Raw genomic sequence first — 72,089 nt, 5'->3', positions numbered from 1 at the left:
GAAAGCAAATTTTAAAATAATCTGAGTACAGCGCTAACAAGCCATACAGATACCCGCCATTTTGGAGTCAACAGAAATGACAAAAATTACATAAATATTCACTTACCTTTGATCTTCATCAGAATGCACTCCCAGGAATCCCAGTTCCAGAATAAATGTTTGTTTTGTTCAATAAAGTCCATAATTTATGTCCAAATACCTCCTTTTTGTTCCCGCGTTTAGTCTAGTACTCAATGCAGGAAGCGCGTGCAAAATGTCACGACGAAAAGTAAAAAAAGTTATATTTACGTTCGTAGAAACGTCAAATGATGTATAGCATCAATCTTTAGGATGTTTTTATCATACATCTTCAGTAATATTCCAACCGGACAATTCCAATGTCTTCAAAAAAGAAAAGGAACACAGCTAACTCTCGTGAGTGCGCGCCACTGAACTCATGTCATTTTCTGTCAGCTACTTCCAGGACCTCTTATTCTCTCCCCATTCACAGTGAAGCATGAAACAATGTTCTAAAGACTGTTGACATCTAGTGGAAGCCTTAGGAAGTGCAAAATGAACCCTAAGTCACTGTATACTGTATTGGCAATCACTTGAAAACCTCAGATTTCCACACTTCCTCGTTGGATTTTTCTCAGGTTTTTGCCTGCCATATGAGTTCTGTTATACTCACAGACATCATTCAGAGAGTTTTAGAAACTTCAGTGTTTTCTATCCAAATCTACTAATAATATGCATATCCTACCTTCTGAGCCTGAGTAGCAGGCAGTTTACTACGGGCATGCCTTTCATCCGGGCGTCAAAATACTGCCCCCTACCCTAGAGAAGTTCAATCTTTGGCCTTTGCGGGGGTGGGTAAATAAGTTGCATTTGTACATAAAGCTGCATTGAGGACATTTGCCACATTTGTAATTACCTTCTGGAACCTTGTCCCAAAGTTTCCCTTTTTTCTGGTGGGTAATCAGATTTAACCACTCCCTCATGTTTGGGTCTTTAAAAAAAACTTTACTGTAAATATTGATAACTCTCCCTGTGTATAATATATTTTTATACATTGAATGTTAATATTGTGAAACTTTTTTTTTTACCTCCTGTTTCAGGAAGTGATGTCACTGAGCACTATATATATATATATTCCACCCACACCTGAAATGGGTCTTCCATGAGGGTCAAAATGTTGTTTTAAATAAATATCACCTGGGAGCAGCAGTGTGCAGCTTTGTTTTGCATGAGTTTGCCTAAAACTCCAGCACCTGCGGAAGTACCTGGATGTCTGTTCAGCTATGGTATAATCTTATTTTATATTCTCATCTCCTTTCAGACTCTGCGTATCACAACCAGGAAGACCCCCTGTGGAGAGGGTTCCAAGACCTGGGATCGCTTCCAGATGCGGATCCACAAGCGTCTTATCGACCTGCACAGTCCCTCTGAGATTGTCAAGCAGATCACCTCCATCAGCATTGAGCCTGGTGTAGAGGTCGAGGTCACCATTGCTGACGCATAAGCTGTTTTGTACATGCAATAAAAAGATGGAAACTGAATTGCCACAGTCTTGGCTCATTATTCAATGCCACAGGATTTTCAGTGTTGGTAGTGGCACTAACGAGATGGGTGGTTTTTTGGAAAATTGTGGTATGCTATGAAATTGACCTATCAATATAGGAATATTTCATTAAAAAAAAATGGTTCTCAACTTGATTGGCGTTGGGTCCTCATCACAAGTGGGCTTGCACTACAGGATGTTTAAATTAATTGGTGAAAGGAGTCGCATAAGTGTAACCCACTAATGGTTACGGTGTGACACTCATGTAGAACTGCTGCCGATGAAAGGGCAAACATTGGGTTAGTTATATCTGCCACCCCCTTGTCATGCCTGTAATGAGGTAGACCTAGATTTGTTGCAAAACAGAACTACACTGAAAAGATCATTGCAACGATTTAGGAGTAAATAATGAAATATGAGTCCCTATCTATGGATTTCAAGATGGAATACAGATTGGATCTTTTCCGGGTGTAATGTCTGAGTTATTGAATTCTGACACTGTACTGATGTTTTGCCTGGTTATTGCCTTACAGCTGGCTAAACTTGACTGTATTCCCAGTCACCTTGCAGTGGTTTGCACTTTCAGTTTTGGTTTGGATAGGTTTTTAATCGTCAGTGTGAAAATCCTCAAAACACTGGTGAACTGTCTGTGTATACATCAGTGTTATTCTCGGTGTAAAGTATGTGAGAAATAGTGCAAGATTATGTTAAGTCTTTTATTGCATCAAATGGTTGTTTTATTTGACAGAGTATTATAGCTATTGTGTGTGGTCTACTGAGGATGGGCCTCTGTGAGAACACTGACAGAGGAGAATTAAGATGTCTTTGGGTGGTAAAACCTAAAGAGCATTCCAGAGCATGAGTTAATGTTTCTGTTCTATATGGTACCAGAGAGAGATGGTTCTAGTTTGGAGTTTGAGGGCCAGACACTGGTCAATAAACTTGACACAGCAGATGCATTATAGGTATCTTTCATACAAATCTTAACCTTGTGACCCATTCGATATATCTGTTCGGCATGTAGGTTGAAAGGGGTGTACCTTGGTTATAAAAGACCTTTGTACTTTTGTCTCGTGGCTTTTCAACGGATCATCAGAAATTGTGATTTGTCGACAAGCCATTGCTATTGCAAAGCTCTCACTTTAAAAGATTTAGTTTAAGTGTAACTGACTTGTGTGATAGCTTTCATTTGATAGTAAAGAAATGAACCACCACAAGTACAAGTGTTTTTTTTGGGGGGGTATCTGTACTTTACATTTTATATTTTACTATTTTTACTCCACTACATTCCTAAAGAAAGTAGTGCACTTTTAAAATTTTCCTGACACCCAAAAGTAAGTACTTATATTTTTAATGCTTAGGAGAGATGGTCCCATTCACGCACTAATCAAGAACATCCCTACAGACTCAAACAAATACTTTGTTTGTAAATTGTCTGTTTTGGAGTGTGCACCTGGCTTTCCATAAATTAAAAAGATTTGCATAATACAAAGAATTTGAAACGATTTATACGTTTGATACCTAAGTATATTTTAGCATTTACTTTTGATACTTAAAACCTGTTAGGGCTAGGGGGCAGTATTGACACGGCTGGATTAAAAAAACATACCCGATTTAATCTGGTTACCACTCCTACCCAGTAACTAGAATATGCATATACTTATTACATATGGATAGAAAACACCCTACATTTTCTAAAACTGTTTGAATGGTGTCTGTGAGTATAACAGAACTCATTTGGCAGGCAAAACCCTGAGACATTTTCTGACAGGAAGTGGATACCTGATGTGTTGTATTACCTTTAAACCTATGCCATTGAAAAACACAGGGGCTGAGGAATATTTTGGCACTTCCTATTGCTTCCACTAGATGTCACCAGCCTTTACAAAGTGTTTTGAGTCTTCTGGAGGGAGATCTGACCGAACAAGAGCCATGGAACGATGATGGCCCATTAGACACCTGGCGCGCGAGTTCATGTTGGGTACCCTCGTTCCAATACGTTATAAAAGAGTATGCATTCGTCCACCTTGAATATTATTCATGTTCTGGTTAAAAAAGGCCCTAATGATTTATGCTATACAACGTTTGACATGTTTGAACGAACGTAAATATATTTTTTCCCCTCGTTCATGACGAGAAGTCCGGCTGGCTTAGATCATGTGCTAACAAGACGGAGATTTTTGGACATAAATGATGAGCTTTTTTGAACAAAACTACATTCGTTATGGACCTGTGATACCTGGAAGTGACATCTGATGAAGAGAATCAAAGGTAATGGATTATTTACATAGTATTTTCGATTTTAGATCTCCCCAACATGACGTCTAGTCTGTATCGCAACGCGTATTTTTCTGGGCGCAGTGCTCAGATTATTGCAAAGTGTGATTTCCCAGTAAGGTTATTTTTAAATCTGGCAAGTTGATTGCGTTCAAGAGATGTAAATCTATAATTCTTTAAATGACAATATAATATTTTACCAATGTTTTCTAATTTTAATTATTTAATTTGTGACGCTGACTTGACTGCCGGTTATTGGAGGGAAACGATTTCCTCAACATCAATGCCATAGTAAAACGCTGTTTTTGGATATAAATATGAACTTGATAGAACTAAAAATGCATGCATTGTCTAACATAATGTCCTAGGAGTGTCATCTGATGGAGATTGTAAAAGGTTAGTGCATCATTTTAGCTGGTTTTATGGTTTTGGTGACCCTGTCTTTGAATTGACAAAACATTACACACAACTCTTGTAAATGTACTGTCCTAACATACTCTAAATGTATGCTTTCGCCGTAAAACCTTTTTGAAATCGTAAAACGTGGTTAGATTAAGGAGATGTTTATCTTTCAAAGGGTGTAAAATAGTTGTATGTTTGAAAAATTTGAATTTTGACATTTATTTGGATTCAAATTTGCCGCTCTTGAAATGCACCTGCTGTTGATGGAGTGCACCACGGGTGGGACGCTTGCGTCCCACCTAGCCCATAGAGGTTAAGAAAATTTAAAACCAAAACTTTGACTTTATCAAGTATTTTACTGGGTGATTAACTTTTACTTGAGTCATTTTCTATTAAGGTATTCAAGTTTTATTCAAGTATGACAATTTGGGTACTTTTTCCATCACTGTTCTCAGAGGCAACCTGGAACATATCCCAGTCCATGTGTTCAAAACGATCTTGATGCATTGATTCCAGTTGGTCAGACTAGAGTTGAATAGACCTTTGCACGGGTACTTCTTGTTTGAGTTTCTGCCTATAGGAAGGGACTTTGGGAAGGTTGTGGGAGGGCCTTGTAGCCGTCCCAGAACGTGGGGTTATGGTATGGGCAGGTATAAGCTACGGACAATGAACACGATTGCATTTTATCGATGGCAATTTGGATGCACAGAGGTACCGTGACGAGATCCTGAGGCCCATTGTCGTGCCATTCATCCGCCGCCATCAGCACATGATAATGCAAGGCCCCATGTCGCAAGGATCTGTACACAGTTCCTGGAATCTGTAAATGTTAGTTCTTTCACGACCTGCATACTCACCAGACATGTCAACCATTGAGCATGGTTGGGATGCTCTGGATCGATGTGTGCGACAGTGTGTTCTAGTTTCCGCTAATATCCAGCATCTTCGCACAGCCATTGAAGAGGAGAGGGACAAGATTCCACAATCCACAATTACAGGGGCTTCCAAGTGGCACAGCGGTCTGAGGCACTGCATCTCAGTGCTAGAGGCGTCACTACAGACACTGGTTCGATTCCAGGCTGTATCACAACCGGCCGTGATTGGGAGTCCCATAGGGCGGTGCACAATTGGCTTAGTGTCATCCGGGTTAGGGTTTGGCCAGGGTAGGCCGACATTGTAAAATAAGAATTTGTTCTTAACTGACTTCCCGAGTTAAATAAAAATCAAATAAATCAACTGCCTGATAAATTCTATCGAAGCCTCTCCGTATCTTATAACACAGGTACATCACATCTGTAAGCCCATCTTGTTGAAGTTGGACAACATTTGTATTTTGAAACATTGGCTAATAGAGTGGATCCTATATGCAGTTCTCTGCCTCTCTTTTAGTTGAGTTTGTGGATGTGTCGTTTGGAGAGCGGGACCGGTGCTAGTTCGCCATGTTGGTGTCTTTGAGATCTACAACGAGAGCGTCTATGACCTGCTGCAGGCAACCATGGGACGCACCGCCTCCGTGTGTGAGGACAGTGGAGGCAGCTCATACAACGGATGTGTGTGTAGTCCTGTGTAGCTCATATGAAAAAAGTATGAAAATGCATGCACTCATGTAAGTTGCTCAGGATAAGAGCGTCTGCTAAAATGTAGGTAGTGGGATGTCATGTCCTTTGAAATAAAGTGCCCAAAAGTTTAATTAGTCACTTTGATGCAAACCAACTTTTGCAAGCAGTGCCCCCATAGTCCTGAAAGAGATGAAGTCATATTTTTCTCCTTTCAGTTCTAAGGTGGGTCAATGTCCACAACTTGTGTCGTGATTGCAACGTGGCAAACTCATTTCACGGAGGGCCGAGTGTCTGTGGATTTTCGCTCCTCCCTTGTACTTGATTGTATCTGGGTGTCTACTACTTAATTGAATGGAAAAACCAAAAACCCGCAGACACTAGGCCAGGGCTTTGTCCGAAAACACGCAATCAGCCCTCTGAGTTTGATACATGTGCATTAAATGATTACAGTATACAGTGCATGTCTGACATTATTATTATTTTTTTTTATTTCACCTTTATTTAACCAGGTAGGCAAGTTGAGAACATTTTCTCATTTACAATTGCGACCTGGCCAAAATAAAGCAAAGCAGTTCGACAACATACAACAACACAGAGTTACACATGGAGTAAAACAAACATACAGTCAATAATACAGTAGAAAAATAAGTCTATATACAATGTGAGCAAATGAGGTGAGATAAGGGAGATAAAGGCAAAAAGGCCATGGTGGCAAGGTAAATACAATATACAGTGGGGGAAAAAAGTATTTGATCCCGTGCTGATTTTGTTCGTTTGCCCACTGATAAAGAAAGGATCAGTCTATAATTTTAATGGTAGGTTTATTTGAACAGTGAGAGACAGAATAACAACAAAATAATCCAGAAAAACGCATGTCAAAAATGTTATAAATTGATTTGTATTTTAATGAGGGAAATAAGTATTTGACCCCCTCTCAATCAGAACGATTTCTGGCTCCCAGATGTCTTTTATGCAGGTAACGAAAAAAGGAAAATAGGTTCTAACGACCGCTAATGACTGCAAGTAAAAATTAGTCTTAGGCATCACACTGCCCATAAAGGAATACCCAAGTATAACTTACAATCGACTCTGACACAGCCATTGCACAATAGCAAATAATACATATAGTACTGACAATCCAGAGCAAGTAAACCTGTAAAACCAACCCTCTCTCCACCCACACATATTTCGTTTTTATTCCAGGTTTGTTGCTCTATCACCTAGGCTGTTTTACACCTACAGGCCTATATCATTAGGATCAAAAATATCAAAAGGTGCATAAATAGCTCATAAAGAAATATATAATATATAAGCCAGTTATTGTGTTAGTTCTACCGTTAACTTGAATCAGTTTATCCCAGTGTTAACCAGCCCGCCAAACACTACTATAGACAACAACCATGTTGACAATACCTAATCCATTTGCCAGTGTGTATCAGAACAATAATCATCCTTTACATTTTTTATATTGAGATGTATTTTTTAAATGTAAAAGGGTAATGACACCAATTATTTTAGGATCGTATAGGCCTATTCCAATAGAGAACATAGGCAGGTTTTTAATTCCATAATCCTTTATCCTATTCATATTTATTACGTTTTTTTTCTTAAAAGCTAATCGTTCCGATTCACATCCACGAACAAGGGCCGCGCTATATAACAGTTTTTAAGTCATAATATACCCGACCTCTACAATTAGGCCATATCATTTCAAACAAAACAAAAACAACCTTGGTATTTCTAATGTACAATCTTCTAATTAAATAAATAAACAATCATAAAGAAAAGAGGTCAACCCATCTTCGTCTTCCCCTAAATCAAAACTTTATTTTAAGTCCACATAGTCCATGGTTCCATACTGTATGAATAAAAAAATAGTCCATCATGCAAAACATTTTTTTGCAAAAAACAAATGAATCCATATTTGTAATGTGTTATGCGGTGCAAAAATGTATCGTGTGGACTACTTCAACAGGAGGTAGCTATCACTCACAGCCACGTTGTAATCGCCGAGACTTTGAACATTTGGTTGTTTACATATAATTTATCGACCACTAGACAAACATTCTGCTTCTCTGCTCGGAGCCTTTTGAAAGTGGGGTACAGGGTACTTCGTCTCTGCACTATTTCATGGGGAAATTGTTCATTAATAGAGAATGGGTTGTTCTTCAATTCCCTACCCTGTTGTAACAAGGCAATTTTCATTTTGTAGTGGGTTAGCATAGCTGCAATCGGACAGGACCTTCCTTCTGCTCTGGCGCCGAAACGGTGAGCCCTTTGAAAAACAATTGTTTCCACCTGTTCATTTGTCATTTTGAGATTACGTTTCATGAACACCTTGACTTTTTCCTCCGTTGACTGATAGTTTTCGTTTTCATCCTCCTTTGTTCCCATTATAACAATATTATTTTTCATACTTCTGCATACTTTAGATCAAGTAATTTGGCTTTCATTGTTTTATTATCATACCGTAGCCTCTCTGTAGTGTCTTTTAGGGAGCCCATGGTAGTTTTCAGTATCTTATTTGCGGCTTGTATTTCTTCCATCATTTTATTACTATAATCCATTCCTGTCTCAGCCTCCAGTATTTATGCTGCAATAGTTTAGGTCAGAGGGCTAGGGTCAGTCTGTTATATCTGGAGTATTTCTCCTGTCTTATCCGGTGTCCTGTGTGAATTTAAGTTCTCTCTCGCTCTCTCGCTCTCTCGCTCTCTCTCTCTGATGACTGCTTGCTGTCCCCAGTCCACCTGGTTGTGCTGCTGCTCCAGTTTCAACTGTTCTGCCTGGGGCTATGGAACCCTGACCTGTTCACCAGACGTGCTACCCTCTACAACCACTGTGATTATTATTATTTGACCCTACTGGTCATCTATGAACACTTGAACATCTTGGCCATGTTCTGTTATAATCTCCACCCGGCATTGCCAGAAGAGGACTGGCCCTCATAGCCTGGCTCCTCTCTAGGTTTCTTCCTAGGTTCCGGCCTTTCTAGGGAGTTTTTCCGAGCCACCGTGCTTCTACACCTGCATTGCTTGCTGTTTGTGGTTTTAGGCTGGGTTTCTGAACAGCACTTTGTGACATCAGCTGATGTAAGAAGGGCTTTATAAATACATTTGATTGATTGATTGAGAGTGGTCTTAGTGCCAGCATCGGTTCGTGGTGGTAAATAGACGGCTTTGAATGATATAGATGAGAACTCTCTTGGTAGATAGTGTGATTTCCAGCTTATCATGAGGTATTCTACCTTGAGGGGAGCAATACCTCAAGACTTTTTAAATATTAGACATCGCACACCAGCAGTTATTAACAAATAGACACACACCCCCGCTCCTCATCTTACCAGACATAGCTGCTCTGTCCTGCCGATGCACAGAGAAGCCACCCAGCTCTATATTATGTGTCGTCGTTCCGTCCCGGTTAAACATAAGATATTACGGTTTTTAATGTCTGGATAGTCTTAATCGTAGATTGTCCAGTTTGTTTTCCAATGATTGCACGTTGGCCAATAATATGGAGGGATGTGGTGGTTTACCTACTCGTCATCAAATTCTTACAAGGCACCACCCTACTCCCCCCCTTTTCCTCCGTCTTTTCTTCACGCTGATGACGGGATTTGGGCCTTGTTTTGCCGACGCAGTATATCCTTCGCCTCAGACTCATTAAAGAAGAAATATTTGTCCAGTTTGAGGTGAGTAATCGCTGTTCTGATGCCCAGAAGTTATTTTTGGTCATAAGAGATGGTAGCAGCAACATTATGTAAAATGACTTACAAATAAAAAAGCACAGTTGGTTAGGAGCCCGTAAAAAAGGAGCCCATCCCTTCCGGCGACATTATATTGAAAAAATGTGTTATATTTGCATGATTGAGCTTATTCATCATTCATGATTAATTCATCATTAACGTTTGCTTCATTCACGTGGTTGACCAGTACTGGGTCATGCATGTGACAGACCAATATCTTACAAGGCTTCTTCTCTCTAAGCCGAGACCTTGAAACTATCAAAACTGGGCGTACTGCCAAATGGCGGATACTGATAGTGAAGATTTCTTCAATCAGTCACTTGCATGAACACAGAAATTGGTTATTGGAAAAGCACCAACATAAAATCTGACATCACAGTACCAAAGCATTTCTGCAGCATTAAAGGTCACCAAGAACACAGTGACCTCCATCATTCTTAAATGGAAGAACTTTGGAACCACTAAAACTGTCTGCCTGAGCAATCGGGGGAGAAGGGCCTTGGTCAAGGCTCTGACAGAGCTCCAGAGCTCCAGAGTTCCTCTGTGGAGAACCTTCCAGAAGGACAACCATCTCTGCAGCACTCCACCAATCAGGCCTTTATGGTAGAGTGGAAAGACGGAAACCACTCCTCAGTAAAAGGCACATGACAGCCTGCATGGAGTTTGCCAAAAGGCACCTTAAGGACTCTCAGACCATGAGAAACAAGATTTTCTGGTCTGATGAAACCATGATTGCACTCTTTGGCCTGAATGAAAAGCGTCACGTCTGGAGGAAACTTGGTACCATCCCTACGGTGAAGCATTGTGGTGGCAGCGTCATGCTGTTGGGATGATTTTTAGCAGCAGGGACTGGAAGACTTGTCAGGATCGAGGAAAAGATGAACGGAGCAAAGTACAGAGAGATCCTTGATGAATACCTGCTCCAGAGCGCTCGGGACCTCTGAATGTGGCTTCGGGCTTCGGGACAAGTCTCTGAATGTCCTTGAGAAGCCCAGCCAGAGCCCGGACTTGAACCCAATCGAACATCTTTGGAGAGACCTGATAATAGCTGTCCAGCAACGCTCCCCATCCAACCTGACAGAGCTTGAGAGGATCTGCAAAGAAGCATGGGAGAAACTCCCCAAATACAGGTGTGCCAAGCTTGTAGCGTCATACCCAATAAGACTAGAGGCTGTAATTTCTGCCAAAGTACTGAAAAAGGGTCTGAATGCTTATGTAAATCTTATATTTCAGTTTTTTGTGTGATACATTTTAAAAAATGTCTAAAAACCTGTTTTTGCTTTGTCATTATGGGTTATTGTGTGAAGATTGACGAGGGAAAAAGACAATTTAATACATTTTAAAATAAGGCTGTCACGTAAAGAAAATCTGGAAAAAGTCAAGGTTTCTGAGTCCAGACCCTCTGACCCAATGCCTTGGTGGGAGCCCTTTGTGTCATACACTCTGATCTGCTTGCACTCACCATCAAAAACCTGTTGATAATATTAAATACATGCGTATCTCATGAGACCTCATCCGCCAGCCATTTTGAATGACGGGGAAATTAGTCTTAGGTCTTCAAAGTGTCGCATATATCATTAAGTGGACTTGCACCCAAAAGATGGTCCCCTTCCTCAGGATCAGCTCCCACAGACTGAGGAAGAAGGACCTTGCTGTTTCTCTGAACATCCTGTTTGGGTTTAGAGAAGGATTTAAATACCGTCGCACATAAATTAATAAAAATGCTTCAGGAGAGAGGGCAGTCATTTCAAAAGGTGGTGAAATAAATTCAGTCAATCTGCATTTCATATCTTCAGGTAAGAAGACAGGACATGGATATGTCTGCTTTTAGTTGAACTGCGCAACCAGGATTTAAATGCACATACATGAAGTGTTTTCACCTATTGAGAGAAATTTACACTGTTAATACATGGTGTACGAGGGTAGATGTTTGTGTTAGACATTACATTAATTACTACACTTCTAATACATTTGTATAATCATATCCTTGGTCTCCATTTCGGATACTAGCTCAGTTTCTGCTTCCAGCTGGGCAAACCCTGTGTCTATATATGGATCTGTTGAGCTGAAAAATAAAAAGTGACAAACATGGCATGGTTATGATTCAAGTGTTAGACTTTTCATGACAAATGTTTGACATCACTGACAGTAAGACTACATACATTGTTTGCAAACTCCCCTCTCCGGTAAGTGATGATGAAAAATCAAGAAGTTTTTGGGTGATTATTGAAGCGATCTCTGTTCCCGATCTGTCCTCCAAGGGTTCAGCAATTACTCATTTTCTGAAGAGGTCAGTCATGGTTAGGGCTTCTCAAAAGGGCCTATAGATAGATTCCCAGGATAGACCATGCCTGTCTAACTTCGATAGGATGCATCACAGGGCCTGTGTTTTCATGTTATAGTAGAGTTGACACTGCACTCCTCAACCTTATAGAATGTGAAAACATAGTACATTAGATATAACAAAGGCAAACACTCTTTCATCTTAATTTATAATAACTGCAATAGCACAGTTATAAAACGGGTTGTTTGGATCCTGGATGCTGATTGGTTGATAGCAGGGAGTTATAGTGCCACAATCCCCCATATTCCACGGTTAATACCTGTTGACAGCAGTTAGATGTATCAATGTGTCCACTGTCCCACAGCCCAGCCAGTGAATTTATAAACTTAATGTCCCCTTTAATAAAAAGGCATCTAGACAATATGTATTCCCCATGCTACTAGCATAGCATTTGGTTTGGTACACCAGGTGTTAATATATACCTCGCTGTATGCCTATCCGACCTATGAAATATGTTGCAGTTTGCTGTCATTTCAGCTGCTTGTTGTGACTGTGTTACGCTTTAACGCTAAATTCCCACAATGCGGATTGAATTGGTTAGCTAGCAAAAGAGAAGTAATGTTAGCTTGTGATTGTTAAGATGACGCCGAAGAGGATGGCTGACGTTTTACATGCTCCTAACCAATAGTGCTATTTTGTTCATTTTTTTTCATTGTTTGTAACTTATTTTTTAACTTATTTTCTACATAATGTTGCTGCTACCGTCTATTATGACCAGAAATAACTTCTGGACACCAGAACAGCGATTACTCACCACAAACTATATAGTATATAGTAAAAATGAAACGTCCCTTTTTCAGGACCCTATCTTTCAAAGATATCCAAATAACTTCACAGTTCTTCATTTTAAAGGGTTTAAACACTGTTTCCCATGCTTGTTCAATGAACCTTAACTAGGGTAGGTGGGACGAAATCGTGGCGCGTTATTCAAATACCTTAGAAATGCTATTACTTCAATTTCTCAAACATATGACTATTTTACACCATTTTATAGACAAGACTCGTTAATCTAACCACACTGTCCGATTTCAAAAAGGCTTTACAACGAAAGCAAAACATTAGATTATGTCAGCAGAGTACCCAGCCAGAAATAATCAGACACCCATTTTTCAAGCTAGCATATAATGTCACATAAACCCAAACCACAGCTAAATGCAGCACTAACCTTTGATGATCTTCATCAGATGACAATCCTAGGACATTATGTTATACAACACATGCATTTTTTGTTCAATCAAGTTCATATTTATATCAAAAACCAGCTTTTTACATTAGCATGTGACGTTCAGAACTAGCATACCCCCCGCAAACTTCCGGTGAATTTACTAAATTACTCACGATAAACGTTCACAAAAAACATAACAATTATTTTAAGAATTATAGATCCAGAACTCCTTTATGCACTCGCTATGTCCGATTTTAAAATAGCTTTTCGGTGAAAGCACATTTTGCAATATTCTGAGTAGATAGCCCGGCATCACAGGGCTAGCTATTTAGACACCCACCAAGTTTAGCCCTCACCAAAGTCAGATTTACTATAAGAAAAATGTTATTACCTTTGCTGTTCTTCGTCAGAATGCAGTCCCAGGACTCCTACTTCAATAACAAATGTTGGTTTGGTTCAAAATAATCCATAGTTATCCTGTTATGGCTAGGGGGCAGTATTTTCACGGCTGGATAAAAAACGTACCCGATTTAATCTGGTTACTACTCCTGCCCAGTAACTAGAATATGCATATAATTATTGGCTTTGGATAGAAAACACTCCAAAGTTTCTAAAACTGTTTGAATGGTGTCTGTGAGTATAACAGAACTCAAATGGCAGGTCAAAACCTGAGAGATTCCTTTACAGGAAGTGGCCTGTCTGACCATTTCTTGAACTTCTTTGCCATCTCTATCTTTTACAAAGGATCTCTGCTCTAACGTGACACTTCCTACGTCTTCCATGGGCGCTCAGAGCCCGGGAAAAACCTGAATGTCGTCATCCCAGCCCCAGGCTGAAACACATTATCGCCTTTCTCAAGTGGCCGATCAAGGGTCTGTGGGCTTAGGCGCGTGCCCTGGCTGCCCCCGTCTTTGTGATTTTTCCTCTGTTTGCCGAAAAGGAGATTCACGTTCGGAATATTATCGCTTTTTTACGAGATAAATTGCATAAAAATTTATTTTAAACAGCGGTTGACATGCTTCGAAGTACGGTAATGGAATATTTAGAATTTTTTTGTCACGAATTGCGCCATGCGCGCGACCCTGATTTACCATTTCGGATAGTGTCTGGGACACACGAACAAAACGCCGCTATTCGGATATAACGATGGATTATTTTGGACCAAACCAACATTTGTTATTGAAGTAGCAGTCCTGGGAGTGCATTCTGACGAAGACAACAAAAGGTAATCAAACTTTTATAATAGTAAATCTGATATTGGTGAGTGCTAAACTTGCCGGGTGTCTAAATAGCTAGCCTGTGATGGCTGGGCTATGTACTTAGAATATTGCAAAATGTGCTTTCACCAAAAAGCTATTTTAAAATCGGACATATCGAGTGCATAGAGGAGTTCTGTATCTATAATTCTTAAAATAATTGTTATGCTTTTTGTGTACGTTTATCGTGAGTAATTTAGTAAATTGTTAGCAAATTCCCCGGAAGTTTGGGGGGGTATGCTTTTTCTGAACGTCACATGCTAATGTAAAAAGCTGTTTTTTGATATAAATATGAACTTGATTGAACAAAGCATGCATGTAATGTATAACATAATGTCCTAGGTGTGTCATCTGATGAAGATCATCAAAGGTTAGTGCTGCATTTAGCTGTCTTCTGGGTTTTTGTGACATTATATGCTAGCTTGAAAAATGGGTGTCTGATTATTTCTGGCTTGGTACTCTGCTGACATAATGTAATGTTTTGCTTTCGCTGTAAAGCCTTTTTGAAATCGGACAGTGTGGTTAGATAAAGGAGAGTCTTGTCTTTAAAATGCTGTGAAATAGTCATATGTTTGAAAAATTGAAGTTTTTGTATTTTTGAGGAATTTGTAATTCGCGCCACGCCTATCATTGGATATTGGAGCAGGTGTTCCGCTAGCGGAACGTCTAGATGTAAGATTAAGATCAAATATCCTCTGTTTTGTTCGTGCGTTCAAGACACTATCCGAAGTGTAAAGAAGGGTGATGCGTTTCGTGACCAAAAAATTCTAAATATTCCATTACCGTACTTCGAAGCATGTCAACCGCTGTTTAAAATCAATTTATATGCCATTTTTCTCGTAAAAAAAGCGATAATATTCCGACCAGGAAACCGTGTTTACGTTCAGAGAGAGAAAATAAAAACATGGGGTCGCCTCGTGCACGCGCCTCAGTCTCATTGTCCTCTGATAGACCACTTACCAAAGGCGCTAATGTTTTTCAGCCAGGGGCTGCAAAGACATCATTCAGCTTTTTCCCGGGTTCTGAGAGCCTATGGGAGCCGTAGGAAGTGTCACGTTACAGCAAAGATCCTAAGTTTTCAATAAAGAGAGTCAAGAAGCCCAAGGAATGGTCAGAGATGGCACTTCCTGTACAGAATCTTCTCAGGTTTTTGCCTGCCATATGAGTTCTGTTATACTCACAGACACCATTCAAACAGTTTTAGAAACTTTAGGGTGTTTTCTATCCAAAGCCAATAATTATATGCATATTCTAGTTACTGGGCAGGAGTAGTAACCAGATTAAATCGGGTACGTTTTTTTTCCGGCCGTGCAAATACTGCCCCCTACCCTCAACAGGATAAACAATTAATGATCATGCACCTGTGGAACGGTCGTTAAGACAATAACAGCTTACAGACGGTAGGCAATTAAGGTCACAGTTATGAAAACTTAGGACACTAAAGAGGCCTTTCTACTGACTCCGAAAAACACAGAAAGAAAGTGTCACTGTAGTGTCCAAAACGTCTTTCAAGCTGTCAGGCGTTCCTTTGGCTGCAAGAGCCTCTCGGTGGATGCTGCAGTTTACCCAAGTGGCATCAGGAGCAACTGCTTGCACATGCGTTACCACTCCACTATGTCTCCCTGTCATGGCTTTTGCGCCATCAGTACAGTTACCAACACATCTTGACCACCAAAGTCCATTTGATGTCACAAAGCTGTCCAGTACTTTAAAAATATCCTCTCCTGCTGTCCTGGTTTCTAGTGGTTTGCAGAAGAGGATGTCTTCCTTAATTGACCCCCCATAAACGAAACGGACATATACCAGGAGCTGTGCCAGGCCCGCCACGTCTGTTGACTCATCCAGCTGTAACGCGTAGAATTCACTGGCTTGTATGCGAAGCAGTAATTGTTTCAAAACATCTCCTGCCATGTCACTGATGCGCCGTGAAACAATGTTGTTTGATGAAGTGATTGTCTGTATAGTTTTTTGGCCTATTTTTTTAATGTGAATCACATTTTTATTTGGCGTACCCCCGACGGCATTGCGCTTACCCCTGGTGGTATGCATACCCCAGTTTGGGAACACCTATATTATACCATTAACAAACTGTAAATCACATATTGTGTTCACAGTAAGCCTATACACTATACCATAAACTTAAACTGCAAAACACAGCGTTGTGGGCACATCAGGCTTATGTCAATTTACATGTCAGGAAAGGCTGATCCATTAATATTGTAAGAATATTTTAAGATAATACACAACGCAAAGTACTAGAGGTCAATAGGGAAATATTAACAATCAATGAAAATAGTTGTTTTTCAGTTCAACATCTGGTTAGAATCTATGTAGGGGTTTTTCAGTCCTGGACTCATAGCTACATGTTGCAAGATCTCATTGGTCTGAATCGTCTATACATTGAGCCTGAAACAGGATACTTGTTTTTTGGCCATTGGCCCAATTGTACTGCAAGGAATTCTATTTGGTTAACCACAGGCTAGAGTTGGGGGTTATAAATTACATACTGTCACTTTGTTCTGTGAGTATAACAGAACTCATATGGCAGGCAAAAACCTGAGAAAAATCCAACCAGGAAGTTGGACCTCAGAGGCTTGTAGTCATTTCAAATGATGTTCTGTCTAAACTACAGTGTCTGTGATGTCATATTGCACTTCCTAAGGCTTCCACTAGATGTCAACAGTCATTAGAACCTCGTTTGAGGCTTCTAGAATACAATTTGATTGAATAATACCCGGAACAGTATGTGGTCGACCTGGGGTCATTGCCTTACCTCGCGCGCACTCATGAAGGATTAGCCATTTTTCTTTTTCTTCTGTAATGAATCTGCTATTGTCCAGTTGGAATATTATCGCAATTCTACGATTATAACACCCTAAAGATTGATTGTGAACATGGTTTGACATGTTACTACAAACGCTGAGGGAACTTTATTACTTTTCGTCGACGGTGGATAGATGCATTTTGGAATGGGGATCTGGACGCGCCATCAAAACGGATTTATTTCGACATAAATGATGGACTTTATCGAACAAATTAACATTTCTTGTGGAAGTGGGAGACCTTCCGAGAGCATTCAGCCGAAGATCAGCAAAGGTAAGATAATATTTTTAACATATTTCAGCGTTTTGGGGATGCCGTGGCTGGACGGCTAACTGAATAGCATGGTGCTCAATACTCAGAATATTGAAAAATGTGCTTTCTACGTAAAGTTATTTTGAAATCTGACACAGCGGGTGCATAAAAGAGTACTCTATCTATAATTTTTAAAATAATTGTTATGTATTTTGTCAACGTTTATGATGAGTATTTTTGTAAATTCACCAGTAATTTTGGGGTGAATACATTTTCTGAACGTCACGCGCCAATGTAAAATGTTTTTTTTTTAATATAAATATGAACTTGATGAAACAAAAAATGCTTGTATTGTCTAACATAATGTCCTAGGAGTGTCATCTGATGAAGATCGTCAAAGGTTAGTGCATAATTTTAGTTGATTTTGAGCTTTTGGACGGCTAACCTTGCTCAGAAAATGGCTGTCCTTGCTAAGAAAATGGCTGTGATGTTGTTTTTTGCTGTGGTTGTATCCTAACATATTCTAATTGTCACGTCCTGACCAGCAGAGGGAGTAGTGGTGTAGTATTTTGGTCGGGACGTGGCAGAAGAAGTCTGTATGTGTTGTCTAGTATGTCTGTTTCTGTGTTAGTCTTGTGACTCCCGATCAGGAACAGCTGGGGATCGTTGTTCCTGATTGGGAGTCATATATTTAGGAGTATGTTTGTCACTTGGGTTTGTGGGTGGTTGTGCTAACACTGCTAGTCTTTTTTTTTTTTTTTTTTTTTTTTTTTTTTTTTCAAATTCCCACCGAACACTGCCGGTGAATTTACTAAATTACTCACGATAAACGTTCACAAAAAACATAACAATTATTTAAAGAATTATAGATACAGACCTCCTCTATGCACTCGACATGTCCGATTTTAAAATAGCTTTTCGCTTTATATGCTAGCTTGAAAAATGGGTGTCTGATTATTTCTGGCTGGGTACTCTGCTGACATAATCTAATGTTTTGCTTTCGCTGTAAAGCCTTTTTGAAATCGGACAGTGTGGTTAGATAAAGGAGATTCTTGTCTTTAAAATGGTGTAAAATAGTCAATAGTCACAAGCAAGCATATATGTCACAAAAACCCAAAACACAGCTAAATGAAGCACTAACCTTTGATGATCTTAATCAGATGACACTCCTAGGACATTACAATACATGCATGTTTTGTTCAATCAAGTTCATATTTATATCAAAAAACAGCTTTTTACATGGGCGTGTGATGTTCAGAAAATGTATTCCCACCATGAATTTACTAAATTACTCATCATAGACGTTGACAAAATACATAACAATTATTTTAAGAATTATAGATACAGAACTCCTTTGTGCAATCGCTATGTCAGATTTTAAAAAAGCTTTTCGGCGAAAGCACATTTTGCAATATTCTGAGTACATAGCTCAGCCATCACGGCTAGCTATGTACTCATCACACTGAGAAACTGAGCTACTATACTCTGCCCAGAGACAGGAGACGCCTCAATCCGCTTTCTGAAGGCTTTAGAGAGCCAATGGAAGCCTTAGAAAGTGCTACGTAACTCCACAGATACTGTATTTTCGATAGAGAATCAAAAGAAGAATTACAAATTCTCAGACAGGCCACTTCCTGCTTGGAATTTTCTCAGGTTTTTGCCTGCCACATGAGTTCTGTTATACTCACAGACACCATTCAAACAGTTTTAGAAACTTCAGTGGTTTCTATCCAAATCTACTAATAATATGCATATTCTCGTTTCTGGGCAAGAGTAGTAACCAGTTTAAATCGGGTACGTTTTTTTCATCCGGCCGTGAAAATACTGCCCCCTATCCTAAACAGGTTTTAATGGAGATTGAAGAAGAGTAAATCAATTGCAGGTTTCAATATAGCTTGAGAGATCTGCTGTTATCACTCCACTCTGACTACTAGCGTTGTGATCTCACTGCAATCATCAGAGAGTAAACTACACTAAACTAGAGAGAGTAACCAAACGCATGTCTAGGATTCGTCAGGATCCAGAGTGAGTTGTGCAGTGACTGCTGGGGCTTCTCTCCTGTGTAAGAGAAGGGGGTGACTTCTTTAATTTGATACAGTGTGGAATGAAGTGCATTCAAGAGTGCACTGTTTTGTCACGTTGCAAAATGCTTTGAAGTTGAATGGGAAGGTTCATCTGAATGGTTTGTGAGTGACCTTGCATAACACTGAAGGAGAGGGATGAAGCTTGCTTACCGATCAGTCTTCTTCTAAATAGTACATGTTCTATTCAAAGCCTGGAGGGAGTAGAGCTACAAACGCAATGAGAATGTGATACAAATGCTGCACACTTACCTCTACTGCCATTGTCCTCATCCTAAAAGAGAGAGGAAAAAGAGAAAAGATAGTCAGACATTTTTTGCATTCTATTTTTTAATCTGGAGTTTTCTTCAATGAAGATGAAGTGAATGAGTTTAGTAGTATATGGAGTAGAGAAGTACACAGCTTTCACAGTCATAAAAAGGAAACCAATTCAAGCAAAAGTGACAGGAGACACAAGGGACACTGGCAGAGTTCTTCAGGGTGTTGCCGTCACGGAAATGTGAGATAAGAAATTTGACTTCTTAAAGCTTACATTCTGAATTTCCTTAAAATCCAGGTTCAAAATCCACATGCGTGTGCTAATATCGTACCACGACAGAAACACATATGTTCTCCACATATCCTGTAAGTCTCCAAACTTTCCTTGGCGATCCTTTAAGACAGACTGACCCTCTTCAAGCTAACCCAGTTTCAAAAAGACTGGGACTGTGAATCCCTGCCAAATGCTATCTGTTATTGATGGAGATGTATTTTGTTTGTTATTTCTTAATGCACTGAGAACCCATAAACTCTCAATGAAGTTAGGAAAGGTTCAGTTTTTCCAGATATGAGCTGAACTGTGATTATTCAGAAACACAAAGCAACCCAATTCTACTTGAAATAAGAAAATAGGTTAACACTGTACAGTGGCACAAAGGAGAGCCTTTGCATCAGTTCTGCTGGATAGAATTCTGCAACATCTAGACCGGAGTGCTTCAGCTTTGCATCTTCTGACAACCAGGTGGCGAATCGCATCTCTGCATGTCTGGCAGACATATCAGTGTGGATGACGGATCACCAGCTCAAGCTGAACCTCGGCAAGACGGAGCTGCTCTTCCTCCCGGGGAAGGACTGCCCGTTCCATGATCTCGCCATCACGGTTGACAACTCCCTTGTGTCCTCCTCCCAGAGTGCTAAGAGCCTCGGCGTGACCCTGGACAACACCCTGTCGTTCTCCACTAACATCAAGGCGGTGACCCGATCCTGTAGGTTCATGCTCTACAACATTCGCAGAGTACGACCCTGCCTCACACAGGAAGCGGCGCAGGTCCTAATCCAGGCACTTGTCATCTCCCGTCTGGATTACTGCAACTCGTTGTTGGCTGGGCTCCCTGCCTGTGCCATTAAACCCCTACAACTCATCCAGAACGCCGCAGCCCGTCTGGTGTTCAACCTTCCCAAGTTCTCTCACGTCACCCCGCTCCTCCGCTCTCTCCACTGGCTTCCAGTCGAAGCTCGCATCCGCTACAAGACCATGGTGCTTGCCTACGGAGCTGTGAGGGGAACGGCACCTCCGTACCTTCAGGCTCTGATCAGGCCCTACACCCAAACAAGGGCACTGCGTTCATCCACCTCTGGCCTGCTCACCTCCCTACCTCTGAGGAAGCACAGTTCCCGCTCAGCCCAGTCAAAACTGTTCGCTGCTCTGGCACCCCAATGGTGGAACAAGCTCCCTCACGACGCCAGGACAGCGGAGTCAATCACCACCTTCCGGAGACACCTGAAACCCCACCTCTTTAAGGAATACCTGGGATAGGATAAAGTAATCCTTCTACCCCCCCCCCTTAAAAGATTGAGATGCACTATTGTAAAGTGGTTGTTCCACTGGATATTATAAGGTGAATGCACCAATTTGTAAGTCGCTCTGGATAAGAGCGTCTGCTAAATGACTTAAATGTAAATGTAAATCTAAATGTCAATGCCATAGCAAAAACTGACCGGGAAGAGAAGAGTGTGCTCTGCGCAGTGAAATTAATGTTAAAATACACTTGTGAACTTAAACAAAAAAACACAACGCACACCTCTACAAATGTTTTTATCGTTAGTAAAATCCCAAACGGAGGCAGGTGGTTCAACTACAGTAAATCCCTTAAAAACTTGGATTGAAACGATCAGATGGAGACATCGGAAGCACTATCCCATTAGAAGAGGTTGAGTATTCCGGTATTTACTGAAAACTGTAGAATGACAGCCCATTAAGCACGGAAATGCTGGGAGAGACAAATTATGCAAGAGGCAGCATAATGTTGACGTTATCCAGTGGGTGTTTCTGGCACACTTCCCAGGTAGGATGGCACAACTGAGATTACTACCAGATAATGTTGTGAATTTCAGTGTTGTGGGAAACTGACAGCTATAACCCAGTCTTTCTCTACCCCTATACAAACTACAATTGGTCCATATTAGTTGATGATTAATATTATAGTAATATGGTTGAATGTTAGTACAATAGTATGCCAAAGTGTAGCACTGAAAATAGCTGAGGAATATACAACAATTATACAACTGATACTAAAACGGCTACAGCTGTCATATCTATGCTAAGGTTGACTGAGTGATGATGTTCTCACCTTGAGAGAAGAGTGGACGGCTGACTCGGACGGGTAGACAATGAAGTGGCGCAGCGTGAAGCCGAGACACTGCGAGGTGCGCTGCAGCCGGAGCGTCTTGGGGCCCGGCCAGGAGAAGCGCTCACTCCCCCTGCCTGGGGACCCTGTTGCTTGGGTCGACGCCTCGCTCTGGTCATGCCCACCCTGCTGTTTGGCCTGAGAAAAACATAGAGAGGGATTGATAGAATATTAATATGGTTAATGTGACCTTTGAGATAATCCACTCAAAGTAGGACAGATAGATGAACATGTTTTCCTCTTACATACTTCTGCTAGTGTAATTGACAATTCAGTCACAGAAGAAAACATTAATATCTGGAGGTGGCCTTAGACTTTACTCATTTAATCTGTTATCCTCCTACAGGGAGAAGGTGGATTGAATCGATTGAAACTGTGAAGGATGCAGCAGAAAGATTCAGCAGAAAGGCAAAGAGGGAGAAAGAGCGACACAGTCAGACATGACATCCGCAGCACACCCATAAGATTTAGACATAAGGGCCTGGTCAGATAGGAGAACATGAACAAATCTAGTCTAATTTAGATCTCCCAATAGGAGACCTTCAGTACAGATGACATAATAACAATAAACAATAACAAAGCAATCCCTGCCCCTGTTTCACTAAAAAGCTGAGGGATGGGGTATGGATAACTGTCACCACTCTCAAATTCACAGACTGAGCTAGGACTGACCATCCAAGATACATTTTTGTTGTTGTTGTTTTAACCATGTTTTGAGGCTATATAGTGTGTCTACATTTACTTTGTTTACAAACATTGGAATAAAACAACCTTATATTTTGATGGTGTACGACAGTTGAACCAAGCTCATGACGCATTTAAAAGTTAGCCCATATCCTTCAAGAATAAATGGGTACATATCATTAATTTATGAATCTAAAAATTGATTTAGCAACTGGTGATTGCCCCTTTAGCAGCAGCCATCAGGTTCACAAGGCAACAATTTACAAGTGATGAGAACATGGGATCAAATCCCCACTATACTCTCAATGTGTTCCTTGACACTGAAGATAGTAAATAAGCTTTACTCAAACAGAGCTCTCTGTTTTCACAGATAAAACACATTGAGTGAGAGTTCATTTGGCAGATACTCACAGATATTAAATCAAATGAAGTTACATGAAATGTAATAAAGACTCAGTATGTGTCACGTCCTAACCAGTGAAAGAGGTCATTTGCCATAGTAGTATGGTCAGGGCGTGGCAGGGGGGTTTGTTTTGTATGTATTTTGGGTTTTCTGTTTCTATGTGGGTTTGTTCTAGTTGTTTATTTCTATGTGTTGGTTTTCATGTTCGGCCAGGTATGGTTTCCAATCAGAGGCAGGTGTCTTTCATTGTCTCTGATTGGAAGCCATACTTAGGCAGCCTGTTTTTCCTTTGGGGTTGTGGTTAGTTGTTTTTCCGTTCTAGGCTAGTCTACCTGACAGGACTGTGTTGGTTGTTTGTTATTTTGTCAAGTGTGTTTTACATTTGACATTTTAGTCATTTAGCAGACGCTCTTATCCAGAGCGACTTACAGTAGTGAATGCATACATTTCATTTCTTTTCATGCATTTCTATTTTTTTTTGTACTGGCCCCCCATGGGAATAGAACCCACAACCCTGGCGTTGCACACACCATGCTGGCATTACAAACACCATGCTCTACCAACTGAGTCACAGGGAAGACCCCCCTTGTGTTCATTAAAGAGTTTGAAAATGAGCACTATCCACGCTGCGTCTAGGTCTCCATTTTACGACCCCTGTGACAGTATGTTGACATGGCTATGGTTCTACCAAGCAGTCAGGAAGGTAAAAAATTAAACGAAGGAGTTCATTCCAGGACAGGACGTAGCTCTGCATACTTTGTGTTTAGTGCTGTCATCAGAGACCAGCTAAGCTTATAACTTCCTGGATCTTCTAATTGAATTCCTCTTAGGCTAATACATCACACCTTGATGCAATAAGAGTTTGATGTTGGTAGAGTTGAAGAGCCGTGAAAGAATTACATTTTGTATAATGACAAACTTTTGGATGCTGTTGACTTTGAGACAGATCTCCAACATCCAAGAAGTCTGAAAAATCACAGATTCTGTTCCACACACTTTCCAATTAGGCTACGTGTCACGGATACGACCACAACTACCCATTCATAGACTGTTCTAGACGTAACTACACCATGTAAAAGAAACAGGACTTTCCGCTAGTCTCTAATGCGTATCATGGCAACGGTAACCATGCGGAAAACATTGATTAACCCCAGCCTACTTATGTGACCCTCTTTTCCTGAACATGACATCACACAGACACACACAATAAGCTACACTGTAATATATCCTGCCTGGTATGTCACAGGCATGTAAAACACATTGCTTAAAGAATCCGCTGACCATAACACAGAAATTCCACTCGCCGGGGAAAAGTCCTACAGTATTTCACAACTAAAATTCAATAAGAAAGCCACACGATGGCCTCTTGCCTGTTGTATAATGTCTGCGCCGTAAGACTTATGTCATATTCATCATCAAACTAATGGTTTGCTCAGCCCACACCACCAAAAGGTGTGCGTTAGTGGTCGCCTTTGAAACACCACAGTGACTACGGGCCAACTACGGGCCTGTCAAACAGTCCTCACTGCAGCCTCCGACCAGCGTTCTCCATAGGACATGAGCAGAGAGTTTGTCTTCAGTGGGCTCCAAAACACTGTCTCCCCCTCTCTCTAAGCTTTCCCCCATCTCTGTCCTCAATAGCCCGCTTTCTCACCCCACTCCACACCTCTGTGTGTGTCTCTGCAGCAGATATAGGAGTCTCAAGAGAATGGGCTGGGCTTGTACATAACTGTTGGCCTGGTGAGATCACTCGCAACTCTGCTTAGGAACACACACATACACACACATATACACACACACAGAGAAAATAAGGGGAGAGGAGGAGGGGGGAGAGAGAGGGGGTTGTGGAGAAGAATGAGGACTTCAAAAAAGCTTCAGCCATGACATCAATGCAGTTCGAAATCTGTAGTCACTTTGACCAAGAAATGTTTATACAGTGTGATGCACATCATACCAACGTATACTCAGTTACCAGTTTATTAAGTACACCCATCTAGTACCATGTCGGACTCCCCTGTAGCCATGAAGGGATGCACCTGATCAGCAACAATGTTCAGATACGCTGTGGCATTCAAACATTGCTCAGTTGCTATCAAGGGTCCTAATGTGTGCCAGAAAAGCATTCCCCACACCATACACTGTGCATGTACCGTTGACACCAGGCAGGATGGGGCCATGCTGCTTAACGCCAAATCCTGACTCTGCCATCAGCATGGCGCAACAGAATCGGGAATCATTGAACCAGGCAATATTTTTCCATTCATCAATTGTCCAGTGTTAGTGATTGCGTTTGTAAGATTTTTAAAAATTAAATGATACCTTTATTTAACTAGGCAAGTCAGTTAAGAACAAATTCTTATTTACAAAGAACAGCCTACCGGGGAACAGTGGTTTAACAGCCTTGTTCAGGGGCAGAACAACAGATTTTTTACTTGTCAGCTAGGGAATCAATCCAGCAACCTTTTGGTTACTGGTTTAACGCTCTAACCACTAGGCTACCTGCCGCCCCTCAAAGAATATTTTAAGACACAAGACAGAGGACTAAAGGTGAAGAGGGAATTAACGATCAATGGAAATAGTTGTTTTTCTGTAACAGGGAATTCATGATTAATGGGTCAGAGACATGGGAGGAAGTTCAGTCCGGGACTCACAAAGTGGTTCATCCTATAAAAGTTGCGTCATACAGCGTCACACCTTGCGGGCTGCTGCAGCATTCTGTGGCATGTTATCTATTTGTCAGTCAAGTTATTGCTAGTTTGACCACCAGATGGCATCTTTGAGAAGCATTTGACAGTCTTCCATATTGCAAGCACGGTGAGGAAGGAGTAAGCTGTCCTTGTAAATAAGAATTTGTTCTTAACTTCTTTGACGCCGGATGAAAAGCATGCCTGCTACACAGGCCCAGAAGCTAGTATATGCATATATATGGTATATATATGGTAGATCTGGATAGAAAACACTCTACCGTTTCTAACACTGTTAAAATAATGTCTGTGAGTATAACAGAACTGAAATGGCAGGCGAAACCCCGAGGACAAACCATCTCCCCCCAAAAAGTAAAAAATCATCCTACCACTGATTTCAATGGCTGGCACTTTTATAATAGGGCGAAATTGTGCCCGATTGCAGCTCCTAGGGCTTCCACTAGATGTCAACAGTCTTTAGAAAGAGTTTCAGGCTGGTTTTTGGAAAAATGAGCCAGAAATTGTAGTTTTTCTAGGTGGCTCCCATTTTGGCTGTAGTGTTTCCAAGCGCGTGACTGAGAGCGCATTCTTCTGTATTTTTCTCCAGTAAAGACAATAACGATTCTCCGTCTTAAATTTTATTGTTTATTTGTGTATTAGGGTACCTAAGGTTTGATTATAAATGTTGATTGACTTGTTTGGATAAGTTTATTGGTAACGTTTTGGGATTCATTTTGTATGCATTTGAAGGAGGGAAATTGGTGGATTATTGACTGAAGCGCGCCAGCTAAACTGAGTTTTTATGGATATAAAGAAGGACTTTATCGAACGAAAGGACCATTTGTAATGTAACTGAGACCTTTGGAGTGCCAACAGAAAAAGATCTTCAAAGGTAAGGCATTTTTTATATCGCTATTTCTGATTTTTGTGTTGCACCTGCCTTGCTGAAATATGATTTGTCATGCATTTGTACGCGGGGTGCTGTCCTCAGATAATCGTATAGTTTGCTTTCGCCGTAAAGCCTTTTAGAAATCTGACACCTTGGCTGGATTAACAAGAAAGCTTTATTTTGATGTATAACACATATATTTTCAAGAATATTAAATATTTGAATTTAGTATTTTTGAATTTCGCGCTCTGCAATTTCACCGGATGTTGGCCAGGTGGGACACTACCGTCCCATATATCCATAAGATTCCGTATGTGTTATTTCATAGTTGTGATGTATTCACTATTATTCTACAATGTAGAAAATTGAAAAATATTGAAAAATCCTGGAATGTGCAGGTGTATCCAAACTTTTGACTGGTACTTGCTTAATTAATTTGATAAATATTATAGTGTTTCTATTCCATGAAAAACTAAAAACCCTGTGGGTTTCTGTTAGGATGGAATGGAAAATATGACACTGTAAAATGTGACGGTCAGCAATACAGTACTGGGCTATTTAGCTAAAGAATCCCTGTGTCGTGCGGACGGGAATAGCAGACAGGAGACTGGGGTTCAATCCCGCAAAGGGGATGAAAAACCCTCTGTGTAAATTCAGACCGTTTCGCTTTCAGAGCGCACACACGACATTCGGGCCGAGAAGTAGGGTTGATTTGAGCGTTCTGGCCTTTCAACGGCATTCAAGCACCCAAGCTAATGTTGGCTAGCTTGCTAGCTACTTCCAGACACAAATGAGACCACTCTGACCATTTTACTCGCCCTAGCAGAGCTGGTTAGGCAGTTAACCAGAGCGTTGGTGACTGTAACTGTGCTGCTGGAAATAATTTAAATACGCTTTTCTGCCGATGTTTACTAACACCAGCCATATTCAACGGGTGTTGAGCGCTCGTAAATTCATTATTCTGCGCTCTGGTACGCTCAGATGAGAGTGCTCTGAAATCGGTGTAGATAGCCAGAGCGGATTTACGAAAGTACCCAAATGTTCATTGACAGCGCACAACGACTATACCATTTAGCTAAGCTAAGAATGATGGGAATAATCAAGTGAATAAATGTTGGGTAGTTAGATAGCCTATAGTTAATATACAGGCAAGTTTGATGTATAACTACTAACGTTAGGTAGCTAGCTAACATACCGGTACATACTGCTGTAATGATATGATATGAGGTTCATAAGGACAGTGTAGCTTACAAATTGTCAGCCAACATAACGTGTAAGGTAACTTATTTGAAAAGTCATTACTTTATTACATTGAGTAGCAAGCTACCCATTGGTCGTTAGGGCAAATCTAATCTGTGATAGGAGATGGGTGTTTTCACACCTAGCTCAGCTATTAGACTATTCTTTAGTAAAGGTTGAATAGTCTATTGTTCAGCTATTAGCCCCCTTTCCCAACATGCAACAAATTGTTGTTACTCCCATCTCGTTCCTTGCCCTCTTCCACATGTCATTATGCACCTGAGTGGCTCGCTTGTGGGCGTGCTGGCAGGATATGGCAGCACCTTTGGTTGTGCGTCAAGAATTCTGCAGGGCAAGTTTGTATGAAGGCCTGGTTATTCACAGACAAATTGTTATATGCTATGGAGGTACATTTGTTTCTTTTTGTCGAGAGAAAAACGTTTTTATTTTCAATCAAAAGTAATTGTCCTGAAAGCTACTTTTTTTCCGACACAAAGGACGTCCTAGCGGACACCTACGAAGAAGGACTGTGTGATGATAGCATCTCAGGTAAGCAGCACTGGGGGTTCTTCCGTCCAACTTTTACATAGCTAGTAGTTAGCTCCTACAATTCAGTGTCGGTTCATAACATTCTACTATATTACATACAGTACATACAAACCATAGAATGATAAATCATGAAATTATTATTCTCAAGCTAACCAAAAACATTTAGCTACGAATACTTGGTCTCGCCATTTTCAGTTCAATTAATCTAACTTTCTTTCATGGCAACTCATATGCAGGCCATGTCCTATTTGTTTCATAGTCAATCATCATATCAATCAATCATATTTTATGACAGTGTAAAGGTTAGCTTTTTTTACAGAAGGATGAAAGAACACAATATGTCTGTCAGGGAATGCTATTCTGATATGTCAGATCAAATCAAATGTATTTATAAATCCCTTCTTACATCAGCTGATATCACAAAGTGCTGTACAGAAACCCAGCCTAAAACCTCAAACAGCAAGCAATGCAGGTGTAGAAGCACGGTGGCTAGGAAAAACTCCCTTGAAAAGCCAGAACCTAGGAAGAAACCTAGAGAGGAGCCAGGCTGTGAGGGGTGGCAAGTCCTCTTCTGGCTGTGCTGGATGGAGATTATAACAGAACATGGCCAAGATGTTGAAATGTTCATTGATGACCAGCAGGGTCAAATAATAATAATCACAGTGGTTGTAGAGGGAGCAACAGGTCAGCACCTCAGAAGTAAATGTCAGTTGGCTTTTTATTGCTGATCATTCAGAGTATCTCTACCGCTCCTGCTGTCTCTAGAGAGTTGAAAACAGCAGGTCTGGGAAAGGTAGCACGTCTGGTGAACAGGTCAGGGTTCCATAGCTGCAGGCAGAACAGTTGAAACTGGAGCAGCAGCACGACCAGGTGGACTGGGGACAGCAAGGAGTCATCAGGCCAGGTAATCCTGAGGCATGGTCCTAGGGCTCAAGTCCTCCAAGAGAAAGAAAGAGAGAAAGAGAGAGAGAGGGAGAAAAAGAGAGAGAATTAGAGAGCATACTTAAATTCACACAGGACACCGCATAAGACAGGACAAATACTCCAGATATAACAGACTGACCCTAGCCCCCCGACACATAAACTATTGCAGCATAAATACTGGAAGGGTTGGGAGACACTGTGGCCCCGTCCGACGATACCCCCGGACAGTGCCAAACAGGCAGGATATAACCCCACCCACTTTGCCAAAGCACAGCCCCCACACTACTAGAGGGATATCTTCAACCACCAACTTACCATCCTGAGACATGGCCAAGTAAAGCCCACGAAGATCTCCCCCACGGCGCAAACCCAAGGAGGGGCGCCAACCCGGTTGGAAGATCACGTAAGTGACTCAACCCACTCAAGTGACGCACCCCTCCTAGGGACGGCATGGAAGAACACCAGTAAGCCAATGACTCAGCCCCTGTAATAGGGTTTGAGGCAGAGAATCCCTGTGGAGAGAGCAGAACCGGCGAGGCAGAGACAGCAAGGGCGGTTCATTGCTCCAGTGCGTTTCCGTTCACCTTCACACTCCTGGGCCAGACTACACTCAATCATAGGACCTACTGAAGAGATGAATTTTCAATAAAGACTTCAATAAAGGTCGAGACCGATTCTGCGTCTCTCACATGGATAGTCATACCATTCCATAACATTTACCTTTACATTTACGTCATTTAGCAGACGCTCTTATCCAGAGCAACTTACAAATTGGTGCATTCACCTTATGATATCCAGTGGAACAACAACTTTACAATAGTACATCTATATCTTTTTTTGGGGGGGGGGGGGGTGGGTTAGAAGGATTACTTTATCCTATCCTAGGTATTCCTTAAAGAGGTGGGGTTTCAGGTGTCTCCGGAAGGTGGTGATTGACTCTGCTGTCCTGGCGTCGTGAGGGAGCTTTTTCCACCATTGGGGTGCCAGAGCAGCAAACAGTTTTGACTGGGCTGAGCAGGAACTGTGCTTCCGCAGAGGTATCGAGGCGAGCAGGCCAGAGGTGGATGAACGCAGTGCCCTTCTTTGGATGTAGGGACTGATCAGAGCCTGAAGGTACGGAGGTGCCATTCCCCTTACAGCTCTGTAGGCAAGCACCATGGTCTTGTAGCAGATGCGAGCTTCAACTGGAAGCCAGTGGAGTGTGCGGAGGAGCGGGGTGACATGAGAGAACTTGGGAAGGTTGAATACCAGACGGGCTGCGGCGTTCTAAAATTGAGCTCTATAGGAGAAAGCCCTACATCCAGCTGTTTGCTTAGAAATTCTATGGACAGTAAGGAGGCCTGCATCTTGTGACCGAAACATACGTGTAGGTATGTACGGCAGGACCAAATCGGAAAGATAGGTAGGAGCAAGCCCATGTAATGCTTTGTAGGTTAGCAGTAAAACCTTAAAATCAGCACTTGCCTTAACAGGAAACCAGTGTAGAGAGGCTAGCACTGGAGTAAGATGATCAAATTTTGGGATTCTAGTCAAGATTCTAGCAGCCATGTTTAGCACTAACTGATGTTAATTTAGTGCTTTATCCATGTAGCTGAAAAGTAGAGCATTTCAGTAGTCAACAACATTGTAGCAGCACAACATGGTAGCAGCACAAAACATGGTACAAACATTATTGGGCACAGACAACAACACAAAGGGCAAGAAGGTAGAGAAACAATACTTCCCACAAAGCAGCCACAACTGTCAGTAAGAGTGTCCATGATTGAGTATTTGAATGAAGACACTGAGATAAAACTGTCCAGTTTGAGTGTTTGTTGCAGCTCGTTCCAGTCACTAGCTGCAGCGAACTGAAAAGAGGAGCAACCCAGGGATGTGTGTGCTTTGGGGACCTTTAACAGAATGTGACTGGCAGAACGGGTGTTGTATGTGGAGGATGAGGGCTGCAGTAGATATCTCAGATTGGGGGGAGTGAGGCCTAAGGTTTTATAAATAAGCATCAACCAGTGGGTCTTGCGATGGGTATACAGAGATGACCAGTTTACAGAGGAGTATAGACTGCAGTGATGTGTCCTATAAGGAGTTTTGGTGCAAATCTGATGGCCGAATGGTAAAGAACATCTTGCCGCTCGAGAGAACCTTTACCTGTTGATCTATAAATGATGTGCTGAGAGAAGGACAGTGCACCATCTGGCCATACTCCCAAGTACTTGTATGAGGTAAATAAACCCTCAGAGATAGTAATAACACCTGTGGGAAGAGGGGCATTCTTCTTACCAAACCACATAACCTTTGTTTTGGAGGTGTACAGAACAAGATTACGTGTAGAGAAAGCTTGTTGGACACTAAGAAAGCTTTGTTGTAGAGCATTTAACACAACATCCGGGGAGGGGCCAGCTGAGTATAACACTGTATCATCTGCATATAAATGGATGAGAGAGCTTCCTACTGCCTGAGCTATGTTGTTGATGTAAATTGAGAAGAGCGTGGGGCCTAGGACCAAGCCTTGGGGTACTCCCTTGGTGACAGGCAGTGGCTGAGACAGCAGATTTTCTGACTTTATACACTGCACTCTTTGAGAGAGGTAGTTAGCAAACCAGGCCAAAGACACCTCAGAGACACCAATACTCCTTAGCCGGCCCACAATAATGGAATGGTCTACGGTATCAAAAGCTTTGGCAAAGTCAATAAATATAGCAGCACAATGTTGCTTAGAATCAAGGGCAATGGTGACATAATTTAGGTCCTTTAAGGTTGCAGTGACAAATCCACAAATTGAGCGGAAACCAGATTGCATACCCGAGAAAATGCTATAGACATCAAGAAAGCCAGTCAGTTGATTATTGACAAGTTTTTCCAACACTTTTTATTATTTAGTTTTTTTTTTTTAGGGATGGATCAGCTTAATATTGCGTAAAGATTGTTGCTTCCATCAATGTAATTGTCTGCATCATTTCCAATCCCCCATATCTTTTTTTGGTAAATATATATATCCACATACATACACGTACATATTTACATTACATTTACATTTACATTTACATACATACATACGTACATACACATATGCATACTTATACACCTACAGTTGAAGTCGGAAGTTTACATACACTTAGCTTGGAATCATTAAAACTAGTTTTTAACCACTCCACAAATTTCTTGTTAACAAACTATAGTTTTGGCAAGTCGGTTAGGACATCTACATTGTGCATGACACAAGTAATTTTTCCAAGAATTGTTAACAGACAGATTATTTCACTTATAATTCACTGTATCACAATTCCAGTGGTTCAGATGTTTAGATACACCAAATTGAATGTGCCTTTAAACAGCTTGGAAAATTCCAGAAAATCATGTCCTGGCTTTAGAAGCTTCTGATAGGCTAATTGACATCATTTGAGTCAATTAGAGGTGTACCTGTGGATGAATTGCAAGGCCTACCTTCAAATGCAGTGGCTCTTTGCTTGACATCATGTGAAAATGAAAAGATATCAGCCAAGACCTCAGAAAAAAATGTAGACCTCCACAAGTCTGGTTCATCCTTGGAAGCAATTTACAAACACCTGAAGATACCACGTTCATCTGTACAAACAATAGTACACACGTGACCTTCCATGTGGCTCAGTTGGTAGAGCATGGTGTTTGCAATGCCAGCATGGTGTGTGCATGCTGGGGTTGTGGGTTCAATTCCCATGGGGGGGGGGCAGTACAAAAAATAATAAAAAGAAAATGCATGAAATGAAATGTATGCATTCACTACTGTAAGTTGCTCTCACACTGATAAGAGTGTCTGCTAAATGACTAAAATGTAAAAGATATAAGTACAAACACCATGGGACCACGCAGCCGTCATACCGCTCAGGAAGGAGATGTGTTCTGTCTCCTAGAGATGAACGTACTTTGGTGCGAAAAGTGCAAATTAATCACAGAACAACAGCAAAGGACCTTGTGAAGATGCTGGAGGAAACAGGTACAGAAGTATCCACAGCAAAACGAGTCCTATATTGACATAACCTGAAAGGCCACTCAGCAAGGAAGAAGCCACTGCTCCAAAACTGCCATAAAAAAAGCCAGACTATGGTTTGCAACTACAGACAGGGACAAATATTGTACTTTTTGGAGAAATGTCCTCTGGTATGATGAAACTATAATATAACTGTTTGGCCATCGTTATGTTTGGAGGTAAAGGGGAAGGCTTGCAAGCCAAAGAACACCATTCCAACCGTGAAGCACGGGGGTGGCAGCATCATCTTGTGGAGGTGCTTTGTGCAGGAGGGACTGGTGCACTTCACAAAAATAGATGGATTCATGAGGCAGGAAAATGATGTGGATATATTGAAGCAACATCTCAAGACATCAGTCAGGAAGTTAAAGCTTGGTCGCAAATGGGTCTTCCAAATGGACAATGACCCCAAGCATACTTCCAAAGTTGTGGCAAAATGACTTAAGGACAACAAAGTCAAGGTATTGCAGTGGCCATCACAAAGCCCTGACCTCAATCCTATATAAAGTTTGTTGCCAGAACTGAAAAAGAGTGTGCGAGCAAGGCCTACAAACCTGACTCAGTTACACCAGCTCTGTCAGGAGGAATGGAACAAAATTCACCCAACTTATTGTGGGAAGCTTGTGGAAGGCTACTCGAAACGTTTGACCCAAGTTAAACAATGTAAAGGCAATGCTACCAAATACTAATTGAGTGTATGTAAACTTCTGACCCACTGGGAATGTGGTGAAAGAAATAAAAGCTGAAATAAATCATTCTCTCTACTATTATTCTGACATTTCACGTTCTTAAAATAAAGTGGTGATTCCCCCCCCCCCCCCCCGAGAAAAACATTGTTTCAAAAACACATATGCAGAGATCTTCAAGATCCCATCTTCAAGATCTGTTTGGTTCAGACAATGTCTCTTCCCTGCACGATATCCCGCTCCATCCAGGTTACGTATGTTTTCTTTCCCTGGATAGATCAACCATCTTGTCTTTAGGCCCAGGTTCTGTCTTAAGGATAGAAGTGCCCATCGACGTAATTGTGCACGATGTTGCAAAAGATTTTCCACTTGTTTCATCATGTCAAGGAATGTATGATAATCGCCCCACCTAAAACTAAAGACAGGCACAAAATAGTTGACCTCCATGCAGGCTTTTGAAAATACATACGAACTAACTGATTTGGTTGCATTTGAACTATCGAATTCGGCACAACCTAAAATTGTCACTTTGGAGTCTAGACTATACGCAAGTGAAGAGATTCTTATGGCTTTCAAATCATTTCGCCTGCAGACTTCCTCTTCCAGTGCGTACCCAGGCAGGGTTGTCCCACTCAGGGCCTGTTTGATCTGGCATTGCGCAAGCCGTATCTTAAGCCATTCCTTAATCCGCAGCGCAGGAGAAAAACTCCCTGCTTTTGTTTGGAAAAGGGTGCTGTGCCCGCTGTTCAGGAAAATCTTCACAGTTGAATCGTCCGGTTGGAAAATGTAACCCATATGGCCGTCACTCATATCCAGCACTCCATTAAAACAATCAGGGGCATCACAAAGAATGGCTTCAATGGTTTTGTCATTGTGTTCTTGACACGAGGAACACAATACACCTACAAATTGTCTAGGAGACATGTTTAATTACTTCTTTAGTGTTCTGTGGTTTATCTCTCAAGGTCATTCGTAGTGTTCACAGCTCTTACTTATACTCCGGCTGACCAATACCCCGGACAAGACTGTTTCATATACAACAGCCAGGCCCTAAGTTCACTAGAACAGGGGCCATACTCTTTCAAATGTTCAAACACATTCCACAGTTCAACGAGGTCACTACACATCAATCATCATGACAGCTTTAACATAAACAGATGCACTATCAGGTTACATAAACACTCACTCGATGGTGTGAGAACGGAAAGACAGGATGTACATATATGGGCATAAACACTCACTCGATAGCGTGAGAACGGAAGGACAGGATGTACATATATGGGCGTAACCACGTGACCCATAAAATAACTCATCAATCACTTTTTGACGTGTGCCATCTACTGTATTCTCTCTGATGCCATTCTATGTATTTGAGCCACAGTCCTGTGGAGCCGTGCCGGATAGGATGTAGGCGCTGGAATATTCAACGAATGGCAGGGGCTGCTTGCTGGTGTGTAGACGTATGACAAATCTTCGATTCTTGAGGTGTTTTGCGTTTTGTCAAAGCTGACCGTACAGAACGTTACAATATCGTCGTTTTCATTACCCTCGAAGTCATTCAATGGTAGAGCCCATAATGCCTCGGGTATTCTTGTCTGGGGGCCGTTAGCTGTAAACACAAGATTAGGTTTTTAAAATAGTGTACACACTTTGTTTAATGCTTAATTTATAGAGATTATTATGTATTTTATTTTTTGACTCACATCTGAAATATCTTGAGGGTGTAGGACTGAGTAAAGATACACAGGCTTTTGGTTGTTCTTCAAAATCATCTTCTATAGTTATAACTTCTGATGGTTGAGGATCCAGATCAATTATTGCAGGTAACAGCTGTGTAAATGCCGGGTATCCTATAGCCGTTTTACAGTTTTTCTCCATTGGTTTGGCTCATTTCTTGAAACAGAAATTACATTCTCAAAACTACATGGACAAACCTCCAAACCACTTGGCAATTGTTCACAACAGAATTGAATTTCTCATTCATTTCATCAAATTGCAAATGTCTAAGTACATGTCTCAATGTCTCAGTACATCTTTGCAAATGATTAAGTACATGTAGCCTACATTTAGCACAATTTCCAAGTGAATAGATCTTATCGATCTAAACTGATTGTTGATTCTCAGTCTAATGGTTGTTCGCTCCAAAACGTGTCAGCGTCATTTCATTGTATAAGTCATCACATGCACAATAGTCTGTTCAATTGTCAAAATTAGTCAAGAACATAATACCATGAATACCATATATGAATCCCTTGGAACATTTGATACATTTATTACAGCAATTGACAGTCAGGTGAAACTAGAACTTGACTAACGAAGGAGGAGTTTCACACATCTCAGATGACCAATCAAACAGTATGTTTAGTTACCTGACAGGTGCTGTCCATGACTGTGAATGCTGTGAGTACAATTTCTGAACATGGAGGCACCTGGCCAAGTAAATGAACAAGGGCAACTGCCTGCTCGAGGAAGAGGAGGAAGAAGAAGAGGAGGAGGAGTAAGGGTGCGTGGTGGTGGAATAGGGGGAAGAGGCCGAGGAGCACGAAGACACCATGCTGTCCCGGATGAAATTCGGGCCACAATTATAGACCATGTCATCAACCATGGCCTCACAATGGCGGAGGCAGGTCGCCGAGTGCAGCCTAATGTGCCTCGCTCAACAGTCATCCAAACCTTTCGCAGGGAAAACAGGTATGTAGTCAGTCAATGATGGAATTATATGTTGTATAGGACAGGACACTGTGCATAGAGCAATAAATATATTTATTTACACATTTACCTATTCATTTAGTGTGTGTGTGTGTGTGTGTGTGTGTGTGTGTGTGTGTGTGTGTGTGTGTGTGTGTGTGTGTGTGTGTGTGTGTGTGTGTGTGTGTGTGTGTGTGTGATAGGCCTACAGTAATATCTTACCTCAATGGGATGTTATGATACTAAAAATGACAAGAAAAACATTGGAGAAAATAAACTATGGAATAGTTTATTTTCTACAGTGTTGATGATACAGTTTACAGTAGTATTCCAGTCACTGTGCAGTGATGCATTAGAATTGTGGTAAAGTTACTGTAAGTAAAACAACAATACAATTACATAGGTAACTCATTCTGTAAGGAATACATAAGGTATACATTACGAATGGAGTGTTGTCCTTTGACTTCTATATCTAGGATTGGACGACAACCTTGCACGGGTGGCAGAGGAAAACTTCTCAATGAACAACAAGAACAAGAGATCTGTAACATGGTGATGGCAAATAATGCCATCACATTGAGACAGATCCGCGCTGCAATCCTACAAGACAATGCCATATTCTAAAATGTCAACTCTATAAGCAACTCCACAATAGACCGGATATTGAAGAAGCATCAGATGACAATGAAGCAAATTTACAGGGTACCATTTGAGAGGAACTCTGATAGAGTGAAAGAGCTGCGGTACCAGTATGTACATGTAAGTCAGTTACTGGTTGTCCATCATTATAACCTTTTTACAATTAAGCAGTGGTTCCCAAACTTTTTTTGGCTTAAGTACCCACTTTACCTGATTTGTGTATCCAGGTAATCCAGGTATGGAAGTATTTGATTTATCTGACTTCAACATTTCGCCTAAAAACTGCAGCTTACTGTATGATGCAATTATCATTATAATCCTTATTTTGAAGAATATAACATACAAAAAGAAAAGGGGTCAAAGAGCTGCAATTAGTGCCTCCCATGTAAATCTATCTAATACTGTGGGTTTTACTGTAACATTTCAGTAAGTCTAGTCATTGATGATTTCCCCCCTCCCCTTTCTGTCAAATACCCCCTGTAGTACCTCTGCATAGGGGTACATGTACCCCAGGTTTGGAACCACTGGAGTAGTGGCCAGTAGTATATTGAACTTCTGGAGAACATAGAACATTCCTATGTAATTGTCTGTAACTGTAGTGTATGACTCTTCTGTATGACTGATTTGATGTTTTCTTTTTTTACGCTATTGTAGAGAATGGCATTGGAAGGAAATGAGACCCATCACATCCTCGTGTTTGTGGATGAAGCTGGCTTCAACCTGGCCAAGGGCCGAAGACGTGGCCGTAATATTATTGGCCACCGGGCCACGGCGGATGTCCCAGGCCAGCGAGGGGGCAATATAACTATGTGTGCTGCCATATCTGAGAATGGTGTGGCCACTCACATCCCCAGTCTTGGCCCATACAATACACAGAAGCTCCTCATCTTCTTGGACCGCCTTCATTTTGATTTGATCCCTGAAAATGAGAGAGGTCTCATAGGGCCTCACCTACCACAATATGTCATTGTATGGGACAATGTGAATTTCCACCGTGGCCCGCTCATCAGGGCCTGGTTCACTACTCATCCAAGGATGGTCATGGTGTTCCTACCACCTTACTCTCCTTTCCTCAATCCTATTGAGGAGTATTTCTCCGCTTGGAGGTGGAGAGTGTATGAGCATCGGGCTCAAGATCAGAGGTCCCTGCTCCATGCAATGGACGCTGCGTGTGAGGATATTCCAGGAGATCAGTGTAGGGGATGGTTGCGACATGCACGCCGTTTCTTCCCTCGTTGCATCGCAAGGGAGAATATACGCTGTGATGTGGACGAGAATCTGTGGCCAGACAGACAGCAGCGTGTGGATGGCCAGGAGGGTGAGGATGGTGGCCAGGAGAGGGAGGGTGAGGACAGCGACCAGTGAAGAACTGTTAGTTGTGAAACTCCAGCTTTATTTACAGCACTGTAGGCTGCATATAATTTTCATTGTTTTTTGTTTGTGTGTTTATATTACAGTATATTATGCTGTATACATTTTCTTTTTACTCTGATGTATGGAAGTTACTTTATGTGTGTGAATGATAATGGTTACAATTTCCTTGGCAGTATGAGTGCAATGTGTGATGTCAAACCTTGGAGGCTACTCTTACCCTAAAATCCTATTTCTTTTTTTCAGTTTTATACACAATTGTATTCTGTTAGCTGGACAAAAAACAGTACAGTAACCATTGTCAATGAAGGACTGGGCTAAGACTGAAAGGTGGACATGAGGGATATTTCAATGGTCCTCTGCCATAGTGACAAAACATCTAAACATTTTGACTTGCAGTGCTTACACAATGCCAAAGGGATGAAGCATTTTGGGGGCACTGACTGTTTAAATGAGAAGGACATTTAGTTTTGGTTAAAGCACCAAGAGTGTTGAGAACGTCCGGTCTGTTTCAAGAAATGAGCCAAAGCAATTGAGAAGGATCTTTGCCATTTTCGTGGCACTGACTCTTTATATGGGAAAGGAATTTAGTTTTGAAGCATGAGTGAACAGTTTTAGGAGAGATATGAGCTTTTGCAAGTGAGCTATAGTGTTGTGCTGAACTGTAAGACTGTTTTGCCAAATGATCTTAGAGTTTTGAGAATGTAATTTCTGTTTCAAGAAATGAGCCAAACCAATGGAGAAAAACTGTAAATAATATTAATATATATTTATTTATACAAATTATATACATTTTTACTTAAAAATACATACAATTGACATAAAACAACATATGGATTACCTGAAAATTGAATGCCTTCCAGTTTTAATATATCTGCAAAACCATATATATAACAACGGTTAAATATTTGAAGAAACCTTAGGAGAGAGAGCGAGAGACAGAGAGAGAGGAGAGAGAGCAAGAGACAAAATGGGTGTGCAGGTGGTAAATATGATAAAGTATATATATTTATCTATGTTAGTATGCTAACATTTTAGCTACATTCAACAAGCAACATCTAAAAATGAAAAAGTCATGTAATGTTTGGTTATGTAACTGAACAACCACTAGGTGGTGGCCTTGATCCATTAGATGGCATCAGTGATTGATATTTAACAGCCTGATAAATATGTTTATCCTAAACATTTAGGGGGGTAAACCGATACGTATACTCTAGGTTTTATCCTAAACATTTTTGGGTAACCCCCTATGTAAACCCTAGTCCATTCTCGTTTAACAAATAAATAAAACATGTATCAATAACACCTCTCATTCAATATATAAACATATATGTTTATATAATACCGTATTAAAAGACATTCCTTTTATAATAGACAATATATTCATGTTGATAAACAGGCATATTTAGATATAAAAAGCATTCATTATAATGTAATTTAACTCACCGTCAAAATTCTCCATGGGTGGATAAAAGATTCCCTGATTATCTTTTAGCTGTTCTGTCTACAGAGCTGCAAAGCTACTGTGTCCTAAATGAGAAAATGTAAGGACTCTCTACTTATAGGGTAGTATGGGGACAGGTATCCTCTTTGTTTAAGAGGTTGGCCTGATTGATTGCGACAACCACACCATGACACACCCTGAGAACGATTAAAAACAGTTTTCTGACCTTGGCCGACACAACACCCTCCTGTTTTCAGACAGTTGTTTCAACGACCTTACACACACACACACACACACACACACACACACACACACACACACACACACACACACACACACACACACACACACACACACACACACACACACACACACACACACACACACACAGAGAGAGAGAGACATAGGGCCCTAGGAAGAGATTTCATTCATTGAAGATAAATACACTTTTTTTTTTTTAAACCCTTTATTTTCTTCTAAAATGTTAACCTGTTAGGGCTAGGGGGCAGTATTGACACGGCCGGATAAAAAACGTACCCGATTTAATCTGGTTACTACTCCTGCCCAGTAACTAGAATATGCATATAATTATTGGCTTTGGATAGAAAACACCCTAAAGTTTCTAAAACTGTTTGAATGGTGTCTGTGAGTATAACAGAACTCATATGGCAGGCCAAAACCTGAGAAGATTCCATGCAGGAAGTGGCCTGTCTGACAAGTTCTTGTTCATCTTGGCTCTTTTTATTGAAGACTGAGGATCTTTGCTATAACGTGACACTTCCTACGGCTCCCATAGGCTCTCAGAGCCCGGGAAAAAGCGGAATGATATCGAGGCAGCCTCTGGCTGAAACACATTATCGCTTTTGGCAAGTGGCCGATCAGAGTACTATGGGCTTAGGCGCGTGTCCGAGTCGACCCCATGCTTTATTTTCTTTAGTCTGTTTACCTAAACGCAGATTCCCGGTTGGAATATTATCGCTTTTTTTATGAGAAAAATGGCATAAAAATTGATTTTAAACAGCGGTTGACATGCTTCGAAGTACGGTAATGGAATATTTAGATTTTTTTTGTCACGAATTGCGCCATGCTCGTCACCCTTATTTACCCTTTCGGATAGTGTCTTGAACGCACGAACAAAACGCCGCTATTTGGATATAACAATGGATTATTTGGGACCAAACCAACATTTGTTATTGAAGTAGAAGTCCTGGGAGTGCATTCTGACGAAGACAGCAAAGGTAATAACATTTTTCTTATAGTAAATCTGACTTTGGTGAGTGCTAAACTTGCTGGGTGTCTAAATAGCTAGCCCTGTGATGCCGGGCTATCTACTGAGAATATTGCAAAATGTGCTTTCACCGAAAAGCTATTTTAAAATCGGACATATCGAGTGCATAGAGGAGTTCTGTATCTATAATTCTTAAAATAATTGTTATGCTTTTTGTGAACGTTTATCGTGAGTAATTTAGTAAATTCACCGGCAGTGTTCGGTGGGAATGCTAGTCACATGCTAGTCACATGCTAATGTAAAAAGCTGGTTTTTGATATAAATATGAACTTGATTGAACAAAACATGCATGTATTGTTTAACCTCTTACATCTAGACGTTCCGCTAGCGGAACACCTGCTCCAATATCCAATGATAGGCGTGGCGCGAATTACAAATTCCTCAAAAATACAAAAACTTCAATTTTTCAAACATATGACTATTTCACAGCATTTTAAAGACAAGACTCTCCTTTATCTAACCACACTGTCCGATTTCAAAAAGGCTTTACAGCGAAAGCAAAACATTAGATTATGTCAGCAGAGTACCAAGCCAGAAATAATCAGACACCCATTTTTCAAGCTAGCATATAATGTCAGAAAAACCCAGAAGACAGCTAAATGCAGCACTAACCTTTGATGATCTTCATCAGATGACACACCTAGGACATTATGTTATACAATACATGCATGTTTTGTTCAATCAAGTTCATATTTATTTCAAAAAACAGCTTTTTACATTAGCAAACTTCCGGGGAATTCGCTAACAATTTACTAAATTACTCACGATAAACGTTCACAAAAAGCATAACAATTATTTTAAGAATTATAGATACAGAACTCCTCTATGCACTCGATATGTCCGATTTTAAAATAGCTTTTTGGTGAAAGCACATTTTGCAATCTTCTAAGTACATAGCCCAGCCATCACGGGCTAGCTATTTAGACACCCGGCAAGTTTAGCCTTCACCAAAATCAGATTTACTATTATAAAAGTTTGATTACCTTTTGTTGTCTTCGTCAGAATGCACTCCCAGGACTGCTACTTCAATAACAAATGTTGGTTTGGTCCCAAAATAATCCATCGTTATATCCGAATAGCAGCGTTTTGTTCGTGCGTCCCAGACACTATCCGAAATGGTAAATCAGGGTCGCGCATGGCGCAATTCGTGACAAAAAAATTCTAAATATTCCATTACCGTACTTCGAAGCATGTCAACCGCTGTTTAAAATCAATTTTTATGCAATTTATCTCGTAAAAAAGCGATAATATTCCGACCGGGAATCTCCTTTTCGGCAAACAGAGGAAAAATCACAAAGACGGGGGCGGCCAGGGCACGCGCCTAAGCCCACAGTCCCTTGATCGGCCACTTGAGAAAGGCGATAATGTGTTTCAGCCTGGGGCTGGGATGACGACATTCAGGTTTTTCCCGGGCTCTGAGCGCCCATGGAAGACGTAGGAAGTGTCACGTTAGAGCAGAAATCCTTTGTAAAAGATAGAGATGGCAAAGAAGTTCAAGAAATGGTCAGACAGGCCACTTCCTGTAAAGGAATCTCTCAGGTTTTGACCTGCCATTTGAGTTCTGTTATACTCACAGACACCATTCAAACAGTTTTAGAAACTTTGGAGTGTTTTCTATCCAAAGCCAATAATTATATGCATATTCTAGTTACTGGGCAGGAGTAGTAACCAGATTAAATCGGGTACGTTTTTTATCCAGCCGTGAAAATACTGCCCCCTAGCCATAACAGGTTAAACAAATGGGGACAAGAAATGTGAATTGTTTTGTTCTGAAGGAAAGTGTGCAATTGAGAGGAGTGATTACTGGGGAAGCGGTAAATGTGAAAGTTGATCAACTGAAGGGGAAGGTTCTCGGTGTTTGTGATGCTCGTCGTTTGGTACGACGCAGACAGGGTGGCATGAGTGGTGAAGCGGAAGAGTCGTTGTCTGTCCTTTTGAGTTTTGATGTTGAGTCTTTGGCCGACAAAGTGTTGTTAGGATATATACGTTTTTGTGCCGCGTACATTACGTTGAACGCGGTTACAGGTGTCAAGCTTATGGGCATGTGGCAGCAGTGTGTAGGAGGGAGGTTCCTAGGTGTGAGAAGTGTGCAGAAGGGCATGAGACAAAGGAATGTGTAGCATTGGGGAAAGAAGTGGTAAGTGTTAATATGATATGGGGGGTATGATATTTATGCCTCTGTAACTTTCTTATTGATCATTATTAAAAAATGGGGGGGACTATGTACAAGAAGTGCTGTAATTTCTAAATGGTTCACCCGATATGGATTAAAATACAGAAAAATTTTAACTGACAGTCTGCACTTTAACCTCATAGTCATTGTATCATTTCAAAGTGCTGGAGTACAGACCCAAAACCCCCAAAAATGGTCACTGACCCAGTACTTTTGGAGCTCACTGTATTTACCACAATTCCTCCTTCCATTCCCGTGGCTCTGGATGGAATACATTCTGCCATGATAGTTTTCCCCGATGACAAACAGACAGACAGTAGAGGTAAAAATTCAGAGGCATAGGATGAAGTCAACAGACAACCACTAAAGGGGAGGGAAGAAAATAGGTAAACAATTACATTCAAGATAATAGTGATGTGGTGTTTCAAAAAAAGCTTAGTTCTGAAGTTAATCCTGTTAAATGATAACTTTACTTTCTTATTCTGTCCCTTACCTTTTTCACTTTTAAAGGAAAGATTCATGGAGCAATTTTAGGCTGAAACTCTAAACTAGCCATCAAGACAAGCATGCTGTGTGGTCATATTGAAGTCATTAGTGTGACTAAAAACAGGTGGTTGTTGTATTACAGTCCTTCTGAATAGACAATTAGACATCCACAGGGGTGGATGTCTAATTGCTGCATTTAGGTAAGCTGCATTTAGGTACGTCTTCACTTGGTTAAAAAGCGTAAAGTCTTGTTCCTCTAAATGCATTGTCCGATTTACAATAGGCTTTACAGCGAAAGCATGACATGCGATTGTTTGAGGATGGCGCCCCACATCAAAATATTTTTCAACCAGCACATGCTTCATAAAATCACAAATAGCGATTAAATATTCACTTACTCTTTGAAAATCTTCCTCTGATTTGCAATCCAAAGGGTCCCAGCTACAACATGCATAGTCGTTTTGTTAGATAAAATCCTTCTTTATAACCCAAAAAGTAAGTTTAATTGGCGCCATCGAGTTGAGTAATCCACTCGTTCAACATGCAGAGGAAGGAATCCAAAAAGCTATCGCTAAACTTTGTTTCAACAAGTCAAAATATGTTTCCATTTAATCCTCAGGTACCCTAAAATGTAATTAAATTATAATATTTTATAGGGAAAGAAGTATGTTCAATAGAAAAGCAAAATTAGCAGGTGCACGTCCTCTTCGCTGAGCGCGCACAGACTGATTTCCAACTCTGACTCCCAGTACCGAAACTCAAAATTCTTACTCGTTTGGAAAGAAACAAGCCTGAAACCTTGAACAAATTCTGTTGACATCTAGTGGAAGCCATAGGAATTGCAATCTGGGAGCTGGATTTGGATATGACCCTATACGTTCCATTGGAAGAGCATGGTCTCTCAAAAGAATAACATTCTGGTTGTTTTTTCTTTGGATTTTCTCCTACCATATCTATTGTGTTATAGTCTCATACATTATTTTAACATTTCTACAAACTTCAAAGTGTTTTCTATCCAATGGTACCAATTATATGCATATGCTGGCTTCTTTGGGCACATCAGTCAGACAGGAAGTGGAGAAAAATAGACCCTAGCCTTTAAACAGCTTATAAGCAGACCTTCAAAAAAACGCATTTACCATAGTGAATGAACAAATAAACAAAAACAGCACATAAAATTCTGACGTGTTGTGTTTGAGATTAAATAACATCAAAAGATCTTAAAATATAGTGCAGAGTTTATTTAGTTTTCCAAAACAAAGTGAAATCTTAGACAGGGGTAATGAGAGTTATATGACTATTTTCCAGACAATTTCACATCTAGTGTTTAGGGCAGTTGTTTCTTTCTTCACTGAATATCTGTTTACAATGCATTTGCCATTTGACACTAAAGAAAAGAGGTGTCGTGTGTTAGTTGTTGGCGATGTAGATAGTCTTGTATCTCTCGATGAGGTCAATGTCCCTCTCCAGCTGCTTCATCTCCAGCTCCAGACGCTCCTTGCGGTACTTCTTAGGGGTGGTGTCCGTGACAACAGAGAGTCCCTGGTACTGATGGTGCAGCTCCCCCCAGTTCATCTTCAAGCCCTGGACAGAGGATGATCCATCAATCACACAGGCTAAGAGATGAGCTTTCCATTATTGCTCAGGAACAATGAATTATCAATGAGCCTGTGTATGTCAGCGTAATATTTATTCTCGGTAATACTAATTACCCCACCAAAGACAGCTTAAAAAAAGTATAGTTGGTCATAAGAGACTTTATATGGGCAAATAAAACTCATAGAATAAAAAGGAATGTTTCACATCTTCCTAAGTTAGAGGGTGGTTTTAAGTGTCTATTTTCTAAGGATAAAGCTAAGAACATTATCAACTTCATAGTTAAGAACGCTATAACAATATGGAAGAAAATGAAACGTATTCTACAATAACCAATATCACTTCCTAAAAACACAACCCTATGGAACAATCCTTGGATAGCTTTTCAGAATTCACAGATAAATTGGTCCACATGGAAAACTAAAGGCATAAATGACATGGTAATATGAAAATACATTTATTTCCATGACAGAATTAAAAAGCAATTTTGGACTGACCAATGTAGATATTTTCAAATACATGCAACTTCAAAGTTTCATACCAAGAAATTTCGTTTTGAAATCTTTTGGACATCTGAGCAATCTTGAGGGAACCCTATTCGAGTTAGAAAAGGATATTCATATGATAGGTAAGATATATAAAATCTTGCAGAGAGCCTATCCAACTGACAATCTCTTAGAAAAAAAGATAAACTACTGGAACTGTAACGGTTGTCGTATGGAGTAGACCAAGGCGCAGCGGGTTGAGTGCTCATATTTACTTAGAGACACGTAACAGAAACAAGAAAACGAATGAACGACAAACAGTCTTGCAGGCTACACACAGCAATGCAAAAACAACTTCCCACAAAAGACAGGTGAAAAAAGGGCTATCTAAGTATGACTCCCAATCAGCAACAACGATGTACAGCTGTTCCTGATTGAGAGCCATACCAGGCCAACAAAGAAATACACAACATAGAAAAACCATAGAAATACAAAACATAGAACAATACCCAAAAACCCGGAACACATAAAACAAACACCCCTCTTACATAAATACATATCCCAACAAACCCTGAACCACATAAAACAAACACCCCCTGCCACGTCCTGACCAAACTACAATAACAAATAACCCCTTTACTAGTCAGGATGTGTGTAACGCTTTCGTTTGGAGAAGTAGCGGAGTCAGGCGCAGGACACAGGGATAAGTGCAAACAAACGTGTTTACTCAAATACCACAATCAAAATTCTCCCACAGCAAAATAACAGGGTTGGGAGAAACACCTCCAACAACCACCAAACATGAACAATCACAGACAAGACAAAAAGGGAAGCCAGTGGGTTAAATAAGGAACATAATCAGGGAATTGAAAACAGACGCGCTCCTTGACGCGTGGCTCCAGCAGCGCGCCGACACCAGCCTCGGGGACGACCCGGAGGACGGGGCGCAGGATGATCCGGGCGGAAGTGGTGAAACTCCTGGATTAACGATGGGTCCAGGATGTCCTCCGCCGGTACCCAGCATCGCTCCTCCGGGCTGTACCCCTCCCACTCCACGAGGTACTGAAGGCCCCTCGCCCGACGTCTGGAGTCCATAATGGCTCGTACTGTGTACACCGGGGCCCCCTCGATGTCCAGAGGGGGCGGAGGAACCTCCAGCACCTCAGGCTGCTGGAGCGGACCTGCCACCCCCGGCCTGAGGAGAGACACATGGAACGAGGGGTTAATATGATAATCAGGGGGGAGTTGTAACCTATAACAAACCTCGTTCAGTCTCCTCAGGACTTTGAATGGCCCCACAAACCGCGGACCCAGCTTCCGGCAGGGCAGGTGAAGGGGCAGGTTTCGGGTCGAGAGCCAGACCCGATCCCCCGGTGCATAAACCGGGGCCTCACTGCGGTGGCTGTCGGCACTGGCTCATTGTAGTCGTACATGGGCAGCGTTCCATGTCTCCTCCGAGTGCCGAAACCATTCATCCACCGCAGGAGCCTCGATCTGGCTCTGATGCCATGGTGCCAGGACCGGCTAATAACCCAGCACACACTGAAAAGGGGTAAGATTAGTAGAATAGTGGCAGAGGGAGTTTTGGGCCATCTCCTCCCAGGGGATAAACGACGCCCACTCCCCCAGCCGGTCCTGGCAATAGGACCGCAGAAACCTACCCACCTCTTGGTTGACTCTTTTCATCTGTCCGTTGCTCTAGGGGTGGAAACCTGAGGCTGACCGAGACCCCCAGGCGTTCCATAAACGCCCTCCAGACTCTAGACGTAAATTGGGGACCCCGATCAGACACTATGTCCTCAGGCACCCCGTAGTGCCGGAATACATGGGTGAACAGGGCCTCAGCAGTTTGTAGAGCCGTAGGGAGACCGGGCAAAGGAAGGAGACGGCAGGACTTAGAAAACCGATCCACAACGACCAGGATCATGGTGTTACCCCGTGACGGGGGAAGATCCGTCACGAACTCCACCGATAGGTGTGTCCACGGTCGTTGCGGAACGGGAAGGGGTTGTAATTTCCCTCTGGGCAGATGTCTAGGTCTTGCACTGTGCGCATACCGAACAGGAGGAGACATAAACCCTCACGTCCTTAGCTAATGTGGGCCACCAGTACTTCCCTGCAAGGCAGCGCACCGTCCGACCGATACCAGGATGACCAGAGGAGGGTGATGTGTGGGCCCAACAGATCAAACGATCGCGGACATCAAACGGAACGTACACGCGCCCAACGGGACACTGGGGGGAGTGGGTTCTGCACGTGACGCCCGTTCGATGTCCGTGTCCACCTCCCATACCACCGGTGCCACCAGGCAAGAAGCTGGAATTATGGGAGTGGGCTCCGTGGACCGCTCCTCTGTATCATACAGCCGGGACAGTGCGTATGCCTTCACGTTCTGGGAACCTGGTTTGTAGGAGAGGGTGAAAACAAAGCGTGTGAAAAACATGGCCCAACTTGCCTGGCGAGGGTTCAGTCTCCTCGCTGCCCAAATGCACTCCAGACTTCGGTGATCAGTCCAAATGAGGAAAGGGTGTCTAGCCCCCTCAAGCCAATGTCTCCACGCCTTCAGAGCCCCGACAACAGCCAACAACTCCCTATCTCCCACATCATAGTTTCACTCCGCCGGACTGAGCCTCTTCGAAAAGAAAGCACAGGGCGGAGTTTTCGTGGCTTACCCGAGCGCTGAGATAGCACAGCCCCTATTCCAGCCCCTATTCCAGCCTCGGACGCGTCCACCTCAACTATGAACGCTAAGGAGGGATCAGGATGCGCTAGCACTGGAGCCGTGGTAAACAGAGCCTTCAGGTGACCAAAAGCCCTGTCCGCCTCAGCCGACCACTGCAGTCGCACCGTTCCCCCCTTAAGCAAGGAGGTAATGGGAGCCGCCACCTGCCCAAAACCCCGGATAAACCTCCGGTAGTAGTTGGCAAACCCTAAAAACCGCTGCACCTCCTTTACCGTGGTTGGAGTCGGCCAATTATGCATGGCTGAAATGCGGTCATTCTCCATCTCCACCCCTGATGCGGAAAAACGGTACCCTAGGAAGGAGATGGACTGTTGAAAGAACAGACATTTCTCCGCTTTGATGTAAAGGTCATGCTCCAACAGTTGACCAAGCACCATGCGTACAAGGGACACATGCTCGGCGCGGGTAGTGGAGTATATTAGAATGTCATCTATATACACCACTACACCCCGCCCGTGCAGGTCCCTGAAGATCTCATCCACAAAGGATTGGAAGACGGATGGAGCATTCATTACCCCATACGGCATGACGAGGTACTCATAGTGCCCAGAAGTGGTGCTAAATGCCGTCTTCCACTCATCCCCTCCCCGGATACGCACCAGGTTGTACGCACTCCTGAGGTCCAATTTTGTGAAGAAGCGCGCCCTGTGCAATGACTGTCATACTAGTGATGAGAGGCAGCGGGTAACTGTATTTTACCGTAATCTGGTTCAAACCTCAATAGTCAATGCACGGGCGTAAACCTCCATCCTTCTTCTTCACAAAAAAGAAACTCGAGGAGACAGGTGAAGTAGAGGGCCGAATGTATCCTTGTCCCAGAGATTCGGTGACATATGTCTCCATAGCCACCGTCTCCTCCTGTGACAGAGGATACATGTGACTCCTGGGAAGTGCAGCGCCCACCCGGAGATTTATCGTACAATCCCCCGGTCGATGGGGTGGTAATTGAGTCGCCTTCTTTTTACAGAAGGCGATTGCCAAATCGGCATATTCGGGGGGAATGTGCATGGTGGAAACCTGGTTTGGACTTTCCACTGTAGTGGCACCTAAGGAAACACCTACACACCTCCCTGAACTCTGACAGGACCATCCCTTGAGAGCCCTCTGTTGCCACGAAATAGTAGGATCATGAGAAGCTGGGGGATGGAACTAACGGACCCCGATCCGGACGTCCGCGGGAGGCCAACAGGTTATCCAGCCGGATAGATAAGTCCACCAGCTGGTCCAGGTTGAGGGTGGTGTCCCTGCAGGCTAGCTCCCTACGAACGTCCTCTCGCAAACTACACCTGTCGTGGTCGATCAGGGCCCGCTCATTCCATCCCGCGCCCACCGCCAAAGTTCTAAAGTCCAGCGCAAACTCCTGAGCGCTCCTCATCCCGTCTTAAATGAAACAAGCGCTCCCCCGCCGCTCTCCCTTCAGGTGGATGATCAAATACTACCCGAAAGTGGCGGGAGAAGTCCTCGTAGTCATCCAGAGTCGGGCCTTCCCTTCCCCAGATGGGGTTGGCCCACTCCAGGGCTTTACCAGTCAGACAGGAGATGAGGGCGCTCACTCTCTCGCGTCCCGAAGGGGCCGGCTGGACAGCTGCCAGGTAGAGCTCCAGCTGGAGTAGGAACCCCTGGCACAAAACAAAACGAACAGGGAAACAGATCGGTGTGACTAGTAAGACGGTGACGTCGACCTCCGAACGCCGCCCGAACAAGGAGAGGGGCCGACTTCGGCGAAAGTCGTGATAGGAACCAAGACTTAAATAACTGATAATAGTACAAGATGGAGGAAATGTTGGAACATAACAAACAAAATGACAGTTAACCTCTCTAGGGTAGGTGGCACCAAATCGTCCCACCTACGTAACAGCCAGTGTAATCCCGTGGCGCGTTATTCAAATACCTCAAAAATGCAAAAACTTAAATTTTTCAAACATATGACTATTTTACACCATTTTAAAGACAAGACTCTCATTAATCTAACCACACTGTCCGATTTCAAAAAGGCTTTACAACGAAAGCAAAACATTAGATTATGTCAGCAGAGTACCAAGCCAGAAATAATCAGACACCCATTTTTCAAGCTAGCATATAATGTCACATAAACCCAAACCACAGCTAAATGCAGCACTAACCTTTGATGATCTTCATCAGATGACAACCCTAGGACATTATGTTATACAATACATGCATGTTTTGTTCAATCAAGTTCATATTTATATCAAAAACCAGCTTTTTACATTAGCATGTGACTAGCATGTGACTAGCATTCCCACCGAACACTGCCGGTGAATTTACTAAATTACTCACGATAAACGTTCACAAAAAGCATAACAATTATTTTAAGAATTATAGATACAGAACTCCTCTATGCACTCGATATGTCCGATTTTAAAATAGCTTTTCGGTGAAAGCACATTTTGCAATATTCTCAGTAGATAGCCCGGCATCACAGGGCAAGCTATTTAGACACCCAGCAAATGTAGCACTCACCAAAGTCAGATTTACTATAAGAAAAATGTTATTACCTTTGCTGTCTTCGTCAGAATGCACTCCCAGGACTTCTACTTCAATAACAAATGTTGGTATGGTTCAAAATAATCCATAGTTATATCCAAACAGCGGCGTTTTGTTCGTGCGTTCAAGACACTATCCGAAAGGGTAAATAAGGGTGACGAGCATGGCGCAATTCGTGACAAAAAAATTCTAAATATTCCATTACCGTACTTCGAAGCATGTCAACCGCTGTTTAAAATCAATTTTTATGCAATTTTTCTCATAAAAAAGCGATAATATTCCGACCGGGAATCTGCGTTTAGGTAAACAGACGAAAGAAAATAAAGCATTCGGTCGACTCGGGCACGCGCCTAAGCCCATAGTACTCTGATCGGCCACTTGCCAAAAGCGATAATGTGTTTCAGCCAGAGGCTGCCTCGATATCGTTCAGCTTTTTCCCGGGCTCTGCGAGCCTATGGGAGCCGTAGGAAGTGTCACGTTAGAGCAAAGATCCTCAGTCTTCAATAAAAAGAGCCAAGATGAAACACAACTTCTCAGACAGGCCACTTCCTGCATGGAATCTTCTCAGGTTTTGGCCTGCCATTTGAGTTCTGTTATACTCACAGACACCATTCAAACAGTTTTAGAAACTTTAGGGTGTTTTCTATCCAAAGCCAATAATTATATGCATATTCTAGTTACTGGGCAGGAGTAGTAACCAGATTAAATCGGGTACGTTTTTTATCCGGCCGTGTCAATACTGCCCCCTAGCCCTAACAGGTTAACAGAAATGTACGCTTAATCCAGTAGAAACTAATGTAAGGTATATAATTTATTACACAAGACAAAATTCACAACTTCTGCTGCACAACGGCAGAGTCATGTCTTAAGTATAAAACTAACAATGGCTCAATAATACATGCCTTTTCGAAAAGTTATGGGTGGTGTTAGAAAGTTCGCTGTCAGAAGTATTACAATGTACAATTACTTTTAATCCATCTGTCTGCATATTTCAAGACAAGGCATATGAGGGTGCAGTGAGATACCTGTATACTTAACTGGAAATCAACCAATCCTCGTTAACACAAATTACTACATGGAACTCTATTCCACATCAAGTAACTGACGCAAGCAGTAAAATTTGATTTCAAAAACAGATTAAAAAACACCTTATGGAACAGCGGGGACTGTGAAGCAACACAAACATTGGCACACACACACACACACACACACACACACACACACACACACACACACACACACACACACACACACACACACACACACACACACACACACACACACACACGATAACATACACACTATACATACACATGGATTTAGTACTGTAGATATGTTGTAGTGGTGGAGTTGGGGCCTGAGGGCATACAGTGTGTTGTGAAATCTGTGAATGTATTGTAATGTTTTTAAAATTGTATAAACTGCCTTAATTTTGCTGGACCCCAGGAAGAATGGGGATCCATAATAAATACAAATACAAATTATTTATTATCCAAATGTTGAAAGTGAGTGGGCGATGGAGGAAACAAAATGGTGCAGTTTGAGGCCATGGAGATGGGGGTGTGAGTAGTTGGGTCTGGGCTGGGGTGATGTTGTGGCTGTTTGTATGCATCTGTATGTTGTCGTTTGTATGTGTATGTTTTGTATTATAATTATTTTTTAATCATAAATAAAATATATATATTTTTTTTATTGTAATGCCCTTCCGTGTTCCAAAAATTAACAGACACAAATCTTACCCCTTCTCTCACACCATTCATTCAATTTGAATGTATGCTGGTGCTTTGTAAGCCTATTCATCATTTGATACATTGTTCAAATATTGAATCTTATCTAAATGACTAATCAACTAAAACACATACATGAATGTAATGAAACTTTATGAATAATTCTAGGTCAGATTCTATTGGCTTGGTTCTAAGGACCTAAGTGGTTTACCTGTAGGATGTTGTTTCGCTCATCCTCAGAGAGCTGTTTCATGGTGCCCTGTCTCATGTGTTCCTTGACAAAGCTGTCATACTCATCCTGAGCCCTCCTCACCTCCTCAGTGCGATGCTGCAAGTACTCAGGGATCTTTCCAAAGTCCTAGGGAGGGAATGGGAAAATAGTTATGTTGAGCTCCTCTTCAGTTCAGTTCAAATAGTTTGAGTGTCTTTGTGCAATAAGCATATAAGTATCTTTCTTTGAATAGCAATCAAAATATTGGACAAATTCACTATCTGCTTGACAGACAAAGCAAAATCAGTATTTGCATATGTAATGATAAGTTCACCTTTTTCTTGATGTACTTTGGGAGTAGTCCTGAATTTTCCAGGAGCTGTTTGTCTCCAGTTTTAGTGTCGGCATAGATAGGCTGTGGCTTTTTTGGCACTGCCATGATGTTCTCAAAGGCGTTTGTCTTTACAAAGTCCTTTTGGGTGTGAATGCCCATAAGTGGGTTGTCCGCTTTGGCAGGTATTTGTGGTTTTTTGAAAGTCTCATCATCCAAATATGAAAATGGTTGCTCTAAGGGTATAACAACATAGACACAGAGTTAGGAAATGACCTCCAAACAAAGTGATATTGAGATGTAATCTCATCCTATTGCTTACTTTCAGGAAGTTTGGGTTCCTTGGAGTGCTTGAGCAGATATTTCTCTGGAGAGGGCAAGTCTACTTTTACTGGTCCCATAGTCTTGTTGGTAGCCTTATTCAGCATTTTCTCATGCTTAACTTGTGCCCTAAACGTTGACACATACCTTGACAATGGAATAAAAAAGACAAGATTGATAGATTATTACAGAACATGGCATGAGTCAGAAACCATGTGCAGTCTTTTTCATTGTGCAGGTTGTGGCAGCAAAGTATCTCCATACATTCCTAATACACAGAAACATAGACTAAATAAATATATGTGGCTAGCTGGGTACAGTAAAAATGCCATCGGCTGAGTGCGGTGCAAATAAATTTAGCTAGCTACAATGTAGCCTACATACAGTTACGTTGTTAGCTAGCTACGTTAGCTAGCTATAGGCAGTTCAGTCAGCCATACCTTGGTGGTTTCTCTATTTTAACCTCCTCCCTTGGAATAAGGTTGTAAATACTTTCTGTTGGATACATAGTGGTCGACATATTTCTGGAATATGCACCTTTTTTTTGAAGCAAATAATAGCTAGCTAGTCAACTGTAGCTGGCTCTACATTCGAATTTCTGGAATGTTTTGTTTGACAAGTTCCCTGGGCAACAGTTGCTGGGCAACTGTCGCGGAATGACTGCGACATCAGCATCAACGTGCTTCAATCTTAGGGCTGTCTACGCCGATGTCAGAGCACTCCCGTTTTAGCGTGGCAGAGCGCAGAATAACTGACCCTCAAGACGCATCGAATATGGCCGGTGTCATTAAACGTCGGTAAAAAAACGTCATTAAATTGTTGCCAGCAGCACGGTTACAGTCTCCAACGCTCTGGATAACATGAAAAACCCCTAACCAGCTCTGCTTGGGCGAGCAAAATGGTCAGAGTGAGGTATTCTCTCATTTTTTTCTGGAAGTTACTAGCAAGCTAGCTAACTTTAGACAGTTAGCTCGGGTGCTTGACTGCCGTTGTGAGCCTAGAACGCTCGGATCAACCCTACTCGTCCAGTGTGCGCTCAGAGCGAAACGCTCTGAATTTACGAACGCCCAGAGCGCACTCTGAGTGCCCTGCTACTACATTGTAATGCCCCTGAAATGGCGAATAGAAGACACTATCACAGTGTAATATCTTTGTTACTCCCATTCATATATAGGCATTGTTAGTGATTGATTACTACATTGTATCTTCATTTAATAAGTGAAATAGGATGGTGCATCGAAAATAGAAACAAGTGGCCTGTCTAATCGTAGAGCAATCTGCAGTTTGTCTGTTTTGTTTTGCCTTATTTTACATGTAGTATGGTAATCGCGAAATTACATTTGTCCATTTACTTTGCTGTACAATATGTCGACGTTCAACAAGCCAATGTGGCTGAATTTGGACCAGCAGCTATTTCTCTATTACAAGAATGGCTAGCTATGGTACTGTAAAATATTATCCAGGTAGGCTATAACATTTAAATAAAATAATTATCGACTGATGCATGTGTCAGATCAGGGGCGAAAATCTGATATCAACTTTGGAGGGGACAATTACATTACATTTTCTCAAGAGCAATTCCTGAGGGGGACACCAAAAGTAGTGCTGTAACACATAGCCTACGTTTAATATGGTAAATGTATATTGAGGAACCAAAGAAATAAGGTGTTTGCCGTACTCCTAACTACCGGTACCCAAAACTACACAACTAATCACAACAGCAATACCATTGCCTTTAACAAATCTTAGTTCAGTCACCAGTTTAAGTTGAGAGTGGGGGTATCCATGGCGTTTTCCAATTATGTTCCTATTTTACAAGTAAAAAAAATTGAGAACCTTTCATAATGTTGCCAAACAAAGACTCAACAAACTTACCTGAGACTCCCTGTCTCTGCCAGTCTGTCCCTGCATATCTGTTCCCAACTCTGCTTTCTGTGTGCCATCTGTTGCCTGCTCTGCCTAATGACATCATTGTGAAACATTTCCATTAGAATTTCATTTCTTTCTTATGAACATTTTATCAACTAGTCTTTGAGATATTAGGCTGCTAGGGTTCTTACTTTGCGTTTTGGTGTACTGAAAAATACTCTGATGTCTGTCTTTTTTCTGCCATTTTTCTGCCATTTTTCTACCTGGTTGGCTACACACACACAGTATGTAGGTTATTTACAGTAGGAGATGGGCTGCTATCATCTTATCTTCTATCATTCTATATGGGCTTCGATCTAAAAGGTAGCTAGCAAATGTGAAACGGATTGCAGTGACAAGAGTTGACAGCTGTATGAGTTCACCATTTACACAACATATGCTGCAACCTTTTGCAATTTTAATCGTTTGTTTCATATTGGCTGGCTTCTAACAATAGCTGAATTTGCAAAGCTAGCGAGCACCAATTCAGTGGTGTTTGCTATAATCTTTGCTACCCGGGTTAAATAAAGGTGAAATAAAATATATAAATAAAAGTTCCCTTGCGACAATTTAGCTTTTGCAACGAGACCATTAAATATATTTAAAACAATGGTAGAAGAGAGTGTAGTTCTGTTCAGTTTATCGCTAACCTTATCACAGGGACTTTGAAGCACTAACTTACATGCATGCTGATCTTGGAATAAATTGACGATAGCAAAGATTCCATCTTTGACGACGCCACATAAATGGAATAGGTACTAGCTAGCTTAATAGTTAATATTTGCGCGCTAGCTCTGCATATTCAGCTAGTATGTGTGCGCGATTGACTGGATTAACCTCACGTCAGTTACGTGCATTGAGTGCCTTTCAGACAGTAGATACAACCTCTACGTTACCTCGCAAGCTAAGGAACTGGCAGTGGATCAAACCATTGTGAGGCAAAGGGTGGGGGGGGGTCGCAATCTTTTGAAACTTAAAAACGAGCTATTAAGTGTCTATAATCAGCACAATTGCTTTCATTGCGTATTATTAATATTATTTAAATTACATAGTTATGTTTCAGTGATATATTGGGGGGGACAAATCATATTTTTCCCAGGATGGGGGGGGTCGTGTCCCCCCCGTCCCCCCCGGGATTTCCGCCCCTGTGTCAGATTAAATCAGAGAGCAAGCTCTCTTGATGACAGAGAATGGTTGCTGTAGCTAGCTAAGGTTAGCTAGATACAGTATGTCAACGAAATTTAGTTGTTGAAGAATATAACTTATAAATACCTCGTGAGCTTAGTTCAACTGTCGTACCCCATCAAAACCCAACATATAAGCTTGTTTTACTTCAATGTTTGTAAACAAAGTAAATATTAACGAACACTGTATAACTTCAAAACATGGTTAAAATGTCAGCCCCATCCCTCAGCGTTTTAGGAAAACAAACAGTGGTGAAGAGAAGGCTTTGTTATTGTTTCAACTGCTGATTGCCTCTTTTAATAGAATCGTATTTTAGAAGACAGAAATTGAAGTATGCAGATAACCTATGGGGTCTATTCATACTGGTCAAGTAGCTAATGTAGCTAGCTACATTAAGGATAGATGTTAATTATTTGATGTCATTACCCTGCAGAACCAATCTGATCTTATGTCTTACAGATCTGACATAACTACCTCAAAATGCTTCCAGTATCCTACTGTCAAAGGGTGAAAATTTATATAGTGATGGGAGTGTTGAACAACACACAGCAGCTTGCTCAAAAAGCTGCGAGATGGTGGACAAGCACAAGCTCTTGCTCAATATCTAGATCATGGCTATCTACTGTACCCCAGATAGGGGACCAAAACATCCTGCTAATGCGTCGGGCTGGAGCAGGAAAAACCTCAGTGGGGCGTGATGTCACTCACAGACTGGGAGTGCCTGTCATTGACGTGGATGACCATGTCCTGGAAGTGACATGGAAGGTGCCGTGGCTGACAAGCTGTCAGAGGTGAACATTTCCTGGAAGAAGAGGGGCAGGCTGTGTGCAAATTCTCCACTGCTGGCAGTGTCATCTCCATAACTGGATCCAACCCACTCCACTCTGGGGCTATGCAGCACCTCAAACGCACTGGACTGGTAGTGTATCTAGATGTAGCCACCAATGACATCATACAGAGGCTTTCCATGATGAAGATGAACAGGAATGTGGGCCAGGAGGCTGGGATACCAGAACTCTGATTCAGAGACCACTGTGTCAACCAGGAGTTTTAAACTGTTGGGGATAGGGGGCAGTATTTGCATGGCCGGATAAAAAAACGTACCCGATTTAATCTGGTTACTACTCCTGCCCAATAACTAGAATATGCATATAATTAGTAGATTTGGATAGAAAACACTCTAACGTTTCTAAAACTGTTTGAATGGTGTCTGTGAGTATAACAGAACTCATATGGCAGTCAAAACCCTGAGACAAATCCTAACAGGAAGTGGAAATCTGATGTGTGGAATCACTTCAAGCCTTTGCCATTGAAACACACAGGGACTTATTAATCATTTAGCACTTCCTAAGGCTTCCACTAGATGTCAACAGTCTTTACAAAGTGGTTTGAGTCTTCTATGGTAGAAACTGACCCAAAGAGAGGCTTGGGAAGTTGGTCACAGGGGGAGGGCCATTACTACTATGACGTGGGCACCCATGGGAATCCTTTTGTTCCGAAACGTTTAGTAAGACAATGCAATCGTCCGCCTTGAATATTATTGAAGCTCTGGTTGAAAAAGCCCCTAAAGATTTATGTTATACAACGTTTGACATGTTTGAACGAACGTAAATATATATTTTTTGCACATTCGTGACGACAAGTCCCGCGCGCTTCAGTACATTATGAGTAGCCTTCGGAACGCGCTAACAAGAAGGAACCATTGGGACATAAATTATTAACTTTTTCGAACAAAACTACATTTCTTGTGGACCTGGGATTCCTGGAAGTGCCTTCTGATGAATATAATCAAAGGTAAGGGAATATTTACAATAGTATATTTGATTTTAGATGGTTATAAGATGGCACTAACCTGTATCGCCTAGCCTATTTTTCTGAGCATACCACGTCGTTTATTGCAAAGTGTGATTTCCCAGTAAAGTTATTTTTAAATCTGGCAATGCGGTTGCATTCACGAGATGTTAATCTATAATTCTTTGAATGACAATATTACATTTTAGCAATGTTTTCGAAAAGTAATTTTGTAAATTGTAGCGCTGGTTCACCGGAAGCATTTGAGGGAAAATATTTTCTGAACGTCACGCGCCGATGTAAAATGCTGTTTTTATATATAAATATGAACTTTATCGAACAAAAAATGCATGTATTGTGTAACATGATGTCCTAGGAGTGTCATCTGATGAAGATTGTCAAAGGTTAGTGCTGCATTTAGCTGTGTTTTGGGTATTTGTGATGCATCTAGTTGCTTTGAAAATGGCAGTGTGATTTTTTTGGCAGGGTACTCTCCTAACATAATCTAATGTTTTGCTTTTGCTGTAAAGCCTTTTTGAAATCAGACAACGTGGTTCGATTCAGGAGAGGTGTATCTATAAAATGGTGTAAAATAGTCATATGTTTGAGAAATTGAAGTTATAGCATTTATGAGGTTTTGTATTTCGCGCGACGCGATTCCACTGGCTGTTGAATAGGGTGGGACGCAAGCTCACGTTCCCAGACAGGTTAACCTCTCTGGGCAAGGCGGGACGAAATCGTCCCACCTACGCAACAGCCAGTTGAATCCTGTGGCGCGATTTTCAAAACCTTTGAAATGCTATTACTTCAATTTCTCAAACATATGACTATTTTACAGCTATTTAACTTCTTGGGGCTATGTGGGACGCTAGCGTGCCACCCGTGGTGCACCCTATCAACAGCAGGTGCATTTCAAGAGCGGCAAATTTGAAACCAAATAAATGTCAAAATTCAAATTTTTCAAACATACAACTATCTTACACCCTTTGAAAGATAAACATCTCCTTAATCTAACCACGTTGTCCGATTTCAAAAAGGTTTTACGGCGAAAGCATAAAGTTAGATTATGTTAGGAGAGTACATTGACAATAGCTGTGTGTAATGTTTTGTCAATTCAAAGACAGGGTCACCAAAACCATAAAACCTGCTAAAATGATGCACTAACCTTTTACAATCTCCATCAGATGACACTCCTAGGACATTATGTTAGACAATGCATGCATTTTTAGTTCTATCAAGTTCATATTTATATCCAAAAACAGCGTTTTACTATGGCATTGATGTTGAGGAAATCGTTTCCCTCCAATAACCGGCAGTCAAGTCAGCACCACAAATTAAATAATTAAAATTAGAAAACATTGGTAAAATATTATATTGTCATTAAAAGAATTATAGATTTACATCTCTTGAACGCAATCAACTTGCCAGATTTAAAAATAACCTTACTGGGAAATCACACTTTGCAATAATCTGAGCACTGCGCCCAGAAAAATATGCTTTGCTATACAGACAAACGGCCATGTTGGAGAGATCTAAAATCGAAAATACTATGTAAATAATCCATTACCTTTGATTCTCTTCATCAGATGTCACTTCCCGGAATCCCAGGTCCATAACGAATGTAGTTTTGTTCAAAAAAGCTCATCATTTATATCCAAAAAGATCCGTGTTGTTAGCACATGATCTAAGCCAGCCGGACTTCTCGTCATGAACGAGGGGAAAAAATATATTTACGTTCGTTCAAACATGTCAAACGTTGTATAGCATAAATCATTAGTGCCTTTTTTAACCAGAACATGAATAATATTCAAGGTGGACGAATGCATTCTCTTTTATAACGTATTGGAACGAGGGTACCCAACATGAACTCGCGCGCCAGAGTCTAATCGGCCATCACCGTTCCATGGCTCTTGTTCGGTCAGATCTCACAGTAAAAGACTCAAAACACTTTGTAAAGGCTGGTGACATCTAGTGGAAGCAATAGGAAGTGCCAAAACATTAATCAACCCCTGTGTGTTTCAATGGCATAGGCTTAAAGGTAATTCAACACATCAGGTATCCACTTCCTGTCAGAAAATGTCTCAGGGTTTTGCCTGCCAAATGAGTTCTGTTATACTCACAGACACCATTCAAACAGTTTTAGAAACTTTAGGATGTTTTCTATCCATATATAATAAGTATATGCATATTCTAGTTACTGGGTAGGATTAGTAACCAGATTAAATCGGGTACGTTTTTTTATCCAGCCGTGAAAATACTGCCCCCTAGCCCCAACAGGTTAAAGACAAGACTCTCGTTAATCTAACCACACTGTCCGATTTCAAAAAGGCTTTACAACGAAAGCAAAACATTAGATTATGTCAGCAGAGTACCAAGCCAGAAATAATCAGACACCCATTTTTCAAGCTAGCATATAATGTCACAAAAACCCAGAAGACAGCTAAATGCAGCACTAACCTTTGATGATCTTCATCAGATGACACACCTAGGACATTATGTTATACAATACATGCATGTTTTGTTCAATCAAGTTCATATTTATATCAAAAACCAGCTTTTTACATTAGCATGTGACGTTCAGAACTAGCATACCCCCCGCAAACTTCCAGGGAATTCGCTAACAATTTACTAAATTACTCACGATAAACGTTCACAAAAAGCATAACAATTATTTTAAGAATTATAGATACAGAACTCCTCTATGCACTCGATATGTCCGATTTTAAAATAGCTTTTTGGTGAAAGCACATTTTGCAATATTCTAAGTACATAGCCCAGGCATCACGGGCTAGCTATTTAGACACCCGGCAAGTTTAGAACTCACCAATATCAGATTTACTATTATAAAAGTTTGATTACCTTTTGTTGTCTTTGTCAGAATGCACTCCCAGGACTGCTACTTCAATAACAAATGTTGGTTTGGTCCAAAATAATCCATCGTTATATCCGAATAGCGGCGTTTTGTTCGTGCGTCCCAGACACTATCTGAAATGGTAAATCAGGGTCGTGCGCATGGCGCAATTCGTGACAAAAAAAATCTAAATATTCCATTACCGTACTTCGAAGCATGTCAACCGCTGTTTAAAATCCATTTTTATGCCATTTTTCTGGTAAAAAAGCGATAATATTCCGACCGGGAATGTCCATTTAGCTAAACAGAGGAAAGAAAACACAGCTTTCGGTCGACGCGGGCACGAGCCTGAGTCTCACAGTACTGTAACCAGCCACTACCCAAACGCGCTACTTTGTTTCAGCCAGAGCCTGCAAAGCCAAGATTCAGCTTTTTGCCGCCTTCTGAGAACCTATGGCAGCCGTAGGAAGTGTCACGGGACAGCTAAGATCCTCACTCTTCAATAAACAGAGACAAGAAGAACGACACCTTGTCAGACAGGCCACTTCCTGCATGAAATCTTCTCAGGTTTTTGCCTGCCATATGAGTTCTGTTATACTCACAGACACCATTCAAACAGTTTTAGAAACTTTAGGGTGTTTTCTATCCAAAGCCAATAATTATATGCATATTCTAGTTACTGGGCAGGAGTAGTAACCAGATTAAATCGGGTACGTTTTTTATCCAGCCGTGTCAATACTGCCCCCTAGCCCCAACAGGTTAACGGATTATCTAGTGATCCAAAATACTTCAGTGAATTTATTGTTGAGGGTTGAGCTCCTGATGGTTGACTATACGTTCCCCAAAAAGGCTTTCCGAAGCTCGACGCACAGGAATGGCTGAGACTAGCAGATATGCCCTATCCTGACTGAGCCATCCTTGAAAATTGCTATACACCCCATGGATATCCCTGGTACAGATCTCAGAAGAATGGTGTTCAGATCTTACGGGGTTAACTTTGCCAGCAAGACCATTGCACCAGTGAAACCTCGTTCATAACCAGTTTTTGCAGGAGCTCTTCCACTGCCCCACTGCTTCATTCAAAGACCTGGTAGTTCTCCCACAAATGTGCAACTACCTCATCGTTGTGGTAGCATCCGGTGACACCGACAGTGCAGTGCTGAGTGGGTTTGGCAGCCTGAATGACCTGGACTGTCAGAGTAACGGCTTGCTAGTGTTCTTCCCAGAGGAAGGAGTGAGTGAGATCAAGAAGCTACAGATGACAGGCTACAAAGAGGGCAACGCTAGGGCTGTCAGTGTCCTATCAGACTTCTGTGAGAGGGCCATTAAGACAATATATTGAGATTTAGGTGTAACAGGACACTTGGCTGTGTAGTATTGCACTGTCATCAGTACCTCTAACCATCACCCGGGCAGGGCTGATACCACAGGTGAGGTCATGCGGTAAGATGACATGTTAGTACTTGTGTTATTACAGCTCAGAAAATGAGCTTGATATATGAACTGTAAAGTTATCATTTTTTATTTCTGTTATAGGGGACTACAAACCCATATAATATTCAGCGGTGGGGAAGAATACATTCCAAATTAACATTAATTAATTAAATATAGGCTAAACAATGAATAATTGTTTGATTTAATTCAGGGCAATTCCACGATAACAATGATGCTGAGACACAGATTTCACTTTAAAAGTATGTCAAACAAAAATATTTATTACAAAGTTAAATAAACCATACAACTCTATGCACAATGACTACTTTTGTCACGTCCTGACCAGTATAAAGGTTATTTGTTATGGTAGTTTGGTCAGGACGTGGCAGAGGGTATTTGTTTTATGTGGTTCGGGGGGTGGTTTTGTAGAAAGGTATTTGATTAATGTATTCCGGGGTTTTTGGGGAAGGTTCTATGTTAATGTATTTCTATGTTTAGTCTAGTTAGTTGTATTTCTATGTTTAGGTTAATGGGGGTTGGACTCTCAATTGGAGGCAGGTGCTTTCTCGTTGCCTCTGATTGAGAGTCCTATATATGGGTAATTGTTTGGTTTAGTGTTTGTGGGAGATTGTTTCTTGTTTTGCGTATGTAAGCCTGACAAGACTGTTGTGTTGATCGTTAGTTCTTCGTTGTTTGTTATTTTGGTGTTCACTTTAGTTTAAAATAAATCAAGATGAGCATCCACATTCCTGCTGCGTTTTGGTCCTCCATTCCCGACGACAACCGTGACAGAATCTCCCACCACAAATGGACCAAGCAGCAGAGTAAGGAGCAAGGGGATTTCGAGATGGATTGGTGGAAGAAATGGACCTGGGAGGAAGTTCTGGACGGGGCTGGACCTTGGCACCAGGCTGGGGAATACCGTCGCCCACGGGAGGAAATTAAGGCAGCCAAGGCGGAGAGGCGGAAGTACGAGACCTTGTACGCGCCGATAAAGCACGAGAGGCATCCCCAATAATTTTTTTGGGGGGGGCACACGGGTAGTTTGGCTGGGCCAAGGGTGAGCCCTAAGCCAGCTACCCATGCTTATAGGAAGGGTCGTATGGAGTGGAGAGCGCCGTGTTTTGCTGAAGTGCGCACAATCTCGCCCATACGCACGCACAGTCCAGTGCGAGTTATTCCAGCCCCTCGCAGATGCCGTGCTAGAGTAGGCATCCAGCCTGGTAGGGGGATGCCTGCGCAGCGCGTCCGGTCGCCGGTACGCCTCCTAGGACCAGGCTACCCTACTCCCGCTCTACGCACGGCAACCATCACGCCCCTGCACAGCCCAGTTCGCCCTGTACTAGCACCCCGCTCGTACAGGGCTGCTAGTTCCATCCAGCCAGGACGGGTTGTGCAGGAGGTGCATTCAAGACCGCCTGTGCGCCTTCCTGGCCCAGTTTTTCCAGTTCCTACCTCTCGTGCTGACCCGGAAGTTCGAACCCCTAGTCTGGCACGTCCAGTACCAGCACCACGCATCAAGCTTCCAGTGAGTCAACCCAGTCCGACTCAGCCTGTTCCCGCTCCCCGCACTAGCCCTGAGGTGCGTGTCCCCAGTCTAGCACGTCCAGTACCAGCACCACGCACCAGGCTTCCAGTGCGTCAACCCAGTCCGACTCAGCCTGTTCCCGCTCCCCGCACTAGCCCTGAGGTGCGTGTCCCCAGTCTAGCACGTCCAGTATAGCACCACGCATCAGGCTTCCAGTGCGTCAGCCCAGCCTCGAGAGTTCGGCAATAGTGTGCAGTCCAGAGTATCCGGCAACAGTGTGCAGTCCAGAGTATCCGGCAACAGTGTGCAGTCCAGAGTATCCGGCAACAGTGTGCAGTCCAGAGTATCCGGCACCAGTGTCTAGTCCGGAACCGAGGGGGTCTGCCTGCGACCCGGAACCGAGGGGGTCTGCCTGCGACCCGGAACCGAGGGGGTCGGCCTGCGACCCGGAACCGAGGGGGTCGGCCTGCGACCCGGAACCGAGGGGGTCGGCCTGTGACCCGGAACCAAGGGAGTCTAGCAGCAACCCGGAACTGAGTAAGCCTGACGATTTGGAACAAAAAATGATTAACTATGTATTTAATGAGTCTGCCTACAGTGTGGAAAGGAAGAGGTCTGCCTACGATCCGGAACAAGGGGAGTCTGCCTACGGCCCGAAACTAATCAAGTCTGTCTGCATTCGGGAGGACAGTAGGCCGGAGCCTGAACCACCTCCTATATAGGTGGGTTGGGGAGGGGGGGTGTAGCACAAGTGCCGTCGGTGACGGCAGCCACCCTCCCTTCCCTCCCTTTAGTTTAGGGGGATTTTTTTTTTTATATATTTTTTTATTTATGAGGTGCATCTGGGGTCTGCACCTTTAGGGGGGGGGGGGGTACTGTCACGTCCTGACCAGTATAAAGGTTATTTGTTATAGTAGTTTGGTCAGGACGTGGCAGAGGGTATTTGTTTTATGTGGTTCGGGGTGGTGGTTTTGTAGAAGGGTATTTGATTTATGTATTCCGGGGTTTTTGGGCACTGTTCTGTTAATGTATTTCTATGTTTAGTCTAGTTAGTTGTATTTCTATGTTTAGGTTAATGGGGGTTGGACTCTCAATTGGAGGCAGGTGCTTTCTCGTTGCCTCTGATTGGGAGTCCTATATATGGGTAATTGTTTGGTTTAGTGTTTGTGGGAGATTGTTTCTTGTTTTGCGTATGTAAGCCTGACAAGACTGTTGTGTTGATCGTTAGTTCTTCGTTGTTTGTTATTTTGGTGTTCACTTTAGTTTAAAATAAATCAAGATGAGCATCCACATTCCTGCTACGTTTTGGTCCTCCATTCCCGACGACAACCGTGACAACTTTTAACAATTTCTACTGACAATTTTACAAAACACATTTAAAATGTACCTTCGTTTTTTTATGTGACCACGTTTTCCAAGTTAAATATCTACTCTGAATTCAGATTCAAAGATGTCTGCAGAAATAATGGGGTGTCAGGTATGATTATGACACCTTGAATTTGAAATAATCTATTTGGGTTATTTAATGGCAGTAAGTGAAGTGTATTTGTGTTTGTATTTCTTATGGATCACCATTAGCTGCTGCCAAGGGGTCCAGCAAAATTAAGGCAGTTATACAATTTTAAAAACATTACAATACATTCACACCAGATTTCACAACACATTAAGTGTGTGCCCTCAGGCTCCTACTCTACTACCACGTTTATACAAAATCCATGTTTACGTGTGAGTATAGTGCATATGTTATTGTGTGTGTGAATGCATGTGCCTATGTTGGTGTTGCTTAACAGTTTATGCTGTTCCATAAGGTTTATTTGTATATATATATATTTTTAAATCTAATTTTACTGCTTGCATGAGTTACTCAAATCAAATTTATTTGTCACATACACATTGTTAGCAGGTGTTAATGCAAGTGTAGTGAAATGCTTGTGCTTCTAGTTCTGACCATGCAGTAATATCTAACAAGTAATCTACCAATTCCACAACAACCGCCTTGTACACACAAGTGTAAAGGAATGAATACGAATATGTACATAAAAATATATAAATGAGTGATGGCCGAACGGCGTAGGCAAGATGTAATAAATGGTATGGAGTACAGTATATGCATATGAGATGAGTATTGTAGGGTATGAAAACATATAAAGCGGCATTGTTTAAGTTGGCTAGTGATACATTACATCAGGATGGCATAGAGTACAGTATATACATATGAGATGAGTAATGTAGGTTATGAAAACATAAAGTGGCATTGTTTAAAGTGGCTAGTGATACATCTAATGCATCAAGATGGCAAGATGCAGTAGATGGTATAGCGTACAGTATATACATATGAGATGAATAATGTAGATTATGTAAGCATTATCTAATTTAAATAATATAAAGTGGCAAGTGATAAATTGATTACATCAATTTTCCCATTATTAAAGTGGCTTGAGTTGAGTCAGTATGTTGGCAGCAGCCACTCAATGTTAGTGATGGCTGTTTAACAGTCTGATGGCCTTGAGATAGAAGCTGTTTTTCAGTCTCTCGGTCCCAGCTTTGATGCACCTGTACTGACCTCGCTTTCTGGATGTTAGCGGGGTGAACAGGCAGTGGCTCGGGTGGTTGCTGTCCTTGATGATCTTTTTGGCCTTCCTGTGACATCGGGTGGTGTAGGTGTCCTGGAGGGCAGGTAGTTTGCACCCGGTGATGCGTTGTGCAGACCTCACTACCCTCTGGAGAGCCTTCCGGTTATGGGCGGAGCAGCTGCCGTACCAGGCGGTGATACAGCCGGACAGGATGCTCTCGATTGTGCATCTGTAAAAGTTTGTGAGTGTTTTTGGTGACAAGCCAAATTTCTTCAGCCTCCTGAGGTTGAAGAGGCACTGTTGCGCCTTCTTCACCACGCTGTCTGTGTAGGTGGACCATTTCAGTTTGTCCGTGATGTGTACGCCGAGGAACTTAAAACTCACCACCCTCTCCACTACTGTCCCGTCAATGTAGATAGGGGGCTGCTCCCTCTGCTGTTTCCTGAAGTCCACAAGTCCACGATCATCTCTTTTGTTTTGTTGACATTGAGTGCGAGGTTATTTTCCTGACACCACACTCCGAGGGCCCTCACCTCCTCCCTGTAGGCTGTCTCGTTGCTGTTGGTAATCAAGCCTACCACTGTAGTGTCGTCTGCAAACTTGATGATTGAGTTGGATGCGTGCATGGCCACGCAGTCGTGGGTGAACAGGGAGTACAGGAGAGGGCTGAGAACACACCCTTGTGGGGACCCAGTGTTGAGGATCAGCGGGGTGGAGATGTTGTTACCTACCCTCACCACCTGGGGGCGGCCCGTCAGGAAGTCCAGGACCCAGTTCCACAGGGCGGGGTCGAGACCCAGGATCTCGAGCTTAATGACGAGTTTGGAGGGTACTATGGTGTTAAATGCTGAGCTGTAATCGATGAACAGCATCCTTACATAGGTATTCCTCTTGTTCAGATGGGTTAGGGCAGTGTGCAGTGTAATGGCGATTGCGTCGTCTGTGGACCTATTTGGTCGGTAAGCAAATTTGATTGGGTCTAGGGTGTCAGGTAGGGTGTAGGTGATATGGTCCTTGACTAGTCTCTCAAAGCACTTGATGATGACGGAAGTGAGTGCTACAGGGCGGTAGTCATTTAGCTCAGTTACCTTAGCTTTCTTGGGAACAGGAACAATGGTGGCCCTCTTGAAGCATGCGGGGACAACAGACTGGGATAAGGGGAGGAAGGGAAGTGCTACTAAGGTACACAATAGTAAATGTTGGATCGACAGTAGGTGCCCTTTTGTTAAATCGGGTGAGTTGGTCATCAAAAAGAAAGGAGGACCAAGGCACTCTTCATATAATTGATTAAAATGCCTTTATTAGTATGGCATGTTCAATAGAAACAATGTTTATACAAATCTGACGCGTTTCGGCTGCATGGCCTTTGTCAGGGAGTACAAAGAAATAATACAATGTTCTCTTTTTACCAGCTTTTCACATTAACCCTAATTTGAAGAGGGAGTGGTTAAAATTGATTGGACACACCTAGTAAGCAATAGTATACACACTTTAAAGTGAAATACTGTAGCTATGTTATCATAAAAATTTAACTCCAAACTAGAAGTATCAGAACACTTAGAAACGTAGTTCTAACCTAAAATATGTCTGGGAGAAGTGTCAAGAATAAGAAAGCAATATATTCCATAGTACACTAGAACACAGCAAAACATGAACAACAAGAGTCTAAACATAGCTGAGGGCAATTGAGCAAAATGTCCACTAGATGACAGCAAATGTACCCATCACAACCCTACAAGAAGGGTGAGAAATCCATATCTTCATTTAAACCCGGGTATTTAGTGTCCTGTAGTTTGTAAATCCAAAAACTTTCCCTTTGGTTTAACTGTTTAAGACGGTTCCCTTTTCTAATAGAGGCCGGGATATGATCAATACCCATAGCTTGTAGGGAGGCAGGGTTGCCATGGTGTAAGGACTTGTAGTGCCTTGCCATTGGGTAGTCTTCATTGTCTACCCGTATGGCGTACTTGTGTTCCGCTAGGCGATCTTGAAGGCGTCTCTTTGTCCGTCCAATGTAGAACACCTTGCACTGTGGACATTCCAATCTATAGATGACATGAGTGGTTTTGCAGTTAATGAAATGCTTGACGTAATACTCCATTTTGGAAGCTGTATCAACAAAATACTTTTTCTGTGCAATATTTCTGCAATGGTTGCACTGGTTACATTTAAAAGAGCCCTTGGGTTTGTGGCCAAGCCAAGTTTTTGGAGAGTCACCCGGAAGATAACTGTGGACTAAGTTGTCCTTTAGGGTAGGACATCTCATAAAGCTTATGACTGGTGGCTCAGGAAATACTTGGCGTAGTAGCGTATCACTTTGGATGATTCCCCAATTATTTTTAATGATTCTTTTAATGTTCTCTGCTTCAGTGCTGTATTTTGTAACAAAATACACTCTCTCTGATGCATCCCGAGGCACTCCCCTTCGCAACAAGTTCTCTCTGTCAAGTAATCCAGCCCTTATACCTGCATCTTTCAGGACCTAGACGCTGTAGCCCCGATTCAAGAAACGATTCTCCAATTCAGCAGATTTGACACTATAGTCTGTTTCCTGATCGCAAATTTTGCGGACTCTTTGGAATTGGCCATATGGAATATTCTCTCTTAGCCTTTTGGGGTGAAAACTGTCTGCCCTCAGAATGGTATTCCCATCTGTAGGCTTCCTAAAGATTGATGTGTGCAAACAACCTTTGTCATTTTTACTGATGTCGAGGTCCAGAAAATGAATGTTATCCTTGCTGTACTCCATAGTTAGTTTGATGTTAGGGTTAATGCTGTTAACCTGTTATGGCTAGGGGGCAGTATTTTCACGGCTGGATAAAAAACGTACCCGATTTAATATGGTTACTACTCCTGCCCAGTAACTAGAATATGCATATAATTATTGGCTTTGGATAGAAAACACCCTAAAGTTTCTAAAACTGTTTGAATGGTGTCTGTGAGTATAACAGAACTCATATGTCAGGCAAAAACCTGAGAAGATTTCATGCAGGAAGTGGCCTGTCTGACAAGGTGTCGTTCTTCTTGTCTCTGTTTATTGAAGAGTGAGGATCTTAGCTGTCCCGTGACACTTCCTACGGCTGCCATAGGCTCTCAGAAGGCGGCAAAACGCTGAATCGTGGCTTTGCAGGCTCTGGCTGAAAAAAAGTAGCGCGTTTGGGTAGTGGCTGGTTACAGTACTGTGAGACTCAGGCTCGTGCCCGCGTCGACCGAAAGCTTTGTTTTCTTTCCTCTGTTTAGCTAAATGGACATTCCCGGTCGGAATATTATCGCGTTTTTATGAGAAAAATGGCATAAAAATGGATTTTAAACAGCGGTTGACATGCTTCGAAGTACGGTAATGGAATATTTCAAAAATTTTTGTCACGAATTGCGCAATGCGCACGACCCTGATTTACCATTTCGGATAGTGTCTGGGACGCACGAACAAAACGCCGCTATTCGGATATAACGATGGATTATTTTGGACCAAACCAACATTTGTTATTGAAGTAGCAGTCCTGGGAGTGCATTCTGACGAAGACAACAAAAGGTAATCAAACTTTTATAATAGTAAATCTGATATTGGTGAGTGCTAAACTTGCCGGGTGTCAAAATAGCTAGCCCGTGATGGCTGGGCTATGTACTTAGAATATTGCAAAATGTGCTTTCACCAAAAAGCTATTTTAAAATCGGACATATCAAGTGCATAGAGGAGTTCTGTATCTATAATTCTTAAAATAATTGTTATGCTTTTTGTGAACGTTTATCGTGAGTAATTTAGTAAATTGTTAGTGAATTCCCCGGAAGTTTGCGGGGGGTATGCTAGTTCTGAACGTCACATGCTAATGTAAAAAGCAGTTTTTTTATATAAATTTGAACTTGATTGAACAAAACATGCATGTATTGTATAACATAATGTCCTAGGTGTGTCATCTGATGAAGATCATCAAAGGTTAGTGCTGCATTTAGCTGTCTTCTGGGTTTTTGTGACATTATATGCTAGCTTGAAAAATGGGTGTCTGATTATTTCTGGCTGGGTACTCTGCTGACATTATCTAATGTTTTGCTTTCGCTGTAAAGCCTTTTTGAAATCGGACAGTGTGGTTAGATTAACGAGAGTCTTGTCTTTAAATAGCTGTAAAATAGTCATATGTTTGAGAAATTGAAGTAATAGGATTTTTAAGGTATTTGAAAATCGCGCCACAGGATTCAACTGGCTGTTACGTAGGTGGGACGAATTCGTCCCGCCTGCCCTAGAGAGGTTAATATGAACACATCCTCCGCTGCACCTTGGTCTCAATCTGACGACGGCCGTTACACCGTCATTGTAAATAAGAATTTGTTCTTAACTGACTTGCCTAGTTAAATAAAGGTTAAAAAAGTGTCACGGGACTCATCTGAAGGTAACTCATACAAACTAACAGGTAGTTTTGTGCCAACAAAAACAAAAATATTTCCAGCGCTTCCTTATAACATCTAGATATAGGACAGACACTTCAAAACCTTATTCCTTATGATTTTTTGTTGTTGTTGCCATTTATGAAGTAGTCATTCAATGTGCTTCTATTGTTTATAGTAGTAAATTATATGTTTTTGAATTTGGCTTTGGCTTTAACTTTAATTAACTAGCCTCTCGAGTGGAACAACATCCTTTATACACTTCT

At 41.8% G+C, this 72,089-nt stretch overlaps 2 protein-coding genes across 2 annotated transcripts in view; one reads left to right on the top strand and one right to left on the bottom strand.

Annotated features, from left to right (window-relative positions):
- Nucleotides 1-1,538, top strand: part of LOC106578732 (small ribosomal subunit protein uS10) — a 7,295-nt gene extending 5,757 nt beyond the window's left edge. The window contains exon 4 of the mRNA XM_014157862.3: nucleotides 1,319-1,538. Within this exon, the coding sequence (XP_014013337.1) occupies nucleotides 1,319-1,501 (183 nt within the window). The 3' untranslated portion in view covers nucleotides 1,502-1,538. The remainder of the gene's footprint in view (nucleotides 1-1,318) is intronic.
- Nucleotides 1,539-45,477: 43,939 nt separating this feature from the next.
- Nucleotides 45,478-54,824, bottom strand: enkur (enkurin, TRPC channel interacting protein). Its single transcript, NM_001141496.1, is given in 5 exon segments — nucleotides 45,478-45,838; nucleotides 53,522-53,668; nucleotides 53,856-54,088; nucleotides 54,175-54,320; nucleotides 54,614-54,824. Coding segments are annotated over 5 exon segments (780 nt in total). The 5' UTR covers nucleotides 54,694-54,824; the 3' UTR covers nucleotides 45,478-45,664.
- Nucleotides 54,825-72,089: the final 17,265 nt, after the last annotated feature.

The sequence above is a fragment of the Salmo salar genome, chromosome 19 (genome assembly GCF_965601325.2).
Source record: "Salmo salar chromosome 19, fSalSal1, whole genome shotgun sequence".
In the NCBI taxonomy this organism is placed as follows: domain Eukaryota; kingdom Metazoa; phylum Chordata; class Actinopteri; order Salmoniformes; family Salmonidae; genus Salmo; species Salmo salar.
Note: the sequence above shows the minus strand (reverse complement) of the source record. Positions and strands in the feature narration are given on the sequence as shown.